The 72089-nt window shown below is 39.9% G+C and overlaps 3 protein-coding genes across 3 annotated transcripts in view; all 3 read left to right on the forward strand.

The window, feature by feature from the left end:
- Positions 1 to 3343: 3343 nt before the first annotated feature.
- LOC119790360 (insulin receptor substrate 2-like) lies at positions 3344 to 15166 on the forward strand. The gene is made up of 3 exons (XM_038295885.1): positions 3344 to 6226; positions 6392 to 6888; positions 14219 to 15166. The coding sequence occupies exons 1-3, from the start codon at positions 3543 to 3545 to the stop codon at positions 14221 to 14223; spliced, it is 3186 nt and encodes a 1061-aa protein (XP_038151813.1). The 5' UTR covers positions 3344 to 3542; the 3' UTR covers positions 14224 to 15166.
- Positions 15167 to 36186: 21020 nt separating this feature from the next.
- Positions 36187 to 44399, forward strand: lig4 (ligase IV, DNA, ATP-dependent). The gene is made up of 3 exons (XM_038295924.1): positions 36187 to 36310; positions 38698 to 40781; positions 42901 to 44399. Exons 2-3 carry the CDS (start codon positions 38716 to 38718, stop codon positions 43559 to 43561), a joined length of 2727 nt encoding a protein of 908 aa, XP_038151852.1. The 5' UTR covers positions 36187 to 36310; positions 38698 to 38715; the 3' UTR covers positions 43562 to 44399.
- An 8670-nt stretch (positions 44400 to 53069) lies between these two features.
- fam155a (family with sequence similarity 155 member A) overlaps positions 53070 to 72089 on the forward strand; it is a 37545-nt gene continuing 18525 nt past the window's right edge. Inside the window, exon 1 of the mRNA XM_038295876.1 lies at positions 53070 to 54269. Coding sequence (XP_038151804.1) covers positions 53583 to 54269 — 687 coding nt within the window. The 5' untranslated portion in view covers positions 53070 to 53582. The remainder of the gene's footprint in view (positions 54270 to 72089) is intronic.

The following is a 72089-nucleotide window of genomic DNA, read 5'->3' on the forward strand; positions in this document are numbered from 1 at the left end:
GAGCAGCACAGCGGACAGGACTAGTTCTGGAGGGGCATTGGCCCCTGTTGGGTCCCATCTAAAAACGCCCCTGAAAAAATATATATATATAAATATCAGAGTATGCTATCTAAAGCCAAGAAAAGCGAGAATTATGCCAGGATGGAGGTACAGTTTGAGACATGAAACACATTCACATCACCACAAATGTATTGCCTAAATAAATTCCAAAAATCTATTCCATTGTCTTAAGGTGCAGTGAGTGTCCTTTAGGGAAAGCATTAAAATCAATAAAAAAAAATAATTAACTTTTAATTATAATGCGTTTATTATGGTATGATGAATGATTTATGATCGTTCATTTTTAAAAAGGGTTTTGGAGATTTGTTTTTCGCCACTAGTGTTAGGTTATTGCTATGAGCAGAAATCGTTCTATTTTTCTACCTTATCCCTGCTAAAGAAAATCGGTCTGGAGCTACAAAAAATGAAATAAACTTCTGGCATTTAGGAAATAACGTTTATATTTCTTTATAAAAAGCTATGCAAAACAGAATTTCATTTTATTTTGAAAGTTGAATAATCAAATCATTTGATTTGTCTTTTATATTTAAGAACAAAAAAAACTCTTACTTTATGTAATTTGCAACTAAATGATGAAAAATAGTATACAGTATATCATCAATAAAAATTGGTGTAAGGTTTATAATTAAATTTATTTAATTCAATTCAAAAATACTTTATTAATAATACCAAAGGGAAATTAAATTAAATTGCCTCTCAGGCTAGTAACATGAAAATGTAATCGAATAGAAATACATGAACATACATCCACATAAACATATCTAAAACGGTAATAACCAAACAAGGATGAGAATCTACTTTAATTCACCTGTTTTACAGATTTATATAGCAAAGTATCATCAGCATAAAAGGGATTTTTCCTGATTCTTTCAAATATTGTTAGTAATAGGAACCACATCTACAATAAACCCATTGAATCCTGTGTTACTCCGTCACTAGCTCTAGTTTATAAGGATGATGTATCATTAAGGTCCTAAATTTTCTATATTTTACAGGTTGAAATAAGTTATTTATAAAATAAAACCATAAACCCTTCTAAAATGGGCCCCGCCAGTCACAAACGTATCTGGGAATGGCTGATGAAAACAATCACTGTTATCCGTTAACCGTTAAGATTTAAGTCACAAATAATCTCTTTGTTTTTTTTTGTCTGTGATTCTCTCTCTCTATCCTGCCAGGAATGTTTATGTTTTTCCTTTTGCAAAAAAACATGCTGCTAGGTTAAGCTCTTTTCTCCAATGCAAAACAAAATCCAGAGAAGGGCCCAACTTGAATCAATGACACTGAAACCGAGAACAATAGCGATTAAGACTAGGATTAGTCTTAATCTAGTCAATCTATGTGGTTGTTGGTTATTCAGAAGCGTGAGACACCCATAAATCACTCTTAACACCTTGGAGTTTGAGGTGTAATCTGTTTGTTTGGGGATTATATAAAAAGTAATCCCTACATGGACGCAGTTTAATGATCCTGGGGATCACAGACAGAAATATTGACATAATTACCAGGATAATCCGAAGAACATATGTCTAAAAGCAACCATTTCACAGTTTTTTATTTTCTTTATAAGAGCCAATTTATCTTTTTCTTTGTTCTTGAACCTTTAAAAAGAAAACTTGTAAGTAGGAAGGTGGCATGAAGCCCTTCAGCCATCTGATGGCAGCATTGCTTCAAACTATTACTGCAGACTGAAACCTCTGACGCATTTGCTTTAGAGTGAGATGGCTGTTTCTCATTTAGATGGATTATTTCTACAGATGCTGGCAAAATGCAAGCTTAATATAGTAAAAAAAAAAGTAGATAATAAGCTGAACCAGTGTTTTAATCTAATGCTTAAATTAGAGGAAGAATGTTGGAAGACGAAAATAGAAAGCATGATGTTTCTAATGAAGAGGAATACCCACAGTTTTAAAAATAGGCCACAACAGTCCTTATATAACAAGTTGGACGTGAGCTTTGTTTACAGTTTCCCTGCCTCTACAATCTAATGGGTGTAATCACTGTGAAAGCATTGTGTTGCAAATTTCCAATCCTCATTAATCTAAATAACACCCAAACATTTCACAATCACTTTAAAAACACAGGGGTGTTTTTTTCTTTTTTTCTTTTTAACAGTTGATCAGCGAGATTTGCATGTGACTCATAGATATGCCAAAACAAGTCTCTAGAATGTGTTTTTCTGTTCTCCGTCTCGCTTTCATTTTACCCTGGTATTTTCGGGGATTGTTTACACCGGGCGGTGATCCTCCTGTTATCGTTTCTACGTGCGAAAGCGAAGTGATGGGAAAGCAGGGGGCGGGGCTTGTCTGTTTTGAATGGTTGGATTGGCCAATAGGCGCCGGGGCTTCTGGGCGATAGACAGGCGGAGGTTATAGATTCTGTGAAGTAGAAGCCGCACGATCATCCGGGTGGTCCACCATATTATGAGAGGCGTTTTCCCTTATATTATTAGGCTGTTCCTAGCAGTGTTGATTTTTTAATATAAAACAATAATATAAATGGTCATGAAGGGAAAAAAAACATTAAATGGACTACATGTTCCATCAAATAATATTTTCTGTTATCAAAATGTATCAGCTGAATACGAAAGACTTTAATTTCAGAATTCTGACTTTTTTAAAATCAGAATTCTGACTTTAATCACAGAATTCTGACTTTTTTTTTCTCAGAATTCTGACTTTAATCTCAGAATTCTAACTTTCATCTCAGAATTCTGAATTTTTTCTCCCACATATCTTCATTCGTGGTTTCCATCTACATTAAGATCCAGAATACTGAGAAAACGTCAGAATTCTGAGAAAAAAGTTAGAATTCTGACTTTTTACCCATATTAAAATAAAATAATTTATTTTTTAAATCAATTAACTTTTTTTTTTTTAGTGGCCCTTATCCTCTTCCCTAACTGAACCTTAAGTAGCACAGGTTTTTCTTTTAGTCTCTTGTTTTGAAAATAATGTCTAGACAAAAAAATATTAAAGACTACGAGCTTGTGATAAATAAATCTATCTATCTATCTATCTATCTATCTATCTATCTATCTATCTATCTATCTATCTATCTATCTATCTATCTATCTATCTATCTATCTATCTATCTGGGTTAACTTTACAAGTAAACTTGTTTTTTTCAAGGAGAACTTGCCACTCACAATATGGCGGCTGTGCTGACGTATCTTTCCTACGGGACAAGGTCTCCAAAGCGCTGTCTACATTTCTCTGTCTCTCTCGCGGGGCGCCCCGCCCCCTCTGGCTCTGTGTTTTATTCTGTTTTTAGAGCAGCAGCGTCACATGTTGTTTTCCTCCAGCATCAGAGCGGTCACTGATCTACAAGCACTGCTGTTTTTTTTCTTTCTTTTACCGCAGCGTGCATACACGGCAGTTGTGGAATAAATCGAACGGGTCACCTTAAGGTATTTTCTTTTAACAGTGAGTGTTTTTATTATTATTATTATTATTATTATTATTATTATTAATTCTGGAGAAATGGCAAGTCCTCCTGCAACGGGAGGACACCTGTTATCTAATGGGACGAGTGACTTGAAGAAGTGCGGCTACCTGCGGAAGCAGAAACACGGACACAGGCGCTTTTTTGTGCTGCGGGAGCCCACGGAGCGCAGCCCTGCTCGGCTGGAGTATTATGAAAGCGAGAAGAAATGGAGAAACAAGTCCGCCGCCAAGCGCGTCATCACTTTGGACTCTTGTCTGTGCGTAAATAAACGCGCCGACGCCAAACACAAGTACCTCATCGCCCTCTACACCAAGGACGAGTATTTTGCTGTGGCTGCAGAAAACGAGCAGGACCAGGAGAGCTGGTATACCGTTTTGAGTGATTTAATTGCAGAGAGCAAAGTGTTTGACAGCCCTGCTTCCACATCCTCATTAGTAGGCTTTGAGGATACAACCTATGGACAACTTTCCCCTGCAACAGCAGCCTATAAGGAGGTGTGGCAGGTGAACTTAAAATCCAGAGGCTTGGGTCAGATCAAAAACCTCACCGGAGTGTATAGGCTGTGTTTATCCAGCCGAAACATCAGCTTTGTCAAGCTGAACACTGAAACAGCAGCAGTCAATCTCCAGCTCATGAATATCAGGAGATGTGGCCACTCGGACAGCTTCTTCTTTATAGAGGTGGGCAGATCTGCAGTCACAGGGCCAGGGGAATTTTGGATGCAGGCAGAGGATTCGGTGGTAGCTCAGAACATCCATGAGACCATCTTAGAGGCGATGAAGGCCATGAAGGAGCTCTCTGAGTTTAGACCGAGGAGCAAAAGCCAGTCTGCCAGCACAAACCCAATTTCTGTGCCTTCCCGGCGCAACCTCAACAACCTCCCCCCAAGTCAGACCGGCCTGGTTAGGAGATCCAGAACAGACAGCATGGCTGCCACATCACCAGGGAGGAAGTTCACATCCTGTCGCATTAGGACGGCCAGTGAGGGAGATGGGAGCGTCACCAGGCCTGTGTCGATTTCTATACCGGTTTCTGAAAGTCCCTCCAGTCCCAGTTCTGGGAATCACCTCATGAGGTCCCACACCCTCAGCAATGGGCGCACCTGCAGGATGCTGGAGTCTGCTTCCAATCTCCATCATAGTCGTTCAATGCCGGTATCTAACTCCCCTCCTGCTGCCTCCAGCCCTATTAGTGTGTCTCCCAGAGGAGGAGCAAGAGTCTCAACACCAGACAAAGGTAGAAGACCCTTCAGCTGCAGTGCCTCCATATCTGGCTCCCTCAGCGACACTGGCTTCCTTCTCTGTGATGATTACAGCTTAAGCCCAGGTGAACCCAAGTTTCTTACTTTGACTAGAAGTGACACTCCAGACTCCCTGTCTAGCACACCACCCTCTCATGACTTGAGTGACCCCTGTGGCTACATGCTAATGGACATGGCTAACGGTAGCAGGTCTGGTTTTGGGATCGACGGTCAGATTTCTGACAAGGCATACAGGAAGAGAACACACTCTCTCACCACACCACGGCAACAGAAAGTGGTGACCCCACTGTCCTCAGCTTCCTTGGATGAGTACACTTTGATGAGGTTGGCCAATGGACAAAACTCCCAATCTGCTTCACCCAAAGTGTGTTATCCAGAGGATTACGGCGACATAGAAATTGGTTCATCCCGGAGCTCCAGTTGCAACCTTGGTGATGATGGTTATATGCCCATGACACCAGGTGTAGCACCCCAGTCTGGTAAGGCAGACAACTATGTGCCCATGAGCCCTATGTGTGTCTCAGCACCAAAGCAAATTGTCAACCCAAGGGTGCATCCACAGGCAGTTTCCAATGGCAGTTACAAGGCCAACTCCCCGTGTAGTGGCTCTCTGGAAGACAATGGCTACATGAGGATGTGGTGCGGCTCCAAATCCTCAATGGACAGCCCTGACAGACACGGCGAGTACATGAACATGTCACCAGGAAACCCACCACCTCTGCAGACACCTCCTGATTACTACTTAAGCCCGGTCACTGGGGAGCAATCGCCAATAAGGCCAACTTACCAGCTGGGCTCCCTCACACTGCCTGCAAAACTTCAGTCATCCAAGAATGAAGACAGTGGCCAGTATGTATTGATGAGCCCACAGAGTTCAAGGCAGAGGGCCGGGGAGTCAGACTATTATTCAGTAATGCAGCCATCTGCAGGTCAGATGTCCCCTCTGAGTCCCTCAGTTCCCTCCCCAGGCAGGAATCGTCGAGCAGAGAGTCTGGCTTACAGAGGAAGGCTGGGGAGACCCAACAGGCTATCTCTAGACACCCTGAGAACCCTGCCTAGCATGAATGAGCATCCCCTTCCCTTAGAACCTCGCAGCCCTGGTGAATACATCAACATTGAATTCAGCAGCAACAGATCCTCCCCACCATCGGTCATGTCAACCGAGAGTCAGTCTTCATCTCTGGGGTCCAGCAGTGGAGGCCAGGGAAGGTCATCCCTTTCAGACTACATCAACCTAGAGTTGGGTTCACACTCACCCAAAGAGGCTGACACTCCTGTTGAGCGACTGGTCACTCTGCCAGAGCATTCCTCATGCCCCGGCTCAGATGAGGATGTAGTTTACCACATAGAAAGTGAGAAAAGTCCCCGAAGCTACGACAATGTGGTGAACAATGACTACACTGAGATGACATTTGGGATGACTAGCTCCCCCCCACAGCTTGTTCCTCAGAACTCAAGGTATGTTCCTCTGTGAAATGTATTTTTCTAGCATTGTCTATGGTTATTTCACCACTATGATGGATAACTCAGTGGATAGAATCTTATTTTCCTGAAAGGAAAAATAAAACACACCAGTGTTTGTTTGTTGATTTTAATGTTAATTTTAAAACATTGTTCCAACAGCCAGAGCTGCAGGGAGAGGAGGGTATCCCTTGAGGACCAAGGTGTTCCTGAACGGATTGGGGTCTTCCTGCTTGGAACAGGGACCTCCTCTATTGTGGACCCAGACTGCTCCGCAAAGGTCATCCGGGCCAATCCGCAGGGACGCCGCCGCCACAGCTCGGAAACCTTCTCCTCCACAGCCACCGTCACCCCGGTGTTTCCCTCCTTCGCACGCGGCGACGCCATGAAGAGGCCCAGCTCGGTGGAGAACATCTCATCGCGCAGCAGTGAGGGTTCTGACGAGGAGTACGGCAGTCCCGTGAACCGCCACAGCTCAACCGGCTACCCTAACGGACTCAACTATATCGCCTTGAACCTGCTGGACAACAGAGATGTGGAGAAATGTGGGGACCTGGTTGGCTTTAAACCCACCATTAGCTGCAAAGGGGGCGTCAACAGATTACACAACACACCTTATGTCTGTCTGGGATTCAAGGAGGCTGCAACCACTGCCAAAGGTGAGTACTGTATTAATGAAGGATGCTAGATCCCTAGCTGCTTTGGTATCTTGTACTTTTTTAATTTAGGGTGTCTGTACCAGTATTTAGATGAATGGAGGCACCTGCAGGGAGACCTATAGTACCAACCTCGGTTATTTACAGTTTTTACCCATCAGGAAAACATTAGTTGTTTGGGTTTGAGTCATGTCTGGTATCAGATAAGAGTCCATCGGCTTAAACTAGGAGTAAGTATTGATTTGGCTGGTTATGATGAAAGTACATAACTACATGCAAACTGTATATACCTACTTATATAAGTATATGAGGAAGAGGTAGGGGTACAAAACCGCAAATCTGTAAGAGTTGAACTCAGTCTTTATTTCTAACAAGTGCTGCTCTAAAAAGCTGCTGCTTTTTAGTTGTTCACATAGTGAGGGAAAAAATGCTGGAGGCATTTCCTCTGTACTTCAAATTAGCTCTGTGAATTTCAAAGTACACAAGTAGGTTGGGCCTTCAGCAGCCCGTCATTGGCTCTGAAGTCTTATCTGTGGTTACCCTTGCTTCTAAATGTTAACCTTTAAAGGAATAGCAGAATACTAGAGCAAAACAAAAAAAGTGTTTGTTTTTTTACAGCCTCTCGAAACTCTTCCCACAGAACTTTGTTCTCCCATCTTTTTCCCTGATGCATGTGAACACAGCACAAGGCTGTGGTGAAACGTGACCAGAGCTTAGAAGTAAACAAGCACCATGACAGAGGAGCACTGCCGCTGCTTTGCGGCTGCAGATGTCAGAAATATACAAGCCACATGCTTACCAGGGCTTGATGTGGAATTTTTTTTGGTTCATTTTTGTGAAGATAAATGGAAACCGCAGATACGGGATTATTAGAAAAAAAAACGTTCAGAATTAATACGTCAGAAGCTTTTCAGTTTCACCATTAAATGTGTTTAATAGGTTTTGCGTGGCTTGACATCAGTAATGGAATGTCACCGGAATAGAAGCTGGAATGTTATTTCCGGCTGTTGTTTTTCCACTTGGACACGCATTTGGATGTTGCTTATCAATTTGACCTCAACAACCCCCCCATTCCCCACTTTTCCCACTGTCCTGCAATCAATACTTTGTCCTGGAATATCCCTGTGAGCCAACAAGAGCTGTTGGCAGGCAATGGTAAACAGGTCTGACCCCTGCATCCCAGGGGACCTCGCGAGTGCTTGTGAGCACGTAGAGACTTTGCAGGGTTGAGTTTGGGGGAGGAGGATTGGTGTGTAGACCCCCGACATGTAAGGCTTCAGTACAAGTATGTGGGAGTTTGGTTCTCAGGTAACTGAAGGTCACGGTTTATGTCATGACTGAAAAGGTTTTAAAAGTTGCTTTGAATTAGTTGTTGTTGTTGTTTTTTTTGTCTGGGCTGCTGGCCTTTAGAATAGCAGCTTTTATTTCTCCACAAACCCCCTCTGTAAAGAGAGAGAGAGAGGGGTTACGCTTCATTTTTAGCACACGGTCAAGAAAAATGCTGCCTAAGTTCTTCATATTTGCACAGTCAGTGACGTTGGTAAACAAGGTGGTATTCAGCAAGCTAAGCCCGAAAGATGGAAACTTATCCCTTTTTCCTGAAGAGCCTTTATCCCGTTCCCCTCCAGGTTCAGGATCTGGTTTAGGCCGGAATGTGTTTTTTTTTTTTTTTTTTTTCGGGCAGCGCCTCTTAATGTAACATCAGCATTGCCCCACCCCCACTAGTTGCACATTGCGAGTGAATCATAAAAACAAATACTATGTGAAAGCTCTTAAAAAGTACGCCAATCAATACGTCTTTTTGTTTTGTTTAAATGGTTTTATGGTAAAATGAACATTACTTAAACTTAGAACTAAAATGTTCCGTGATTTTAGAGCTATTAGGGATAGGGCGCCACCTACTGGTTGGGAGGAGTTCAACTTGCCTTCGCTTTGAAAACATCAACGCTAGGACTTTCCTAGGTGGTAGCATGTAGAGGAGTATGTCGTCTTTGGGAATGCATGATTTGAAATACATTCAAAATATATTTTTTGATTATGGTAATTAAATGACAGAAAATCAGAATGTATTGATCATGTTTATGAGCTGTCAGTCTTGCACAGCAACTGGTGGGGGAGGGGCCAGGAAGTAGTCAAAGCAGCTTTTGTTATAATTAGTTTTTCTATCCGTGGTTGTCGACATGTGTTGCAGCTCATGTTTCGAAGAGGGTGAAAATATTTTAACTGCTCTAATAAAGCTTCTCGCCGACATGGTAGAGGGTGGAGGAAAGGAAAGAACATACATGTGGACTGTTGCACGTACGCATGCAGAGCTGCTCCACTGGTGCAGCCTGCCTCACTGAGACCTATAGTAGACTGTTGTTTTTCCAGCGGTTTGCAGCTTGAGGGAGAGGAAACTAGTGAAAGCATGTATAATGGGGCAGGATGACACGTGCATTCTGCTGCCCTGTTGCCTCATTAGGCTGTTCGTTTACCAGAAGTAAGACAGGCGGAGAGCAGGAGGGAAATGGAGCGTGGTCTTGTGTACGGAGAGGTTGGAGGAAGTTTTTCTCTTTTTTGTAATGCTCTTTTTTTTTTAAAGACGCTCAGGCTCTGAAGTCGGGTTAATTGCCCGTCTGCAGGGGCCCGTAAAATATCGCAGGGGCTATTGGCAGAGATTCCGTCTGGAGAAGGTTATTCGATGCGTCCGGATGTCCTGCTGGGAATTCTGTCCCAAACCCTACAACCTTTTTTTCATTCCAGCTAAACACCTTTGCTGATTGGTTAACCTTCTCAGTGAAATCCAGTTTGGCTGAATGGCTTACAAGGGCAAGTACCCCAAACAAATTAGCCCTAAGTGAGTGAACTGGACAGCACAGATGGCTGCCACTTTGTCCAATGATTGGTTTTTACACCTGGACATGTTTTCTTTTCAAACCTCCCACCTACCATGTCGGCTCAGACGCCTGGCATTGGGGTCAGGAGTTTGTTTACCTCTCCAGTTTGACCGGCCTCTCAGCCCACGTGACCGGCTGGCGGTGTTTACTTCTGCTCTCCGATTCAAGGCTCCGGCGAGCCACGGCTCAGCCAGGTGGATGTTCTGTACCCGACCCAGATTAGCAAAGTCAGCCGTGTCTGTTTCCACCTCCACGTCCAAACTAACACCTTCATCTGCCCCTGGCAGCAAATCAGCTGCGGATCACAGATGTAGATCTTAGCAGGGTGGTGGGGAATAGATGCATGTGGAAAGAATTGGTTAAGGGTGAGCGTGATTGAAGGAGTCTTGCTCTTTCACTTTGAGCACTAGTGGCAGATGGCCACTTTTCAGAGGGTTAGTGTGTTAGAGGTTTGGGCTTGTAATAAAAGGGGCAGAGGGGTCAAACAGCTGCAACCCCGGACTTTCTTCATGCCCTGTGCACATATCGGCATTAAAACACATAGACCTCTCTATACGGCCGGCTGCAGTTCACCCTCTGCTAATGACAGACTACCATCTGCCGCTGCCTCGGGCCGCAGAGAGCACGCCCCATCAGCATCAACTGTGTGCTAGGAATTTGTAAACCAGATTAGATGCATCCACATCCATATTCTCAAATCCCGCTCACCAACCCCCCCCAATCCTTGACGTCATCCGCTGAGTTGTGCCGTGAGTGATGTCATCGCAGGGACGATGCTGCAGCACTGAGTATCCAGCATGTCTTCCTGTAATATAGATACATCTACATCTCAGTCTAAGTTTTAAAATATATTTATTTAATTTTGTTTATTTTTGATGATTTTAATTTTTTAAATCAAATTATTGAAATGAATTTCCTTTTATTTATTAAATAATTTATCTAATTTCCTTATTCACTTGGCTATCTTATAAATTTCATATTCTCTGTATTTTTTCAGGTTATGATTTCTACGGAAGAGGATTAGGGCCAATTTTATTTCAGTTTAACATGGGAAAAAAGTCAGAATTCTGACTTTTTTTCAGAATTCTGACTTTAATTTCAGAATTCTTACTGAATTCTGACAATAAAAAAGTCAGAATTCTGAGAAAAAAAGTCAGAATTCTGAGAAAAAGTCAGAATTCTGACTTTTTTCCCATGTTAAACTGAAATAAAATTTAAAAATCAGTTAACCCTTTTTTTTTCCCCAGTGGCCCTAATCCTCTTACCTACGTAGATTTCCCATCCTTTGTTTAAGGGATCTTTTCAGCCAATCAGCTTTCAGCCTTCTTTAGAAGACATGGTGTACTTCCTTAACTTTTGTATAGCGATAAATTAACTCCATCTGATCTATTCACTAAATCAGGAAGTAGTCTAGTCATCTGTGTGCAGCTTTATCTTTTTTTTCTTACCATTTAAAATAGTTAAAAATGCTCCTTAAAGTGCAAGATTTAAAAAAAAATATTAACAAATTAAAAGGATGGAAAAAGAAAAAGAAAGTGAATCAAATGTGACAGTGAATTAAAATATTTAAAATAATGAAATTCTGGTTATGACGTTTAATTGCAGCAGATGTTTTTTAGAGTACAGTTAGATGCATATTTTGATTTTTTTTTTTTCTGTATAGTTTGCAGAATTACACATTGCAGTGACACCTAAATGTACCCATCAGCCTGATTGCCCTGTCCACCCCTGCTGTCAACCTATGCAAATCCACCAGATGTTATATACTTTATTTACTCTCGTGTAAGAGCAGCGTTTTTGCTGCTGGCATCTCAAAAGGCCAAGCGTGCATTGAAGGGTGGAAATCCAGAAATGCTATGCTACATGATCTGTGCAGAACAAACGTACGCACGTAGCCTCAAAGGATATTCAGTCAGAGTTTCCAGGCAGCGTACATGTGTGTGTGTGTTTGTGATGGCCCAGGGAGGAGGAGAGGTGAGTGGGGGAGGTGGGCGCTAAACTAGGCCGGGATGTTCCAGACAGAAGCACTAACTGCGTGGCCAGCGTTCCCCACATTTAGCCGGCTACGGCTCCAGAGTAGATTACAGCCTCCGCAGGCGGGATTAGATAGTTGGGGGTGGAGAGGGGGGGGGAGGGGATCGCGATGAGGACAAGAGGCTTGGTCGTTGGTCAGCAGCTGGGGAATACGTAACCCAAGGTGCAAACATGCGCTGGCTGCGTTTCGTCATCCTAAGCGCACATCCCTTCATAAATGCATCAAATTGACAATTCAAAGGTATATCAGCAAATCAGAAAGGAGTGAATTCTGTCAGTAATTGGCGTGGGCTGGAACAACACCTTATATTACATATCAATATCTTGGAAAACGAAATGACAACAATTATTATTAATAACAATAATTAGTTAATGTTCTTAATTTTAGCATTTTTACCTGGTGGTAGATGAAAATATGGAACAAACACCTGCAGAATGGATTTATTTATGTGCATGGCCTCCTTAACCTCCATAGGAGGGTCTATGATGCTGTTTTATTGCCTGTGACTGGGATGATGGCTTATTTTGCTAAATTTGACAGCATTATGAGTGTTGAATTTTCATAAACGTTTTGTTTTCAGTTTTATTGTCATTAGACCATTTTCTTTTTAAATCATATACACCTAAAAATGATGGGATTAAACTTCCCATCCTTTCCTGCGGAACATATTGGTAAATTTTGTCTCTCTTATAAGCAAGGAATTTTTATTATTATTTTGTTACAGCCTGCTGGCTTCACATTTTCAAAATCTTAGTAAAAGAAGTTTAAAATTTAGAAACTGTATTTAAAAAAGACTGTTTTATTAATTCCTTCCTCTTTCTCTAGTTTCTCTAAACGAACAACTTTTCAGGAATAAGACAAGCCTCTTAATTTTTTATTTTTTTTAAACCACCCTTTCAAAATTGCAATTGGCCAAAATGCACCTCACTCTTCCACTTCTTCCAATAGCAGCACTTTTCCATTTGACCTTCTTTGCTCAGCCTCCAATCGCATGCGAGCGAACCCTGCGTGAACATCTGTTAAACACAACCAGAGTTCCTGTCCGTGCGCTTCATATCACAGATGCTGCAGCTTGCTGCCCGGCCTCCTGTGCTCGGCGTGTATCCATGGCAACAAGAGCAGCACAGCGACAGGAGAACCCCCCCCCCCCCGCTCACACATATACACTCTCTGCCCCAGCCCCCACCGCTCTGCATCCCAGATTATGTAATTACACGAGCGTTACAGAACAGCCGCCTTGTCCAACACACAACGACGTATATAAACATAACTGTCCTTCAAGAGCCTTCCAGGGGCAGCAGCTGGTGCTTTAGCTTTTAAACATCACCTTTATTCTTGTTTTCCACAAATGAATGTGTAAAACACTTCCTGTCAGGAGGAATAAATATCCCTGTCAATATGCATACACCCAGATGGATGCAGATAAGTGCAATAAACAAGGAGAGCAGAACTTCCTGTTCTGGATATTTAAGCAAAATGTGACGTTTGTTGGTGTTTTTTTTTTTGTTTTTTTTTCTGTGGCAGGAAAAACAATCCTCTGACTCTGTGAATGGGTTCACACTGTACAGTACAAAAAGCAACACGGTGTTCCCTCGATGCTCTTACGTCTGCTGTCTCAGAGGTCTGCTTAATTGGCGCCAGTGTTGTTTGTGAGAGCGTAGTAAAAGAACAAACATGGGTTGAGACGGACAAAAAAACAACAATGATGCATGATAAAGCAAGATTTACAATAATTTACATTATGTATCATAATCCTATCTGTAATGTTGTTTATTGTTCGGCTTTTAAGTCGGGTATTTATGCAAAAATGTATCAATTAAATGGGTAAATAGATCTATTTTTAAGCTTATTTAACTAAGAAATATTATTTTTTAAGGCAATGCTTATTTGATGAAAACAAACAAATGCTAAAACCTCTCGGTTAACATGATCTACTCTTATTAAATTCAAATAATCCCATTCTAAGTAATTAACTCCCCAAAGCTGAAAAACAAAACAGCCCTTGCATCTCAATAAAAATTTTAACTGCAAGAAAGATTATGATGCAAAAGAAATGTGGTTTTTCAACTTTATTATCTTTATTGGACCTAAATATTAAGTATGGGATTTAATAATTTCATGATTTTCGAGAGCTCTTTTTTAATAACTGCCAGAGCATTTCAAAACCCAAACATATTGTGAGAAAAACATTTTTTTTTTTTGTGTGCTTTTAAGCAACGTAAAGGTGTAGTTATCTCAGACATTTACCAGGAAAGCTCAGCAACGGGTGGGGGAGGGACATCACTAACAGCAACCGGAAGTTACCGGTGTTATACCGTATTTTCTATTATATTAACAAGACATTTATTGTAGATTTGTCTTTTTGAAAATGTTAAATGTTTATTTCTAAACTTTTTCTCCTTTTTTCTGTCATCTCTTGCAGACTGAAGGACGTGGCTCGTCCTCGGATTTGGTGTCTTGACCTGCTGCTCGAAACAAAAACAAGCAAACAAAGAAAAAAAGACTTTGCCCTTCCGCCGGGGCTCTGTGACCCGAAAAGACTGTGTAGACCTATTATCATCGCAAGCCGCCAGCTAGCACGCACCCAAGAAAAAAAAGAAAAACAGGTCACCATCCTAAATATGTAGTGTATCTGAAGGCAGTGTAGGTGTTTATGTGTGTTGGTACTTCTCCTGCACTTTGAGAGGCCATTTCTCCTGTGACCTAAATAGTGGCACAAGCACAGAAGCAACGATAGTCAGACAATAACAAATCTCTAATGGTACCCAGATACCATTATTTACTTGAGGGTAGCTTAACGTCAGTGTGCAAGTGTTTGTATCTTAGACTCAGTACGAGCAACAAGTGTGTCAGTGAACCATTCAAACATGCTGTAGGGATGGAATACCAAGGTACACTGAGTAAATACAAATATTTATATATAAGATATACATTAGACGTTTTATTTATTTTTGGATGATGAATGTCTGATAAGACCTACGAAATGCCTTAATGTGTATACTTTCCTTATGTTTTCTTTGAAATAAGAGATAGATATATATATAGGGTATATTTGTTTAGACCTACATCTCTATATTGTTATCTTGTGAAAAGCAAAGTGCATAGTTTACCATTAAATATATATTATTTCTGAAATGTACAGAACCAGTTTGGCTGCTTGATATCGGATTTATTCTATTAATATTAATATTAAAAGTATTTTCTTAAATAATTTTATTCATTCAAACCCATTTTATTTTTTTGGTCCGGATAGAAAAAGAAAACTATTTCTAAATAATAATAATGTTATGCATGTCTTTGTTACTTAACTCAGACCCTAAAAAGAAAAAAAAACACACCAGGCACTGAACCTCTCACAGTTCCTCAGTCACTTGAGCCTGAAAACCTCAAACACTCCTACCTTCAAACCAAAGGCTTGTTGTTCTGACTGACACAGGCCACCCTGCTGTGATATCTTTTGACTGTACAACTGTAAAGTTGAGATGATAAAGGAGGGGTTGAGCCAATGCAAACTGAACATTGCGAAAGGTTGGGGGCACAGTTGAGAACGTATCTGTGATTAAGACAAAGAAGAATACATAACTTAAAAAATACAGTAGCATCTGACACAATTGTGGAGTTTCAAAAAGGATCCTAAATCACTGCTTTATTCTAGTGTAAATGATTAAACAGTGTTGATTTTTCTAGATGTTTTAGACGTCGGAGGGGATTGATAGAAGTGAAAAATAAATATTATCACCAAATGGCGATAAAAATGAGGACGCATAGCTAAAAGGTGCGAGCCATTTACTGTTCCCAATATTTGGTGGTTCCTTGGTGGTTTTGTTACCCAACAAATTGACAAAAGACATTTCCAGTAACGCTTAATTTTGTACCCACATCAAGGAAAACCAATAGATACTTTGACAAATGCTTATTTAAAAGTAAATTATGATGGTCAGTTACTTTAAAGGGAATTCTAAAAAGAAGTCTGGTTAACAATTGTCGCAGGATGTGATAGAAAATCGACAAAAATCATGAAAAATTAACAATAAACATACTTTAAACTGAGGGAGTTTGGGATAAAAATGGCAATAAGTGCGAATTAAACCGATTCTCTAATATTACCAAATGTTAGCTAACGGCTGTCACAAAACCCAGGATTGTAATGAAATAAACTTAAGGTTTTCTTTCTTATAACCCAAATATTATAAGTAATTAAATGTCTTTTTATGGTACAAAATGTAAAGGGCAACCAATGGGTACAAAATGAGGTAGAAAATGGCCGAATTATTTGGAGCCTTCTCTGACATTAGCAATCGTTAGCTAAAAGCTTTCAACACAAATTCTGGACTGTAATGAAATGAGCTCAGTTTCTCGCTAATAAACTATTAAATAGTTTAATAATATATCTCAAGTGAAAACTTTAAGCATATGGGTGAATGCTGACATGTAGCATTACTGCCTCAGTACACTGCTGTATATCATCGCAACTTTGCTAACAATAGCTGACGTTAGCTGCTAGCTACTAGGTTGTACTAGTAACGGTGAAAACTATGTAATCAAACGATGAGTGGCGTATAAGATGGTTGAGATTTCATTCAGTTACAGAAAAAACAAAACAGATAAATGCAGAATGTCAAATTAAGGATCCTCCAAAATGGCTGCGGGGGTGTTCAAAAACACTTTATCTTGACATTTATTGAGACGTCTGTCTTTAAGCAACATCTCTGCCGACCCCAACTGGCTCCAAACCCCTTAGGTGTAGATTGTAAAACTTTTACATGTGTGAATGTATGATTTTTGCGGGACTACCGCAGACTTTAAAAGGTTTTGAAAGTGTTAAATAATATTGGAGCTGTACCAAGCTAACTTATGGTATCTATTTATCTTTTAAAATGTTCTTTTAACTGTGTATATATATATATATATATATATATATATATATATATATATATATATATATATATATATATATATATTATGTAAATAGAGAAGAGTTTACCTAAAAATATTGTATACAGAGAGTTCTTAGATTTGACTTCGGTTGCAATTATATTCGTGTGTAAAGAATTTGGCTACAGATTTTTAAAGGGGAGGGTGTCGCTTTGGGGCTGTACAGTGTATTTTATGCTTTTTCTCCCTCACTCTATTGATTATATATAAAACAACAAAAATAATCTTGGTTTATTTTATTATAGAGATCTATTTGCCTTGTTGACACACTTTACCTAATGGCATATATGCAATAGTGACATGAATCAAAAATAGTTTACAACTTTGGAACCAAATGTAACATTGCATTGATCTTCTTTTCCATTAAAGGGGGGCTTTTTTGCACCTTTGTATATTTTGTTTTTCTGCCAAGTGTTTTTCATTGCTGGGAAATTTTGTTCATGACATGTCTGAAAGCAATTTCCCAATTTCTGTGTCTGAACGGATTGTTCTTTACTTTGACTCGGTCTGAATGTGCTGTCTTCCGTTGTACATAGTTCGATATACTGTTTATTGTGATGCTCACGAGATAAATATGATTTATAAATTCTGGTAGACGAGTATTGCTTTTGTCTGTATTAATTATGAATAGCTACCAACATAAATGAAATAAATTATTGAAAGAGTTACTGCTTTGTCTTGGTTTTTGTCTCAAGTTACAGTGTGTTGTGCAACGCTGACTCCTCTTTCATGTAAATGGGTTGGCACCGAGTCAAATCACTTCCCGTACACACAGAGGATATCCTGTCTCTGTCTCTAAAATAATTTATCTTTGCTAGTTTAGAAATCAGGAAGCTTATAGTGAGCTAATGACTTCCTATCAGGCCATAGTTTTTCAAAAGATCACATAATCTGAATATAAAGTACAAGAACATTTCCGCTTAAGAAGCAACCAATTACAGAAGTATCTCATGTCTTGCATATTTCTTCTGCTTTTGTCCTGTATTTACAACTACAAGTTTAAGACTAAGTACATTTTAAAATCAGATTTAAAAAAAGCAATAGCTCCCCTAAACCAACTAATTTCAAGTTTTTCCTGATTGGAGGGTTTAGAGCATGAATGGTCTTAAACCAAATAATTTGCTGAATCACAGTTTATTGACAATTAACAGAACGGGTTTTACTAACCCCTTACTAACTTTAAATGCAGAAGTAACATTCTCCAATGTGTGATCCCTAAACTTCAATTGCAATTATATATTTTGCTCTTTTTGAATTGAATAAATAAAATATGTATTAGAAAACTATCCTTTTCTGATATAATTTGCTTCATGATCAAAAATATATGGATGAATAGTTCTTTGCACGGCGCTGTACATTGTATGACAAACAAAAACACACACAAAAGCATTCGGCAGGGGGCTTTCTCCAGCTGTATTAATTAGCAGTGTGACACAGTTATAGAGGCTCTGCTCTGCTACCAGGCAGAAACAAGCCTTACATAAAAACCCAGCATCACACAGTCAGTAAGAACACAGTGTTCCGCAGTCTTCTCTGCACAAATGACATCCTGCAAAGGAAAAAGAAAACCAAAAATGAGAATAAAAAATAATTATTTCTTCCTTTCTTCACCATGCAATTAAATAAGACTATACAGTATGCTGGGTGTGTGAATTTCCTCCTTAGGACGTGAGCTGGAAGCTTCATCCCCAACTAAATAGTTAGAGTTCTTCTAGATTTTTGGAGACTTTATAAATTTACATCTTATAAACTGGCAGTGCAGGTGCTGCTTCCTAATGGAGATCCTATTTGTTCCGTTAAAACCCCACAATTAACACAATAAGAAGCTGAAAGTGGATTTGGTTATTTCATTACTACTAAACACCTGTTCCCATTGGATTTTAACCAACAGTTCACCACCAGTAAAGTTGTGTGATATTGTTCCTTTTTATGCTTTGGAACCGATTTACCCATTGCATTTAAATTAAGAGCATTATATGTGTTACTGTGAGTAGAATTAAAGTACGTCAGGGGCTTGGTTCTTTTGGCACCCTAGCCTAACCCCTGTGCTCCACTGGGCCACCCTGCCAGCTTGCTTCTTTCCCCTGCTGAGGCTCCTCAGGGGATTGGGAGTCACTGGCCCCATTATTTCTCCCTGAATCAGCCTAAGGAGGGTTTCAGCTAGGCTCAACAAAGTCCATGGTGCAGCAGCATGCAGAGCGAAGCTGTGACCCACTTACAGTAGCGTGCCTTAGCTGCATGCAGAGGAAAAGACCAAGAGCGCTGCACAGATTATCCCCTTGAAAATATAACATACTGACATATATAGTAAAAATACTGGCAAATGTGTCTAATAAAAACATCCTTTATTATTACAGTTTTAAAGAGCTTTAATGGTGCATATGATCATTTCTGTTTTTAATCGTCATATATACTTTATCATATGACTATTTTTGATAAATGTTTTTACATGGATACCCCATTAAATATGCAGTTCTTTAAAAATTTTGATAATTTTCTTTTATGTTTTTGCATATGCATTTAGCTCCAAATACTATGTGAGATGCTGATCCTGTCTCTGAAATCACTCCCCCTCCTCACTTTCACATATCATTCTTTTGCTTATACAGTCCTTTCAAGTCATTCCACAGCGTTTTATTAAGATGGAGTTTTGATATTTCATATCTCAGCCAGTCCTTGTTGGATTACCTGGTATGTTTGGGGTCACTGTTATGATGTAGAGACTTGTTCTGCTTCAGCTTGTGTTTATATATTTTTATTTTAGTCTTTTTTTGCTGCTAAAAGCAGCTCCAAACCAGGATTTTTTCGCTTACCGGTATATGCATCACATTTGGTACGATCTAGGTTGTTGTATTAGTTTTAATGCCCAGCATGTCCTCTATTCTGGTTCCAAGTAATAACATTTTAAACACAGCCATCCAAAAACACATTGTTTTGTTCTCTCAGGTAAACTTTTAGTATTCTTTATAACATCTCGCATAGCAACAGTTTCCTTTCAGCAGATCTGCATGCAAGTTTAACTAGTGGCATCTCTTTATGCTTATAGAGAGAACCCAGTGATAGGAAAAGTCTGCTGTTGGTCTCTTTTCCTCTTTTGCAGGGTTTTGGGGGTTTTGTATGGCCATACCTGTGGATCCTGGCAACTTTCCTTTAATGTCCTCATAAGAGACTAGTTTCAGTAAAGTTGAAAGGCAAATTCAAAATTATTTTACACCTCTTTTATATTTATAAGGTCCTCAAACCCTCTGTCTAAAAGCTCGTTCAACTCTTGCAAACTCACCAGAGAGCCAGGATCACACCGCAGTCTTACCCTGAGCCCTGCATGTGACCTTAACTATTTTAAGTGGATAAATAAATCTGGGGGTGCCCTAACAAAGCCACAGTTTTTTTTATTTTATGACCCTATTTGGTAATCAATACAAAAGTTTCTAAATGTTTGAAGCATTTCTCTGACATTTTTGAGGAGATCTGGCTTCCTCAGAGTGATTTCATCATGTTTCATTCCTTTCCTTCACAATTTCATTCTAAGCAGTCACGTGCAGTAGGTTTATTCGGACTTTGTTGTTAATGCTGATATATTTTTACCCTTTTTTTTCTCCAAATCAAGGCAATTTCTTATATTACCTAGAACTTTATGATATTAAGACATCATATATTCATTTTCCCCATTCTAACTCAAAAAAACAAACAAACCACTTGCACATGGTTGTCTTAGAGGAACCCTGTGTATAAAAGTGGAAAGTTCTCCTTTTGCTCTCCTGTCTTGCTAATACCATGGCATTCGGACTCCCTATGCTTGGACAGCATGTGGAGAGCAGGTCTTTCCCACTGTTTATAGACTCTCCTGCTGCTGTTTACCGAGCTGGCAGCCGGGTGGAAGAGTCCAGCCTCCCAGTCTGCATGCTGCCTCATCGGCTGACGCTCACAAACAAGTTTTGCAACGGAAATTCTTTGGGAAAACAGTGCTGTAAAAGAGCCAGCAATGAGTCGGTTGGTGCTTTGCTGTGACATATTTTAATGCTGTGGTATAGAGGAATCTAAAAATAAAAAGACATGATTATGCGTCTACTTTTTTACTGCAATTTAGTAAAAATATAATCAGTATTTCTCCAATTCTAATCTTAAGTGCATCTTTCCTGCAACATTTAGTTGTATTTATGATAGAATTAAATTCAGTTTATTTATATAGCGCCAATTCACAACACATGTCATCTCAAGGCACTTTACAGTGAGATGAAATAATCAGATTCATTCAAATTTTTTTAATCTAAGGAAAACCAGCTGATTGCATCGATTCATTGACTCAAAGGCCATCCCTCACACTAAGCATGCTTGTAGCGACAGTGGAGAGGAAAAACTCCCTTTTAACAGGAAGAACCTTCCAGCAGAATGAGGCACAGTGGTAGCAGCCATCTGCTGAGGCCAACTGGGGTTCAAGGAGAGAAAAGCATAAATAGACATAGATCAAATGATTGGTTCATTACCAAACTTGCTGACATACTAATTTGGCTTTTTGATTCATATGAGAATATACAGAAATCTGTTAAAAGTTGCAGGACTTGGCTTTTAGGGAGTGGGTTTGCAGACTTCTGTGGAACAAATGGCAACTGACAGAGACAGAACCCATAAAAGGTGTTCTGATCTGATTTATATCAAGAAAAAACAGCTTTTTCGTTGCGAATTCTGTGATCATAAATCCTATGCTCAAAAAGACCATCCAGTAAAAATCCACGTCAAATACTTTACTCTCTAATATTTGATCTCATGTGTTTGAAAACACGGCTTTTTGAGAATCTTTGCCTTAAGTCTTTTATCACCATCCAGTACATGACACGCAAGGTGAGCTTAGATGTTATGGTGAGTCTGGTGTGCACATAGTCATGCACATAAATCCGGGGGGATTATCTATGCTTCCATCTGTGTTTCTGACCTTTAATGTCCAAGCACGAACATTCAAAGACATATTGAGCTACAAAAGGGGGTATCAAAATGCTTCTGCTTTGCAAATACATGCTTATCATACATATATATATATATATATATATATATATTTTTTTTCTATTTTTTGTATAGGTTTATCTGATTTGAATGAGAAGCAGTTGGTGATATGATAAACATGATAACAAACCTATAGTAGGGTAAAAACTCAGCTATCTTTTACTATGTTATGTGTTTTTATTCTTATTATTGTTGATTTCCCAGCTCCCTGTCATATTTTTCTAATATTATTTTATATACAATATTATATGTTTGTTTTTGTTTGTCTCCTGTGCTGCTAAAACAAATTGCCCCTGATGGGATTAATAAAGTGGTCTAAATCTAAATTAGAAATTGATGTCCACAATAAAACTGTAACAACAACAAAAAGGGTATTTATGTATTTAACAAAAAATAATATCAGAATAGCAAAATTAAGTACAACAACTAACATATGTGGGTCAGGGCATCTTGCAAACAGTGCTTGCTTACAGTTTTTTGTCATTTAATGGCACATTTTATGTAAATCAAAAATGCTGCTGTTCTAGTACTAAATGAATTATTGTTGGCATTTGTAAATATTAATCTGTTTGAGGTCTGATTTATAATAAAGCTACATTATAAGTTTTATTTGTAATTAAATCTGTGATGCAAGTTAAACTCTGGTGTAAGTGGGAACAATTTTGTACCAATTATCCATGAACTCTCAGAAGGTGCATTCATGCTGTATGTAATTGCAGCATTTGAAAGGAGTGATTTACATGTAATTTGACTGTAAAGGCACGTTCAGGAGCAAATTAATCGTCAGGGAGGCAAAAGACAAGTTTTAAGCAAAGCTATGGTGCAGATTGGGTGATCAGAGGGATGCTTAATAAAATCTGAGGCTAGATGTGGTTGTGACGTGTGGTGATGGAGCATGTGGATAATTCGCCCTGTTCACTCTCATGTGAAAAGGCTTAATGGCTATCGTTTATTCTCAAGACCCCAAATATTAACACATGTTTGGCTCTTGTAAACTTGTAAAGAGAAAATCCAGGACATGGCTAAAGGTGTGCCAGGCCACTCATTCTAACTGACCAGCTCTGGGTTTTTTGATGAAACTTTTCATCACTTCCCCTCCATCAGTAACCATTTCATTCTACATTAAAAGTAGATTAAAACAGGAATATTTATTTAAATCATCCCACCCTGAGTCAACGCTTTGCAGAATCACCTTTAGCTTCAGACAACCACTTCTTGACTTTATCGTACCTCAACACAGAGTTCATTTCACTCAGCTTTCTAAAATATCAGTGTGGGGATTGTTTTTCTGTTATCTGCAGGGTCCCGAGGCTAAGTTCTGCCCGTGGCTAAGGTGTCTGGTTCCCAGCGAAAGCTAGAATCTGACTTTTCCTGACCTTTAGTCCAAAAGCTTGTTTACCTGTGGAGTGGAATGTGGAATTATGTAAGGCTTAATCTATCAGAGAGTACACATCCCTCTGTTACCCAGGCCACAGGACAACATCCACACACTAAAACACACGTCGACACTGACTCATAAACAGAAAAACAGCTCAATAGTATTACCACTCGGCTTGCATGTCGGCTTTACAAAAAAACAATTGTCAAATAAAGTAGAATAACAGCTAAGTTTTATTTCACAAATACAAACACTGCACCCACGTGTTTTATAGTTTAACACCAACTTTAGGCCATGCTTCCAAATGCATGTGCTTTTATGACCGATAAATGAGGTTTTATTGTCACACAACAAAGATAAAGGTCCACTAAGCTTACATTTGATGGACACACACAGTGGAAACACACACAGTCTGAGCCTGCGTGTATTCCTAGTCCCCATATATGGACATGTCCTGTTTTATTTTCCAAGTGTTCCCTACTGATATCTTTCTGTTACACATCGCTGTGTTATTGATGTGTTTTTCCAATCAATATTTCTTTCCAAAGCTTTCTCTGCCATTAAATCAAGTGATCATTGCATTGAATTTTGACAGTTTTAAACCCATAGAAACCAAAATATATAAGGTGCTGTTATAATCATGAAACATTACATAGAACTTATCATATCCCAAAATAAAGACATAATAAACCTATTCCAATATAAACTACCAGGGTCATAATCTTGGTGCTGATGACTGGCTTTATTAGTCATTCCATTCACCTGTCTAACTCTGCCCGGTTGCTCATTACCGCTCATCTGATCCACCTGCTCCTGCCTCTATTTATGGTACTTGTACCGAGCAGTCAGGGCCAGATTATCTTGTTCTCGTTCTCGGGGGCCAGTGGAGAGAAGGTTTTAGCATACCATTTTTTTTTCTGATTACTTGATGCTGACCTGTTCTGCCTCTCAGCCACTGACGTGGCTTCGGACTCCTGGAACTCTGAGTCTTCCTGTTCTGATCTGTTTCCCTGACCTGGCTTCAGAGTCCTGCATGTTCTGCAGCATTTGGGACACTCTCTGAGTTGCCTCCCGCATCTTGTTGGTAGCCCACCAGCTGGATCCTACCTCATTCTCTTACATGCCGATGGACTGAACTGTTAAACCAGGTTAGTGACTCACTTTCTTAATCTTCCTCCATTAGATTTATGTTTTCATTAACCCGTGTTTCCTTTTAAAAGAGTTTCCAGTGGCCATTTTAAATAAACGCCTTGAATTATCTTGCTGTCTTTTCTGGAATCCTGACAACAAGGCTAACTCTGGAGGAGCTGCAGACCATATTTTATGGTCTTTTTGTAACTGAGGCAAAAAGAAAGCCATACGAAAAACATATAAAATGGTGCTAGGCTTAAAAGATACAAGTGAACCCTAAGAGTAGTTACACTATATTGCCAAAAGTATTTGCTCACCTGCCTTGACTCACATATGAGCTTAAGTGACATCCCGTTCCTAATCCATAGGGTTCAATATGACGTCGGTCCACCCTTTGCAGCTAGAACAGCTTCAACTCTTCTGGGAAGGCTGTCCACAAGGTTTAGGAGTGTGTTTATGGGAATTTTTGACCATTCTTCCAGAAGCGCATTTGTGAGGTCGCACACTGATGTTGGACGAGAAGGCCTGGCTCTCAGTCTCCGCTCTAATTCATCCCAAAGGTGTTCTATCGGGTTGAGGTCAGGACTCTGTGCAGGCCAGTCAAGTTCATCCACACCAGACTCTGTCATCCATGTCTTTATGGACCTTGCTTTGTGCACTGGTGCACAGTCATGTTGGAAGAGGAAGGGGCCAGCTCCAAACTGTTCCCACAAAGTTGGGAGCATGGAATTGTCCAAAATGTCTTGGTATGCTGAAGCATTCAGAGTTCCTTTCACTGGAACTAAGGGGCCAAGCCCAGCTCCTGAAAAACAACCTCACACCATAATCCCCCCTCCACCAAACTTTACACTTGGCACAATGCAGTCAGACAAGTACCGTTCTCCTGGCAACCGCCAAACCCAGACCCGTCCATCAGATTGCCAGATGGAGAAGCGCGATTCGTCACTCCAGAGAACGCGTCTCCACTGCTCTAGAGTCCAGTGGCGGCGTGCTTTACACCACCGCATCCGACGCTTTGCATTGCACTTGGTGATGTATGGCTTGGATGCAGCTGCTCGACCATGGAAACCCATTCCATGAAGCTCTCTGCGCACTGTTCTTGAGCTAATCTGAAGGCCACATGAAGTTTGGAGGTCTGTAGTGATTGACTCTGCAGAAAGTTGGCGACCTCTTCGCACTATGCGCGTCAGCATCCGCTGACCCCGCTCCGTCAGTTTACGTGGCCTACCTCTTCGTGGCTGAGTTGCTGTCGTTCCCAAACACTTCCATTTTCTTATAATACAGCTGACAGTTGACTGTGGAATATTTAGGAGCGAGGAAATTTCACGACTGGATTTGTTGCACAGGTGGCATCCTATCACAGTTCCACGCTGGAATTCACTGAGCTCCTGAGAGCGACCCATTCTTTCACAAATGTTTGTAAAAACAGTCTGCATGCCTAGGTGCTTGAATTTATACACCTGTGGCCATGGAAGTGATTGGAACACCTGATTCCAATAATTTGGATGGGTGAGCAAATACTTTTGGCAATATAGTGTATGTGTGGAGGAAATCTAATAGAAGAAAACAGTCATCATCAGGTAGTGGGAATGATTTCGATCGGTGGATGGAGCTTAATAAACGGCAATTTGGCAATAGTTTGGAGGTGTTAGATGTCATACAAATTCAAAAGTTCATTTTAATGCACAGCAAATACCCTAAACATGCATACAGAGAGTAAACCAGTTATTTATCAAAGTGGCCCAGTCAAAGCTCAGCTATGTGTTCCCTCACAACAGTAGTGCTCTTTCACTTGTCCTTCCCCGTTGACTTTTTACAAGTAGCTCCTTTGGCAGAGTTGAAGCCAATCCTATTAGTGGGTATAAGTTAGTGCCTATAGGAATGAGAGGCAGAGCACCGGCTGCTGAGAGGAGTTAACCTTGGTGGTCTGAGTGCGTGCACAGAAACCTGGTAAATCATCTGTTTGACACGGAAGCCACAGGGCTAAAGCTTATAGAACATGGCAGAGCAAGGCAGAGATACACAGTCGAAGGGGCTTAATCGAGGGCGCCGGCACGCAAAGATGCAGCAGTCAAATCCAGCTTTTTGAAAGAGATGGAGCCCAAAACAAATCAGACATAAAAAAAAGGGGTTAGAAAAAAAACACTGAATAAATAAGAAAGAGTCCCCTTAAATTTACAATGCGTGGCGTGACAAGAAGTTGTTCAAGCAATAAACAAGCATGTGGTTATCTAGTATGAATGGCAGGGTGACGGTAAACAGAGTGTGACCTTTCATATCAGGTCACACGCTTACACAACGACATAACGTGCACCTGCAGGTGTAACGGGAAAAAAGAAACTAGCATGCTGTTTTGCCGTCAGCTTCCGAACGGGGTGTTGCAACTTGTTTTTATCCCTGATAGAGAGAGCTGTGGAGCTATGTGGAGGATTTCAAACCTCAAAAGGAGTGGATACTGCAGATCATGTGGATAAATAGTGATTTATGGCAATAGTTACTGTGAAGGTCAGGACTACTTTTCCATGCAGTCCAAACACAGAATAATAAGACCACGAGGCTATTTATGAATAGTTTTTGTTTTGCGCCGATGCATCCATGGTTTTCCTTTGACCTTAAAGTTGTTTTTACAAAAGCTGGAATACGGATGCAAACTATAAATCTTCCCGCGTTCCTCTATCATGCATGGGGGAAAGTGCGAATGCAAATACTTTGTTAGCAAAATGCAAAGGTTAACACAGGTTTTTTAATTCTCCAAGAATAAAGATGATTCCATATATGCAGAAAAATAAATGTTTATTAAGAAGTAGGATTTAAATAATTTACGTTTAGGAAATGAATATTTTATTACCACTGTGTGGAGCTTCCTTTCATTGCAATTACATCTGAAAGTCTGGAGTGATGCATTTATCAACTTTTCACATTTTTCTTTGTATCTTAGCTTTATATTTGATGGAGATACATCTGTTTTTTAATTCTTACAACAGGTTTTCAGTTGGATTTTGATCTAAACTTTGTCTGGATCTTTCTAAATGTAGCTCTGGTTGTGTGTTTAGGGTAATTGACCCCCCCCGGAGGCTGAACAACTGAGCCAATCTTAAGTAATTTGCTGAATCTTTCATGTTTTATGTGGTTTTTTTTTTTCCTCCAGTATGGCACTTTATTTACCTCCATACTCCTTGCCATAAAACCTGACCATCTTCTTGGCCCCTGTTGATAAGACAGCTTCCTGACAGCATGGTTTCACAGCAGGGATGGTGTTTCTAGGATGATTTTGTCGCATAACATGTATATTTTGGTCTCATCAGATTATTTTCTTCCACGTGCTTGCTATGTCCACATGGCTCTTGACTTCTGGATAGCTTCCTGTCACTTTGGCACCAAGGCTGCTGTTTGCATGCTGGTTTTCATCCTTGCTTGTGTTCTAAATATTTAAGATATAATTGTCAGGTGTCATTTGTCATGTATCATGAGTTTTTTCCGTTATGTTAATTTTTTTTACTTATACTTCTGTTCTCATTGTGCCATTTAGCTTTTTCCCTGCTGTTTGTTTTGCTCTCCTTCATGTTTATCTGAGCTTCTTTTGTAATTTCTACATTAATCACTTTCCTCACCTCCCTTCTACAGCGGTTCCCTGATTTAGTTAAATCAAGTGATTCAGTTAAACTGGATTCAATGTCATTCTCTACCCTTCCTTTAGTAAATAAGCTCCCTATTTTCACTGTTCTTTTCCGACTCCTTCCATCACTCTGCCTGCCCCCTTTCCCTGCTCCCTCTTCAGTTTTTCTATATGTTTTTTTTTAGTTATCCTTTCCTAAAATATGCTATATCTGCATTTTGGAACTCTAAAACCTCAAACTCAACGCTACTCCTGGCATTTTGAATTGTAAAATCTTCCTGGATGGGAAGCGAAACGTCTTCAAACTTGGAAACAAATTCCAATTGATTGTTTTTTATTTTCTTTTTTTTATATTTTTGGAATGACTATGACCTGGATGAATGAGAGTCTTCACCAGCCTAGATCTCAACAGTGACACCAGTTGAGTGAAATGCATAGCTAATAATTGCCAACAGCTTCTCATAACTGAGCTTTAGATCTCAGCATTTCCTCCAGAGTTGCCTCGGGCCTCTCAGCTGCTTGTTCTCTTTTGCAACAGGACAAGTGAGTTTATATTGAGATTAAACAGCTTCATTGACATTCCGGGTGACATCTAAAGGGCTTTGGTTAGAAAAATCTTTTGTGCTTCTCTTAATGTGGCTTTTCAGTGCCATAACTTTATTATTACATTACATTGCTTAAAGTGTTATTGATTTTGCCTTGCTGTGCAGGTGCAGGCAGTGTTTGCATGTAAAGGTGACTAGAATAATAGTTCGAATAATTTGCCTTTTTGCATTACATAGAGAGGTGCATGTATTCTCCTGTCCTTTTTTTTTAAACATGCAAAAGCAAACATCCATACACTGAAAGGCAAGCCAAAGACATGCCGACAGGCTGCCACCAAATCAGAATCAGAATCAGAAATACTTTAATGATCCCAGAGGGAAATTACTTTTGTTACACGCTCCAGTTACAGTTTTATATAATATATACACACAGCCAACTATACAACATAATAAAGATAAAAAAAAATAAGAATAAAAACAGATAAAATATATACACATATAGCTCTTCTGTATATATATTTGTACGTATATCTATGCATATGTAAAAACGAAATCCAAATAAAGTGAAAATCCAAGTAAAGTGATAAATCCAAGTAAAGTGATAAATCCAAGTAAAGTGATAAATCCAAGTAAAGTGATAAATCCAAGTAAAGTGATATGCTTGTGAAATGCTTGTTTACAAAATTCTAAGACTGTAGTTGATATAACCTCTTTGTTGGTAGTCACTGCCAAGCATATTAGATTAGCATCAGAAATGCAAGGCCATAAGAAAACAACACGTGGCTGCAATAGAAGGCAATAAACAAGTTGATTTATTGATAGCTCCTGTATGAACATTAAACATGCTGATAGGAGATTCCTTCCTGAAATATAACAGGATGTAAACAAGATGCTTTTAAATTGATATCAACATGTTCTGCAAGGGTGGCGTGTCGGATAAAACATTAAGCTTCCCCAAGTTAAGCCCAATTTGTTTTATTTAATGTTGTTTAGTGCAGCTTTATAACTTTAAGTAGAGCTGCTGATTGCATAAAGTTTCATAGGGTGCAATATATATCATCACCAAGATTTTGGATAAAAACCAGCAGTAGACTACAAGCACTTTAAGGACCTTTGTAACCCCTGCGACTAATAATCTAACTAAATTAAAAGGGGACATTTATATATGTTACGACTTCTGATTCACTTCCATGTTGTTTCTTTGTCAGAAGCGATGTGCATTAAAGAAAGCCAGAGGGATGACACCTTTAGGGAACTATGTGAGAGAATATTTCCTGTTACCTATTAAGTCAATCTATCAACAGGGAGACAAATATTGCAAAGAATTACCGCTAAGACATCACTCAAGTTTCTTCAATTTTAAGGAGCAATACTTTAGAAACTGTCTGTAGACCAAAACAAGATGTGTAACAATTATTACCTCGCTTTTCTATTTGCCTATTATCTTTATTTGCAATGGATGAATACACAACAAAAAGGCATCACCTTTAAGAGGAGAACATGGAGTGAAGTATCTCCTAAACTACGCTGCTGTCTTTGGGAAGGGAGGGGATAAGCCAGCTATTCACATGGACGTGCACGCACGGAAGGCCGGTTTGTTTGGTAAACAACAGTCAGGTGAACAACACAGTGTCGTGTCACATCATGCTCTAACTTTAAAATACCTTAATCTGAAATAAAGAATTATTACTTATCACTACTTCAAATTAAAAAGCAAAGTGCATTAACGCCACATAAAGGACACTAACTTATCCAACAAAACCCAAATTAAACTATAACCTTAGCATGGATTGATCAAAGCAAATTAAGTTTTTAGGGATCTGGTAATGAGAAATAAAACCTTTTTATATATTTTTTAAAATAACAACAGCACTGCACAACCTTAGGCTACACCAAACACAATGTTTCAAGCCCTTCAAAGGTATTTACAAACACACATGCACTTTGAGATGTTGTAGTTGCATCCATGATTGACGTCAATTATTTGTTTCGCATTTAAAGGCCAATGCGACACGCTGTTCATACGTCAATCTGGGTACAAAAAAATACAAGCTGAACCCAGCATTTGTTTACAACACAGTTAGCTTTGCTTGAAGGTGGCAATAAGTTCACTGAGTTGAAGGATCACATGTAGTTTTTTTTAGTAGCAACTTTGAGTTTTATCAAATAAACTGAATTAAACTCAAGAAGATTTTGTTCTTTAGCCTCTAAATCAATTTTCATTGAGAATGACTGTAAGTGTGGCATTCCTGATCATTCTTTTTTATCTAGACAGATTAACTTTGTAAAAAAAAAAGTTATTTATTCTGCAGTCACTCACAGCAAATTATATATCAAGGCACTTTAGAAAACAAACAGCTCAAATGTGTTTACGGTAATATATAGTCAAATAAATGTGATTGCAAAGACAGAAGTCAATAACATAATCCTTATGTGATCCTTAAGATACAATAATGTAGATTCAAATTGGATTGATAAGATTTCTGATCTCATCGTGTTTATAACTTTGCAGCAATTCTTCATTCTGAGCTTGCATGCGCCAAAAATGAAAAATAAAAAACATCAAAAAAGCAATTAATCCTTGATTTAAATTGACGTGTCAGGGTTAATCACTGAAATAACGGGTGATCTAGAGAGGGAAAACAGATAGAAAACTCAATATTTTTTTCTTTTTCTTTTTATTTTTTCCTACTTGCTTTGATTCTGTTTTATTTTCCTATATTTTAATCATGTAAAGCATTTTGCATTGTCTTTGTACTGAATTGTGCTATACAAATAAATTTGCCTTGCCTTGCCTTCAATAACAGCAGCTACACTGAAAAAAATCGAAATCTAGATATGTCATTTTTTCTTAAAATAAGTGCATTTGTTCTTGGATTGAGGAGGTAAAAGAGACATCTTGCCAATGGAACAAGACAATTTACATTTAAAATAAGAGAAAACAATTTAATTCTCTTATTTCAAGTGCATATGATCTAATTATCTTATTTTAAGAGTAAAAATACTCCTTCCATTGGCAAACTATCTCATTTACCTACTAAAATAAAGGGTAAAAGGAGTAAATTTAAGAAATTTTTACTTATTTCTATATAATTTTTCCAGTGTATAAGTGCAGATATTACAATAGGTTCTCCGGAAGCCTAATCCTATAGCAGCACACCTACTATAGTTGTTCTAGTTGATGATGGGCAGATGGAAAGGTTACCTACTGAATAAAAATATACTATCAGGTGCATTAACAGTAAACTATATCCATAAACGCATTATTAAGTAAAATGGGTCTAAAATTCTAGGTGGGTGATTTTGCTATTTTATACCTGGATTAACACATTTGTAGCAACATTACATATTTAAACATTCTGCAAAATTTTTAAATGCATCTCTTATGTACCCCATATAGCAGTCAACTAACAGTGTCACCTTTCAACTTCACTGCTTTTACACCACATGATGTAACCGAGGAGGACTACACAACTCAGCTGTCTGTCTGGACAGGGCTTTTACTTGAAAGGCATTTCCTAACTTCTGAGAGACAGTGAGTGGGAGAGCTGTTAGGACACTGCGACTTATAACCGAGACTAAATAAGGGAGACGTCCAGACAGATGCTAAGCAGACAGGCAGTGCTGTAAGAGGCTGCTCTAATTTTAGTCATTACATTTTAGCGTTGGGGTGAAAAGCCTCGCAAATTACTGTACAGTGTAAATCAGATGGACCGGATTGCCTTGTCCGTGTCTCTTCTGAAAACTGAATGTGAATATTTGCTGAGGAGTTCAGTCATTGCCTTGAGGCAGCGGTAGATCAGTAGAGGCTTTTTTTTTCTCTTTCCCCATTCTGTTAACTAAACTACCACTGGGAATGCACATTAGGGACTGCTTGTGTTAGGAACAAAGTGTACTGAAAGTGCATCCTCTTACGCCCTGCGGTGTGTATCAGTTAAAGCCGCCTTTGCTGTGAGAAAAGGCATGCTTTTTGTGAAGCACCCATATCAGGTGGAACAACAGCTCCTGGTGAACCTGCATTGCACACGTTGTCATTGATGTCCTGAAGTGAAACTAATGAATCATTGAAACCCTTTATCTTTGTTTGATAAAATATATATATTCAACATTTGTTCAGGAATAATGTTATATACTTAGAATTAATTATTGTTCATGATTTGAGCTTTTTGATGGGAGCTTTTCTGAAATATAAGAATTTGTTAATGTTGCTTCTGCACCAGGGGTGGAGCTAGAGGGGGGGCCAGGGGTGGCCATGGCCACCCTTACCCAATCATTGGCCCACCTCTACCATTTTTTCCCTATAATACTGACAGTGGCAGCAGTAAAACTCTCAATATTCAAAACATTTTAATTTTTCATGGATTAGCAATTACTTGACAACAAAAACACTGTGGTTAATTATGCACATTAATATACTAACATTAAAGATGATAAGTACAGAATTCATGCTCTTTTTTAGAACTAGATTTTGTGTTATATGGGTTAAAGAGAAAATGCAAAGCAGTCTTCAGTTAAGTCATAGACAACTATTCTAATAAAAACTTAGTAAATAAACAATTTCTGTAGATATTAGGACTTGTAAATATCAATTTTATGCAGAATGATTATTGATAAAAGTAGGTAAGTAATGACAATGGAAAAGATGTTCGACCCAGAACTCAAACCTGAAAAAATTTTATCCACTATACCTTTTTTCTAGATGGATGTTTAAATATATTCGTCTATTTGTTAGCAAAGGCTGTAGGAAAGTATAGTTTGTCTTTATTTGGAAAATATGGATGTTGTGGTTGTTCATGTTCCTGTTGGATCAGTATAGATTGACCCTAATTTTCTGGCACCTATCCCCTTTCAGCTACCCCCTTCAGTGCACACTGGTTATTAGGGATGTAACGATATTGACATTATCGCGCTATCGCGGTTGTAAATGTGTCTGGATATCGTAAGGGTTGGGTTACAATAATTAAAGGACAGGTGTCCGTCAAAAAACAATAGGATTAAACACAGTCCCGCGGAACAAATCATTGTTAACTACATAGACAATGATCCTTTGCACGCGGATTGCACGCTGTCCACACAAGCTCAAAGCAAGCTAGCATTGCCGACAGAGATAATTGTAAGGATGAAAACAACAACCTCCGAAGTTGAGATTGTGCCAGCCTCTGCAGCTTTTAAGTCAGATGTGTGGAAACATTTGGGTTTCGCCGTGTCAAAAAATGCAAAAGGAGAGAAGGTGGTGGACAGACAATGGACTATATGCAAGCACTGCCACAGTTAACTGCGATAGGTCAGTGTTTTATTAAAGGCTTTTTGACTGACTAATTTATTTAAGTTTAAGTTATGTTCCTAAATACCAGTTTTAAAAGGCTGCTTTTACTTGCCTTGCACATTTAAACCTGACTTAACTTGATATATGTTTGCACTTAAAGGGAATTCCCTATTGTTTACAATAGTTCTGGTTGCTTCTTAAATTGAACATTGCACAGAAGAATCAACAGAATATTGATGTTCCTGACTACAACTTTCACTTTAAGAGCACTATGTGATCAGCGTTTTATGTTGTAATGATCCATAAATACAACAATAAATTGCCTGTTAACTGGCAAAATCAGAAAAAATGTCTATTTTTTTGCTATTATCATCACAACACTATTGTGAGCCATTTAAAAGTACCGTCACCTTTTCCACAATATCGCAATAAATATTGTACCGTGAGGTCAATATCAAAATTGTATCGTACCGTGAGATTTCGATATCGTTACATCCCTTATTGGTTATTGCCTGGCCACCCTTATAAAAATATTCTGGCTCTGTTCTGAACTAAAAATGTAGCAGAGCTTCCACACCTCCCTGAAGGGGTTAGTTTCCATCAAAAGCATGCCACACTTCTAAGATAAAATAGTGAAAACAGTGGAGCTGTTTCCTTTCCCTTTTAAAGTTCTATCAATTGTATTTTATTTTATATAAACACAGCTGAACAAGTTCAAATTGTTTGCTTTAAGGATAAGAAGTGGAAAAGTTTAATTTGGGAGGCACTGTGTGTATTAAAGCTGCAGTATTTTGCTGTTATTCTGTTGGAAAACTCCCAGCTATAGTAAATAATCAATAAGCAGCAGTTGGATGAACATGCTGAGTGATGTATCATCACCCAGCAAGGGGACAGGAAGTGTTTACGCTTGTCTCTGCACCAACTGTTGGTCTGAGCTCCTCTCAGCACACTTCAAATATCCTCCTCCCTCTACTCATTTCCAGCGAGCTGATGCATGCCACGGAAGCAGTGACGTCAGTTGTTTACTGTCTTGTAGGTCGCTCCAGAGTTGCAGTGCAGCACCTTATCCAGCAGGGCTTATGTAACTCCCCCTGCCTAGTGCATGACTGGCACTTTACCTTTTTATTTTATTTTAGTGTTTTTATTCACCCTGCACTCTTCTTTCTTTGTGTGCAGGTGCATGCACATCACAGGACACTGAAATGCCATCCATGTTTTGCAGCTTTGCTTTCAGTTCTCTGATTGTTTGTCTTGTCAAAACACAGCAGGTTCACTGCTGGAATGGGTGAGTAGCTCCAAACAGAGCTTTCCCCTACCCACACATATCCCAGGGTCCTCCACTGCAGCTGCAGCAGGAAAGTAAACAACTCTGGCTACGTGTGACTCAAGGTGCACTGCTGCCAGGCGCCTCCTGCACGGTGAAACGTCGCCCCCTAGTGGTAGCACACAGAAGTCAACAAAGTTTTGCTTTGGGCAAATTTAATAACAAATTTAATTTCCTCTTAGAGGATGGTGCATTAAATCATTTTCTTTTCACACAGCTAATTTCTTTAAAAAAAATTATTAATCATATTATTTGAAAAAAAAAAAAAACTTTTGCATGTATTTGCAAAGTCTGACATTAAAAAGTGTAATGCTCCATCCTGGAAAAACATAATTGTCTAGTCATTTGTTGTTTTTTTATTTTTTACTTTTTTTGGAATACTTGTAACAAAAACAATATTTATTAGGAAATTGGTTTGGAAAGCAGATTTTTAAGTTAAAATCCACAAAATTCGAAGAGTGTCTTCAGATTTGGCCTCTTCTGACCCTTCAAAAAATTATATAAAAAAATGGGCAAATCAAAGAAAATTGCATTCCAAATATGATTCTGTTGTTGACAGAAACAAACAAACAAACAAAAAAAACAAACAAGCATCAGTTTCTTGGTCCTCCCTAAATACTTTATTGCTCAAGGTGTCACTTAGTTGCATTCCTAAAATTACTTTCCCAAATAAATATGCACTTAAGTGTCTCCCGAGCAAGACCTAACAACCTTAATAAAACCAATATGCATTTTAATTAAGTGAAAAGTTAAAGCAAGCAGTTAAAGTTTTGAAAAATATCCTTAAATTATTATTTTTTAAATGTAATGCCAGTAGGCCTTGCTCAAAAGCCTTAAACATGACAATAGGAAACAAAATTGCATAAGAAAATCCTTATTGAATTATGAAAATGGGCCATAAACAAGTATGTGCAGATTCATTGTAACTTGGACTTTATTACACTAGAATGATAGTGAGGAGAACCACCTTTGTGTCTATTTTTTAACTGAACTGTGAACAACCTGTTTGCAAAGTCACACTCATTGTCTCTCAGCTGCCCCCTGGTGGTCTACCTTAAAATAACAACGGTGCGTTTAATATTTATCTATTATTAAACATTTGTTTATAAATATGTCATAACATTTGCTTTAAAATATATTAAAATATTTTTTTCTATGTCATTTGTTTTGGTTGGGGGAGTTTAAGAAAAGACGACGGCAAAATCTAATAACGGAACAAAGGATCACGTCTCATTTCCAGGGGGCCACTTTGTCCGCGTACTCCAGGAAGTCATACAAATGCAGCAGATTGGATCCTCATTGAAGTAAACATACCAACACGGTAATACTTTTAATCATTTATCTGTATATTAGTATTGCTAATATAAATGTGTGACGTAGGTTTGAGGAGGGCCGCAGGGAAATTACATTAAATGTTCACATATTTGACTTAATTTGAATTATTTTTTGTCAGTTTTGATTTGTGAAAATCAAACAACAGTAACAAAGAGTAAATATTTTAGCGCGTAAATATAAGTTAATATAATAAAGGTGCGTATAGGTAGACATGTTGGTGGCAGTTAGAACTTCCATCTAAAGTATCATTTTTTTCTTTCTTGGTGTTGTTGAATCAGAGGTTAATGTTGACATGTTTGAACATGTCTAAAGAAATCAGCACTGGACATGTTCTAAAACCTTTCCTTTGTTCGTAGCAACATGCTTAAGAAAACAGTGTTAGAGAACATTTTACAATTTTAATAGAACCTTTTGCTGCTGTGAACACATAATTCAGCATTAACCTTTAAACAGTTTTAGCTAAAGTGCTCTAGATTTAAACTTGAACTCTGTCAAAACTAGGACTGCAGCTAACGATTACTTTGCAAACTGATTCATCTGTAGATAATATTTTTAATTAATAATCAGATTGCAAATTTTCCAAAAAGAAGACTTTTTCTGAAAAAGCTTTTTTTTTTATCTTAAATGCAAAATGTTTATTTATTTTATTTATTTATTTTTTTTTTTTACAATTTTGCTATAATACCTGCCCTAAGTGGGCCGCTCTGTCAGCTGAAGACACATTTTAGAGTCTCTACACAGCAGTTAACTATTAATCGATTACTAAATTGATTGTGATTATTTCAATAATTGATTAATCACCATTAATTCAATTAATTGTTTAAACCGATGGGGCAAAGTGGTTCGTATCAAGCTGGTTTTACAAGGGCTGATGGCCTTAAGAGGCATAAACTTTAGCACTAAAACTATTTAATATTTATTTCTCTCTGATTTAAAATTGTCTTTAAATCATTTGGATGTGATTTATCAGATTCTCAGAACCACTTCTTTTATAAGCGAGTCTCTAAACCCCTTTAATCAGACTGAGATCTCTCACCAGCAAAATAAAAATAAAATACTTGTTGGTACTTTTACCTACAGATTAAATGTTTCTCTGATTAACACATTTATTTTTCTAAATTATCCCTTTAGTGTAGACTTTGCGTGGACAATGATTCAATATCAGTTTAAAAAATATATAATTTTAGGCAGTGGTTAGCGCACACAACCCATGAACGGAGGCCTTAGTCCTGGATGTGGCCGACCCGGGTTCGAATCCGACGTTTGGTCCTTTACCGTATGTCTCTCCACCTCTCTCTTACCCAATTTCCTCTTAGCCTACTATCTATAAAAACAAGCCACTAGTGCCATTAAAAAAAAAAAAAAAAAAAAAAAATATATATATATATATATATATATATATATATATATATATATATATATATATATATATATATATATATATATATAATTTTATTCAATAACAGTGGCATGATATTTGCAATATTTCAATACCTTTCACAGTCTACTATCGTAACATTTGTCAATGAATGAGTGTTCTATGTGGTCTAAACTTTTTTTTTTCTATTTGAAACAAATATTTTCTCAACGTTTTATTGGAGATATTTTATAAACATGGCAAAGTAATTGTCAGAAGTTTGTAAAGGCATCTGCGTGGGTATTCTTGGCAGTCTTTTCAATGCTTTTATTTTATTCATATCAAGACGGAAATTATGTCGTATAGACAGAAATATATTGATATATATTTTGGCCAAATAATTTTTTTTAGCTATTAATAAACAGGACAAACTAGAATAAAATACAGGATTCCAACCGACCTTGAATTCCTTGCAAGTCTGTGAATTAAATAATAATTTAAAGGCCCTAGAAAGTTTTTGAAAACAAACATAAAAGACACCCTCCTTTGATAGTCTTTAAATGTTGTTGTTTGCGTGTACATATCTGGTGATTTCCACATTGTTTACTTTGTGTGTTTGGTATTTTAAATGCTTCCAACCTAAGCCCCACCGAGGCTTGTGTCAAATTTGGGAAGATATCCTATGAGTTTTTTTTTTTTTTTCTGTGGACTGTAACTTGTTTAAAAACAACTTGTTTAAAAAATCTAGATGAGGTTTTGAGGCCAATTATTAGAAGTGTGCTAATGTGTTTAGTTTAGTTGAAGTTCATCATTTTATACATTTAGGATGTGTAGACTTGTTTGGACATGTTTACCATTTATTCACATTTATTCAGCAGTTGAGGTTATGAGAAATCAACCCTTTTGCAATACATTTGCTAAAGAGCCTCATCAAGGCTCTTTTCATCCTGAAAAGTCCTTGAATTTGATGTGAACCAAGGTGTGGAGACCCTGAAAATAATTCTTTATCCTTGCAGTCTGTTATACATCTGATCATGGAAGGAACTTCTAAAAGTGATGCTGCCGCTGAGCCGAGTGTTGCTGCTCAGGTACCTTTCCTCCACCTCTGCACAACTTTAGAGAAAATCCAGAAGTCCAAACTCCGTCCAGATAAATCCAAGATCCTTGGGGATTTCATTAAATCATGGCGGGAATTTCATGCTGCACTCCACAAGGACGACCCAAAAACGACAGACTCCTTCTACCCTGCTATGCGCCTTATTGTGCCCCCGTTTGAACGAGAGAGAATGGCTTACGGCATCAAAGAGAGCATGCTGGCTAAGCTCTATATTGATGTTTTAGGACTCCCAAAGAATGGCCCCGATGCCAGTAAGCTGCTGAACTACCGCGCTCCGACCACATCCCAAGGAGAGGCTGGGGACTTTGCTGGCATGGCGTACTTTGTGCTAAAGAAACGATGTACCAGCCAAGGAAACCTCAGTATCAAAGAGGTCAATGACTTTCTAGACTCGGTGGCCATCAATAATGCCAGCAAGCAGAAGGATCTGGTGAAAAAGAGCCTTCTGCATCTTATCACTCAAAGCTCTGCTCTGGAGCAAAAGTGGCTCATTAGAATGATTCTGAAGGACATGAAGCTCGGAGTTAGCAAAGAAACCGTGCTCCAGGTCTTCCACCCGGACGCCGCGGAGCTCTACAACGTCAACACCGACTTAAAGAAAGTGTGCCAACAGCTGCATGACCCCTCTGTGTCTTTAAGCGACGTCTCGATAGAACTCTTCTCTGCTTTCAAGCCCATGCTGGCGGCGGTGGCTAACATCCGCAACGTAGAGAAGCAGATGGGAAACAGCCCCTTTTTCCTCGAGACAAAGCTTGACGGCGAGCGGATCCAGCTGCACAAGGACGGGGACGTGTACAAGTACTTCAGCCGGAACGCTTTCGAGTACACGCAGCAGTTTGGAGGATCGCCGCTCGAGGGGTCGCTCACTCCTTACATCCACAACGTCTTTAAAAGCAACATCGTCAACTGCATCCTGGACGGCGAGATGATGGCGTACAACCCGGTGGCAGAGACCTTCATGCAGAAAGGGAGCAAATTTGACATTAAGAGACTGGTGGACGACTCCGAGCTGCAGACGTGCTTCTGTGTGTTTGACGTGTTGCTGGTCAATAACCAAAAGCTCGGCAAAGAACCCCTAAAGAAGCGCTATGACACCCTTCAGACCATTTTCACGCCTGTCAAGGGGCGGATACACGTGGTGCCGAAGACAGAAGTCAGAACCATGCAAGAGGTGGTTGGTGCTCTCAATGACGCTATCGATAAGAGGGAGGAAGGGATCATGGTGAAGGACCCTCTTTCCATCTATAAACCTGATAAACGAGGCGAGGGCTGGCTAAAGATAAAGCCGGAATACATGGATGGCTTGATGGATGAGCTGGACTTGCTGATTGTCGGCGGTTACTGGGGGAAAGGAAGACGAGGAGGGATGATGTCCCACTTTCTATGCGCTGTGGCCGAAGCGCCAAAGCCTGGTGAGAAACCATCGGTCTTCCACTCCTTCTGCCGCATTGGCTCAGGTTACACTATGAAAGAGTTGTATGACCTGGGGTTAAAGCTGGCGAAGCACTGGAAAGTCTACCGGAAGAACGACCCGCCAGCATCCATCCTCTGCGGAGCAGAGAAACCAGAAGTCTACATCGAACCCTGCAACTCGGTCATCATCCAGGTCAAAGCGGCCGAGATCGTCGGCAGCGACATGTACAAGACCAATTGCACTCTGCGCTTCCCCAGAATCGAAAAGATCCGCGAGGACAAAGAGTGGCACCAGTGCATGACCCTGGCAGAGCTGGATCAGTTTCGCGGCAAGGCATCGGGAAAGCTGGCTTCGCGCCACCTCCGCATTGACGACGACAGCGAACCGCAGAAGAAGAAGAGGAAGCTGCCCGTCAAACCTAAGAAGGTGATCGGCGTCGTCGATCACTTTAGGCCCCAGGACCTGTCTGGGGTTTCCAAGGAGACGGATATGTTTGAGGATGTGGAGTTCTGCATCCTGAACGGCACTGAGGATCACCCAAAGTCCGAGCTTGAGAAGGGCGTGGCCAGGTAACGGCACATATTATAGTACTTCCTGTTTAGACTGATCTGATGATGTTGCTTTGTTTTGTAGAAATGAGGAGAAATGCAGACAATAGGGATAACGGTTATGGCTATTCCTTCTTCACCACTGGGTATGAAAAGGGGCTGTTCATTAGGCACCGTTTTGTTCCCACTCTGCGTCTAGGGTGACCTCATGGGAGGACATTTGGTTCCTGCTCCAACAACTAACCAAATAAAATGGTTCCTATGCCATCCAGTAGGGAAAGTAATGTCAGTCTCCACCTTCCTTTCTCTTCTTCTGCTCCATGTGTTCCTTTTTTCTACATTCTGTCCATCATTTTTGTGTCCAACCTTTCTTCCTTCTATCCCTCCTTCCTCCCTTTCTTCCTTTCCTGGACTCCTTATTCTGCTTACTTGCTTTTATTGGATTCCGCTTCCTTCCTTCCTTCCTTCCTTCCTTCCTTCCTTCCTTCCTTCCTTCCTTCCTTCCTTCCTTCCTTCCTTCCTTCCTTCCTTCCTTCCTTCCTTCCTTCCTTCCTTCCTTCCTTCCTCCCTCCCTCCCTCCCTCCCTCCCTCCCTCCCTCCCTCCCAATAAACATATGCTTATTACGTATGAAGTTAAGGTGAATGCTGATCCTTCCTTCCTTCCTTCCTTCCTTCCTTCCTTCCTTCCTTCCTTCCTTCCTTCCTTCCTTCCTTCCTTCCTTCCTTCCTTCCTTCCTTCCTTCCTTCCTTCCTTTCCTTCCTTCCTTTCTAATAAACATGCTTATTACGTATTAAGTTAAAGGGATAGTTCGGTATTTTTGACATGAATCTGTATGGCATCCCCATCACCAGTGTCATGCAATCACACTGACTTACCCCTGGCAGCGTCCTGTGAGCAGAGTTCTCGTCCAGTTTTGGTCAAGCCGAAAGTAGTCTGGCAGGTTTGCTAGACCCAGCGAAATAAAACGTTTCTCTTCCCAAAACATTATGTGTTCAAAAGAGTGATATTTTTGCATCCCAAAAACGTTGTAGTGGAAAAAGTCACACGTCGTTATCACTTGGTCCTATTTTCTCTCTGTTCGTATCAGTGCGCGCCGTCATTCAGACAGCTAGGGCCTACTAACCTGACAACAGCCAGATGCATGTCTCCCTCCGCCTAGCTCCTAGCTGGGCGGAGGGAGACATGCATCTGGCTGTTGTTGAGCTCGCTGTCTGAATGACGGCGCGCACTGATACGAACAGAGAGAAAATAGGACCAAGTGATAACGACGTGTGACTTTTTCCACTACAACGTTTTTGGGATGCAAAAATATCGCTCTTTTGAACACATAATGTTTTGGGAAGAGAAACGTTTTATTTCGCTGGCTCTAGCAAACCTGCCGGACTACTTTCGGCTTGACCAAAACTGGACGAGAACTCTGCTCACAGGACGCTGCCAGGGGTAAGTCAGTGTGATTGCATGACACTGGTGATGGGGATGCCATACAGATTCATGTCAAAAATACCGAACTATCCCTTTAAGGTGAACGCTAAACCTTCCTTCCTTCCTTCCTTCCTTCCTTCCTTCCTTCCTTCCTTCCTTCCTTCCTTCCTTCCTTCCTTCCTTCCTTCCTTCCTTCCTTCCTTCCTTCCTTCCTTCCTTCTTACTGGATCCTTTATATTATTTAAATAATGTGTTTAAAGATTAAAGTTAAAACTAAGAACTCTGAACATGAAGAAAACTTCAAACCGTTTTTGAAGTAATTTTCTATGGTCTACTATAAAAAAAAAGCAAAACCTTTATAATGTAACATTTTTCAGCAGAATGTCCCTAACAGTTGTTTTGGTTTAATCCGGTGCCTTGATGTCTCATTTTTCATTAGTTGGCTGAATCAAACCAGGATCAGAGCCAAAGATTGAACAAGGGTTTCAGATAATTCAGTTAAATGCAATCATTAATGAAATTAGATCATTTTTATATCCTTATCTTCTGTTATTCCCTGGTGTTTCCATGGAAAGGGAGGGAATAGGAATGCAAACATCAAAAAGTCTCCTCCCTCCTCTGCAGGAGGAAAACATGTTTTCACTTACTCCAAATCACATACACATATTGTTTACATGCATCATAAGTTTATCATTCATGCTGTTGCCCTCCTGTCAGGTGTGGAGGTATCGTGGTTCAGAACCCAGGGCGGGACACCTACTGCGTGATCGCTGGGGTGGAGAACATGCGCGTGAAGAACCTGATTTCATCGAACCAGCACGACGTGGTTTGGGCCTCCTGGCTGCTGGAGTGCCTGGACCAGAAGGAAGTGGTGCCATGGCAACCCCGCCACATGATCCACATGTCTCCCTCCACCCGGGAACATTTCGCCAAGGAGTACGACAGCCACGGCGACAGCTACTTCGTGGACACGGACGAGCAGCAGCTGCGGGAGGTGTTCGGCAGGATCAGCGCGGTGCAGGCTGTCAATCCGGCGCAGGTGGAGGAGCGCTACGGCTGGGAGGACCTCCCCACCAGCATGTTCAGACCGTTCACCATTTACTTAGACGTGTTTGCCAACATCGGAGATCCAGAAAGCGCCGTAGCGGCTACCGGTCTGGACATCAGGGCGCTGGAGGTTCGGTACCACGGAGGGACGGTGGTGCAGACGTTGGAGGAAGGCGTTTCATACGTGGTTGTTGAGAACGAGACCAGAATTCTGGATCTGAGGACTCTGAGACGCTGCTTTAGGAATAAGTTTAAGATCGTAAAAGATTCCTGGGTGACGGACTCTATCAAAGCAGGTTATCTGATGAGTGATGCTGATTACTTAGTGTGAGGTTAAACCAGTTTACATTTCAGCTGGTATTTTAAATTATTTCTTATTTTAATACAAATAAATGTAGAATATTAAATTGATCTGTAAATTTGCTTCTCAGGGTTTTAATTTAAAACATTTAAATTTGTGGTTTTTAATGATACAGAAAGGGAGATGGTATTGTCTATTTTTTCAGAATTATTGACACGATTTTTCTCTAAGAAGCATTTTAATGTTTTTTTTTGTGTAAAGTAAAATCTATATCTTTTACTAAATAAATATGGAAGTTGATCCCTAGTTAATTGGGGTAACACAGTGGTGGCAGCATCATGCTGTGGGAATTAACTCTACAGAGCGTTCCTGTCATCGTATTGCTTCCTTCATTTTACACCCCTGTAACAAGATGCACCGATGATTTAAATTTCAAATAAAAATGTGGAATGAGTTTGTTAGGGTATGAGAAATGCTTACCAGCGTTTCTATATTTAGCAAATGTTTGCATGATTTAGTTTGCCGTAGAATCATGTTTATTTTGTCATATTCTCTGAATACAATGGTTTGTTAGCAATATGTATTTTTTCTTTCGGCAGGCTTTTTGATTGGCAGCACATTTGTTTAGTCTAATAAGCTAAACATTCACTTTTTATCCACAGGAAGGAAAAACAGCCGAGACTTCAACCCTTTACCTGGATGTCATTACTCTAAATTATGATTTTGTATTTTTATTATTTGTTTGTTCTATTAAATTGAGAAAGCAAAATGTACTGAGCCATGATTGTCAACAGGTTATGAAATGTTTTCATTAAATAATTTTCCTCAAGCTTCATCAATTTAAAATAAATTCCAGGAGTTAAAAATCTAACAAAGTTTCTTACCCACATGGTCCACTTCCTGACATTTGGTATAACGTTTTCTGCCGAAGAAGAACCAAAGGCTAAAGGAGGCTCTTTTTTTCTTTTTTATGGGAGTTTTTAGCTTTAGGTTTTGGTGCAAAAACAATCTGTCATGCATGGTGGAGGATCTATGATGCTGTGGGAAAGCTGGATTATTTGAACCATTTTGGACAGGTGGAGATCATTGCATTAGTTCCTATTTTACCAAACAAGCCCAAGTCATTACTCCTCCACCACCATGCTTTAGAACATGAGTTATCTGTGCTGATATGCTGTGCTTGATTCACTTCCTTATAGCCCAAAAATCCCAGCTTAAGTTTTATCATGTAAATGATTTCGTTCTGGAACTGATTTTTTTTTTTTCCAAACTAAACCAAGACATGCTCAGTCCATCTGTTTCTAGTTCTCCCTTCTTTATCTACCCTCTGTTACTGGCTTTTGCCTGGGCCCTCCAGCGCACTCTTGAGCTGACAAGAAGAGGCCCCCGACCACCAGCTCAGCTTTTGGGGGGGGGGCCACACCTGATGGAGGTTTGTTTCTCCATAAATGTCACCAGCATATCTTGGGACTGAGTTATATGTTCTAACCTTCATCTGCATGGCCTCTTGGGTGCAGGAAAGCTGCCTGTGAGGACCCCGAGGACTGCTGTGTGGAAATGCCGCATGAATACATTTCCAAAGTGAGGTACGTGTTTTCTTAGAATCACTGGAAATGTAACATTCCTACAGTTTAGATGTATTTAAGCACTTTCAATTCAGTTTATTTCTATAGCCCAAATCCACAACACATGTCATCTCAAGGCACTTTACAGTTCACCAGATCATACAGTCAAATTGATTCAAAGTTTTCTATCCAAGGAAAACCAGTTGATTTCATTGACTCTTCAGCAATCCCTCACACTAAGCATGCTTGTAGCGACAGGGGAGAGGATAAATTCCCTTCTAACAGGAAGAAACCTCCAGCAGAATCGATGTGAGCGGCCATCTGCTGAGGCCGATTGGGATTCAAGGAGACAGAAGCAAAGATGCAAAAGGCGGCCCCGTCCAGGAAACACACAGCCAGGCAGACGAGCTCCGAACCAGCTCCCATGTCAGATGATGAAGAGAGAACTTCCAGCAAGTCAGAGAAACAGGACTACACTGGAAAAACATGCTGATCTCCAGTACAAGTAAAGATTTTGATGGCAGCAGCACAGCTGATATTTCTCCCCAGGATGGAGTCACAGCCAAACAGGAACAGATGAGGCGAAGCTACTATGAGAAAAAGCAAAGAGAGCATAGCGTTAGAGATTGAAATAATAGATTCTGCAGATTGGGAGAATAGAGATATAATGAAGCAGAATGAAGAAAAAGGGGTCCCTATGTCCTCCAGCAGTCTAAGCCTATAGCAGCATAGCTATAGAGATAGCTCAGGATAACCTGAGTCACCCTAACTATAAGCGTTATCAAAAAGGAAAGTTTTAAGTCTAACAAATTCTAGGAACCACTAGTAAACCTTCAGATTGAAAGTGAAGTTCTCTGTTAGGAACATAACAAGCAATCATATCTCTGATATAAGATGGAGCTTGGCCATTTAAGGCTTTATATGTGAGAAGGAGGATTTTAAATTCTATTATATATACTTTGGATCAAAAGAAGCTTAAAAGTTTGAGGGAAATATTTGGTGCTTATGAAATATGTGGCCCAGTAAGCACTCTGTAATCCATCGCCCACTCTGGACTATTTCTAGGTGATTCAGAGTGAGCGTTTTGAGTGACAGCCTTTAATTAGAGGTACTCAACCAGTGCTTATTCCTGCATAGTGTTGCAAGGGTGAAGCCTTGATAAGCCCAACTGTTGGTCCTCTGAAAGAACTACCATGGAGCAGATCCAGAGGATTTGCATCTTTGCAGAGACGCAGGGGCTGAGCTAGATGGGGGGCCACCCCTATCATTTTCCCCTCTAATACAGATGGTGGCAGCAGTAATACTCTCAAGGAGAATATTCAAAACATTGAAATTTTTTGTGGTTAATTATACACATCAATATACTAAGATAAGTACAGAACTCCTGCTCTTTTCAGAACTAGATTTTGTGTTCTATGGGGTAAAGAGAAAATGATGTGTCTCTGCAAGTCATCTAGGAGTCTTTAGTGAAATCATAGATAAATAGCTATTTTAATAAAAAGGTATTAAAGAATCAATTTATGTAGATATTAGTGCTTGTAAATATGAATTTTATGCAGAAGGTTTATTGACACAAGTAGGTAAGTAATGATCATGGAAAAGATTTACGCCCCCCCTAGATTTCTCTAAAACTTTGAGTTTTGAGTGATTTTCTTTTGCATAATTTCAGGTTCTTACATTTAGTAATCAGCTGGTGATAAGGCAGCCTCCATCTGCTGCTGCTACATTACAAAATAAAACATTTTTCTTTGTTTTTGCACGCGCCTGGTTTTATGTCACCTTCTTTCTTCTTCTTAACTTTCTCCCCTGTGGATCTGAAGGGTGGATCACATTATTAAGTTTAAACTCACCTCTTTGTGTGAACATTTTAGCGCAGTCGCTCTGGCTTGATGCGCCCTTGAACGACGGATGAAGCGACTGCTGAGCGCGCGCATAACGTCAGAGTTGGATAAGCTTCGTCAGGTTCGCGAGATTGCGGAGAGAAAACCGGATATTAAGAGGCGAGACCTTCAAAATAAAACGGAAAGAGGGACGCTCGAAAAAGCACAGGTTGTCCTCAAATATTAAATCTTAAATTTTACTCGGCTGTAAAGCATTAAAGAAATATCTATTTGGTATTTATTATTGCATACACTGTATGTCATCATTAGTCTAGCTGTGGCTTGTCACAGTAATGGCCTTAAAAGCTAGTGGTGTAGGGAATGGTGCATTCAAATATCCTTGGAAAACAGAATTTTCAATTTCCAGTGCAGTTAAAATGTTCATTCATATACCCTTCTATAGTTTAACCCTTTAAAGCCTGAACCATGAAATAATTGAAAGAACATTCAATTTTCTCAAAATTAAAATGTCAGTGAACTTTCTGTAAAATGTAAGTTAAATTAGGTCTTTTTTTGTGCATCAAATGTGATACATAAGGCAATTTTGTATAATCTTTATTACATTTTCTGTTCACTACATGTGTCTGAATATTTAAGTCAGTGTTTCAACAACATAAACATCACACTGATGATGCAGAAGTCTCAAAAACTAATGTATCAAATATGATACACTTGGCTTAAAAGGGTTAAAGTCCCTTTAAATGGTATCCCTATCTGGAATTAGCACGGAGCAGATTGTCTTAAAAAAAAAAAAAATAATATATATATATATGTGTGTGTGTGTGTATGTATGTATGTATTTCTTTTTATTTTTTTAATGGTTTATAAAACATTAAAATACAAAAAAAGTATATATTTTATGTTATTAGTATAAACTTCAATAATAATCTGGCAAAAATACATAATAAGTTTTAATTGAATGCATTTATTAAGCATTTTTATGTTGAAATATTTTTTATCTACTAGGTGAAGAGATGCAGTATTGTATTTTTTCCTATATTTAAATGATTGTACACAGGGTTTTAATGCTCATCATCATTTCTAATGGAGGTCTTCAACAGGGGGTCCGTGACCCCTAGGGGGTCCACAGAGGTACTGCATCGGGGTCATGAAAATTTTTGGTTGATTACGGTAGACTTTTTTATTTCTATTCCTCTCTGCAATTTTTTCCACTAAATGAAATGTGTTTAAATCCACATTAACATGATTTCAACAGACTGTAGTAAACAGATAAATGAAGGCAGAAGATGTCTGGCAGTCATCAATGCACACATTCAGCGACACACAGGAGCTCTTTAAGTTTAGCCGCATGTCGTTTTGTTTAGCCGCATGTCGTCATTCAACCGCTGGTTGTCTAGGTGGTGTCCTGAAAACAACGTGGGCTACATTAATAATTGGCAATCCTTTTGGGGAAAGCCTGGTCTGATTCGGAGAGACGGCATCCATCCCACTTTGGATGGTGCAGCTCTTCTTTCTAGGAATCTGGCCACATTTATTAGTCCTCCAAAACCCTGACCACCCAGGATGCAGACCAGGAAGCAGAGTTGTAGTTTAACACACATCTCTGCAGCTTCTCTACTGTTACCCACTCTTTACTCCATCCAGACAGTGTCTTGCCCACGACCAAAATCTAATAAATTAGCAAAGATTCCCAAAGGAGTAAATCATGATAATCTAATTAAAATCAAAATAACTCCAATTGGGGAAAAAGTTAAAACAATTAAATGTGGTCTGTTTAACATAAGATCGCTTTCCTCTAAAAGTCTACTAGTTAATGACTTGATTTGTGATAATCACATTGACTTGTTTTGCCTTACAGAAACCTGGCTGCAGCAAGAGGATTATGTGAGCATAAATGAGGCAACTCCTTCAAGCTATTTAAATTTTCACATACCCAGAAGTTCTGGGCGAGGAGGAGGAGTAGCAACAATCTTCCAGTCTGACTTACTGATTACTCCCAAAACAATTAATACCTACAACTCTTTTGAACATTTAACCCTTAATTTCCCTGATCCAAATTTCAAGGCAAGAAAACCTCTTCTTTTTGTAACTTTGTATCGTCCACCAGGTCCTTACTCTGAATTTTTAGATGAGTTTTCAGAGTTCCTTTCTGATTTGGTATTAAATACTGACAGGGTCATCATAGTGGGAGATTTTAACATCCATGCTGACATTGAAGGCGATAGCTTAAGAGCAGCCTTTAATGCTATCTTAGACACTATTGGCTTTGTTCAGAGTGTGAATAGTCCCACGCATTATCATCTTCATACTTTGGATCTTGTGCTGATATACGGCATAGAATGTGAAGAAATAACAGTATTTCCTCACAACCCTGTCCTCTCTGACCACTTTCTAATAACCTTCAGGATTACTTTAACAGAGTTCTCCTCCCCCAAAAGAAGGTTCAATTGTAGTAGATCTTTATCAGATAGTGCAGTTATAAATTTTAAAGAATCTGCTTCACTTTCTCTCTCCTCTGTGTCGCTGAACAGTGCTGCAGAGTGCAAAAGCTAAACTTATTCCCCTTCACAGGTTGATGATTTTGTTGATGGGGTTGCTAGTTCTCTGTGTATTGCCTTAGACAACGCAGCTCCTTTGAAAATGAAAACCGTTAAAAATAGAAAGCTTGCTCCTTGGTTTAATGCAGAGCTGCGTACTTTGAAGCAAAATGCTAGGAAACTGGAGAGAAAATATCGCTCCACAGGCCTGCGAGATTCCTTCCTAGTCTGGAAAAATGGTTTACTGCTGTATAAGAGGACCCTTTGTAAAGCAAGAGCAGCATACTTCTCCTCATTAATAGAGGAGAATAAGAATAATCCTAGATTTCTTTTTAATACAGTTGCCAAACTCACCCAGAGCCATAGCTCTGTTGAACCGTCCATTCCACCTGCTCTTAGCAGCAATGATTTTATGGGATTCTTTATAAATAAGATTGATCTTATTAAAAATAAGATCATAAGCACTCCTCTATCCGTGATTGTACCTGAGGTAGTCATGGAATCTGAACCGGGTTTAGACTGCTTTGATCCAGTTGAACTTTCTGAATTAGCAAAATTATTGTCTTCATCTAAGCCTTCAACTTGTATGTTAGATCCAGTTCCAACCAGGTTATTTAAGGAGGTATTCCCTTTGATCTCCTCCTCCATTTTAGATGTGATTAATCTATCTCTGTTACAGGGATATGTACCTAAAGCTTTTAAGGTTGCTGTAATTAAACCTCTGCTTAAGAAACCGTCTCTTGACCCAGATGACTTGGTCAATTATAGACCTATATCCAATCTTCCTTTATTATCCAAAATTCTTGAGAAAGTAGTTGCCAAACAAGTGTGCGGTCACTTACACCATAATGAACTTTTTGAAGAGTTTCAGTCTGGCTTTAGAGCTCATCATAGCACTGAAACAGCTCTGGTGAAAGTCACTAATGATATTCTCATGGCCTCAGATAATGGACTTGTATCTGTGCTCGTCCTGTTGGATCTTAGTGCTGCATTTGATACAGTTGACCATAATATTCTTTTAGAAAGACTTGAATATTTTGTTGGAATTAAAGGAACAGCACTAGACTGGTTTAAATCTTATCTATCTGATCGAATTCAGTTTGTTCATGTTAATGATAGATCTTCAACATGCTCAAAGGTTATCTGTGGAGTACCACAGGGATCAGTGCTAGGACCAATTCTCTTTACTTTATACATGCTCCCAATTGGTAGAATTATTAGACAGCATGGGATTAATTTCCACTGTTATGCTGATGATACACAGCTATATCTGTCTATAAATCCAGATGAAGCTAACCCATTACATAGATTACAGGCATGTCTTGAAGACATAAAAACCTGGATGACTCTTAACTTTCTGCTTCTGAATGCAGACAAAACAGAAGTTATAGTCTTTGGACCAGAGTCTCTGAAAAAGAAACTGATTAGCCAGTCACTTCATTTGGATGGGATTAAACTGATTTTAGATAATAAAGTAAAAAATCTTGGTGTTATTTTTGATCAGGACCTGTCATTTAAATCCCATATCAAAGAGGTTTCTAGAATTTCCTTCTTTCATCTGAGGAATATTGCAAAAATTAGAAATATCCTGTCCAGGGGTGATGCTGAGAAACTAGTCCATGCATTTGTTACTTCAAGGCTGGACTATTGTAATTCTTTACTATCAGGAAGTCCACAAACTGTAGTTAAAAGCCTTCAGCTGATCCAAAATGCTGCAGCCAGAGTTCTGATGAAAATTAAAAAGAGAGATCACATCTCTCCTATCCTGGCTTCTCTTCATTGGCTTCCTGTTAAATCAAGAATAGAATTTAAAATCCTCCTTCTCACATATAAAGCCTTAAATGGCCAAGCTCCATCTTATATCAGAGATCTGATTGTTCCTTATGTTCCTAACAGAGCACTTTGCTCTCAATCTTCAGGTTTACTAGTGGTTCCTAGAATTTCTAAAAGTAGAATGGGAGGCAGATCTTTTAGTTATCAGGCTCCTCTCCTGTGGAACCAACTACCAGTTTTAGTCCTAGAGGCAGACACCCTGTCTACTTTAAAGGCTAGGCTTAAAACTTTCCTTTTTGATAAAGCTTATAGTTAGGGTGGCTCAGGTTATCCTGAGCTATCTCTATAGTTATGCTGCTATAGGCTTAGACTTTTGGAGGACATAGGGACCCCCATTTCATCATTCTGCTTCATTCTCTCTCTGTTCTCCTATTCTGCAGAATCTGTTAGTTCAATCTCTAACCTTCTGCTCTCTCTGCTTTTCCTCAGAGTAGCTTTGCCTCGTCTGTTCCTGTTTGGCTGTGACGTCATCCTGGAAAGAAACATCAGCTGTGCTGCTTCTATCAACACCCTTGTTTATAGATGTTGGAGATCGGCCTGTTTTCCAGTGTGGTCCTGTTTCTCTGACCGTGACTGGGTGGATGTGCTCTCTTCGTCCTCTGGCATGGGAGCTGCCTTGGAGCTCGTCTGCCTGGCTGTGTGTTTCCTGGACGGGGCCGCCTTTTACAGCTGCTTTTTGTATCTCTGCTTCTGTCTCCTTGAACCCCAGTCGGCCTCGGCAGATGGCCGCTCACACTGAGCCTGGTTCTGCTGGAGGTTTCTTCCTGTTAAAAGGGAGTTTTTCCTCTCCACTGTCGCTACAAGCATGCTTAGTGTGGGGGATTGTATTTGAGTCAATGAGTCAATGCAATCAACTGGTTTTCCTTAGATAGAAAACTTTGTATCGATTTGACTGTATGATCTGGTTGAACTGTAAAGTGCCTTGAGATGACATGTGTTGTGAATTTGGCGCTATATAAATAAACTGAATTGAATTGAATTGAATTTAAGCTGGGCACCGTTTCATTCACAACACCTGTCCCATCAACCATCAGAATCAGAAATACTTTAATAATCCCAGGGCAAAATTAATTTCGTTACATTACTCCATCTGTAATAGAGTGACTATAGGAGCAGTTTGATAGAACACAATTTCATACAATATATATAATTAGGGTCCCCGCTCCATCTCGCCATCAGTTTGGGGGTCCTTGAAAACATTTGAAGACCCCTGATTTATAACATACATATATATTTTTGTTGTCTAAATGTCTTAAAATCCTTGTCTTTGCCAATGCACTGAAACTTCCAGCACTTCCTGAGGAAGTATATCATCGATATATCAGAACAGTTATTTTAAATCAGGTATTTTAGCATTTTGTTTTCATGCACAATTACTCTTTTTATGTTTGTCATGCCAGGTCTTCATTTAGATTATATTCAGCATCATGCTTTTAAAAACATAATGTATGTGATGAAAAATCTAAATAGTTATTGCATTTTTGAAACCTAATAGCTCCAACCTTCACTCCTAATTAACATACAGTGAAGAATAAACTTGTTGAGACTTTAACAATAAAGCTGATATATAGGGGTTAAAAGCAATATATGAAAGTTAATAATATATATTTTTTAAAACAGTATTTTAGTGTTAGTAGAAGGGAATGACTCTAAAGGGTGTATAAACACTCATTTATAGAGTAGGGGGGAAAAAAAGTCACAGTTGACTTGTGAGATCTTATTTTGAAGTTTTCAACCGGAAGCAATGTCACGTTTCTTTGCGGACTTGACGCAGGCTGCTGCAAACACACCGTCTCTTGGCGGACATGGCGGCAACTTGATGAAGGCGGCGAGGGCTTGAAAAAGGAGAGAGAGAAAAGGCGTCTGTAGCAGGTGGGAGCTAGGCCCCATCCGCCGACACAAAAAGGCAACAGTCCTTCGCCATGTTGGAAGACGATAGCGCCCTTGTCCGCGCACGACCGAGGCCGGGGAAGACGTAAGCGCGTCGGTGAGTGTTTCTAAAAGCGGAGTCGCGGCTACGCAGAGGAGCGGCGCCGCGCGGCAGCTCGGGGCGGACGGCAGGAGGACAGCCATGGAGGATGCGGCCCGCGGTCGCAGGAGTCTGATTTCCCACCCGGCCCACGCTCCTTTGGATGGGAATTACCGCTGATCGCCACGGAAAGCCGGGACAACCCACGAACCGACTCTTGAGGGGAGGAAAACGCGATCGGCTCCCGACGTCCATGACTGTTGCGGCAGAGGAGCCCCCACGGTGGAGTCGGCCGGTTCCCAAAATATGACCAGGGGTGCTGGGACGTGTTGGCAGCAAGAAGACGACGACGGCTTCCAAATCTGGCTAGAGCCCCCCCGCGACCACCAAAAGCCATTCACCGACTCCGAGAGGGCGCAGAGATGGCGACTGTCCTTGGCATCTCTCCTGTTCCTCACCGTCCTCCTCTCTGATCGTCTGTGGTTCTGCGCCGAGGCCAGGCTGGCCCGAACCCCGGACAAGTTCGCGTCCTCCCACCTCCACTCCCCCCACACCCACTCGGCGCACATTAGCCTCATAGAGAACCCCCACGCTATTTTTCTAGGAAACTCCACCAAACATCTGTGGCGCCTTGAAACTCGCCACCGGGACAGTTCGTCCGGCGACTGCTTCGCCTTCGCGGATGCGGACGACCTGTGCCGGGGCCTCTCCGACCAACAGGGGCCGCGGGTCGCTAACATGAGCGACTTGTTCCTGTCCTTTTGTAACTCCTACTCCCTGCTGGATCTGTTCGAGGGCTCGGTGAGCCCGGACAACCTGAACTGCAGCGTCCAGGCGCTGGAGGAGGGCGACGCGACGCGATGCAGCGAGTGCGTCCAGGCGTACCAGCGCTACGACCAGCACGCCCAGGAGAAATACGAGGACTTTGAGCTCCTGACTCAGAAATACGAGCCAGGGGCTTATTCGGTGAGGACGTGCATGGAGCAGTGCAAGGTAGGTGGAGGGAGGGGGGGTGATGGGGTGGCCATCTGTTGATTTGGGCCCGGATAGATGCCAGTTTTGGTCCTCCTGCTCCTGTCGCCATGGAGACGGATGTCAGATCCAAGGAGACTCCCGCTCTCATTCATCTCTTCATTGCATATAGGCCCCCATGCTAATGTTCAGATCGAGGCCCCGTTAGTGACTCCCCCCCCCCCCTTTTTTTTTTTTTTTTTTTTTTTTTTTTGCGCATAAGCTGCCATCGATTTGCGCGATAAGAGCTGCCTCTGCCTATATAGAACATCGCCTTTACAATAAGGCTGATAGCTTGTGCAAACATCTACTCTGAGCCCTGTGTGTGCTGTCGCAGTCCGACAGGTGTTCACCGCGGCCGCTCTACTCCACATCGAGTGCAGTTTCATTAAAGTCAAGAGGTGGTTTCCCTGGTTAATGTGCCGGAAGTCGTTTTTATGTGTGTTTGCACATCAGCGAGGCTGCCCGTCTCCTCTGGGCTTGTTTGATTTGCCCACAGCTGTGTTCAGCACCGCGGACAGCGCCAGGCTGCTGCTGCTGAATGGCGCTACCCAGGCTCCATTCACAGAAACAACAGAGGCGTAGCCAGAAGATTTTAATAAGGGGGGCCAGGCAATAACCAATGAACACAGAGGGGGTGATAGGTGCTACAACCTGAGGGCCAATCTACGCTGTTCCAAAAGGAAAATGAATAACCATAACATCCATATTTTCTAAATAAACAAAAACTATACTTTCCTACAGCCTGTGCTAACAAATAGACGCATATATTTAAACATCCATGCCCAACAGTTTTTAGTTCTGAGGCGAACGTCTTAATCGTTATCATTACCAGAGATGGCAAAAGTACTCACTTTCTGTACTTGAGTAAAAGTACAAATACTTGTGTAAAAAATACTCTGGTAAAAGTGGAAGTACTGATTAAACTTCTTTACTCAAGTAAAAGTAACAAAGTACAGGCTTGTAAATTTACTTAAAGTATAAAAGTAAAAGTAGAAACCACTTTTTTCATGCCGTTGCCTACATTTTAAATGGATGTCTGCCAATAGGAATAGATCTCCGTTGTGTTCAATTTCAATCATCTCGTCGTCCATGCTACTATGCTAACGCCGCCGCCACCAAGCTGCAATGATTTGCCGCGAATGAATACCGCCGAATCTGTCGATTCATCTTGTAGTGGTGCGTCAAATGCAACGTAGATTCCCATCCAATTAGATTGAATTCTGTATTGATGACGCGAAAAATAATAACGGTAACTCCATTGAAATGATTCAAAACTAAAGTAACGAGCAAATTTTTTTAAATGTAAGGAGTAGAAAGTACAGATATTTGTGTAAAAATGTAAGGAGTAGAAGTAAAAAGTCGCCATAAAAATAAGTAGTAAAGTAAAGTAAAAATATCAGAAAAATCTACTTGAGTACAGTAACGAAGTATTTGTACTTTGTTACTTCCCATCTCTGATCATTACTAACCTGCTTTTATTAATAATCATTCAGCATAACATTTATATTTACATGTACTAATATCTACACTACATATTATTAAAGTAGTAGTATCTCTGATTTCAGTGAAGATTCCTACACATATTTTTCTCTTTATATAAGACAAAATCTAGGTTTGAAAAGAGCATGAATTCTGTATTTATTTTTAATGTCAGTATATTGATGTGCATAATTATTAACAGGGTTTTTCTTGTCAGGTAAGTTAAGATATAAGTTATAAGTTAGAATATTCCTCTTGAGAGTATTACTGCTGCCACCGTCTGTATTATAGGGAATAAATGGTAGGGGGGGCCAATGATTAGGTAACCTGGCCCCCCATCTAGCTCCGCCCCTGAAAAAGAAGCCCTAGTCAATCCCGGATGGCCTCCATTTACTCTACTGGTTACAGACACTGAGAGCACAGCTGCAAAAAAAAAAAACAAACTTAAAAATGAAAAGAAAGATTAAAATAGTAAAATATCTTAAATTTCCGTTTAACTTTGTGTGCAGATTGCCTCTTTAGGAAACAATGTCTTCCATTTGATCTTGCTACCGCCTTTATTTTTCATTTATTTTATTCTCTTATGTGTTAGCTAACACAAAGCAGTGGCTAACTGTGAAGCAGAAAGGAAACCATTTGTCGTTTCTGCAGTGAAACATGGCGGTGGTAGCATTATGCCTTCTTTTAATATAGAATTTGTGTGGCATGTATTTGTATGTAGCTGATTCAAATCAATACTTCCAAAACCCAAATATCACAAGAGTCACTGCTGTGTCTCTTTTGAAGGATCATTAGCATTTATGCACATCTAAGACCTAAAACTATTGCGCAGTTTTATATATTTTAGTTATTTATTTGAAAAATTTACCAAATGTTGCCACCTTACCTGATATCTGCAAATGCAGTGAAGTCTGGCCTTTGACTGGGCCATTTTAAGGCATGAATCTAATCTGTTTCATTCTTTTTATGGCTGGATGTTTCCAGATGGTGGGTCACCTTCAGTCTCACCTTTTTTCATGTCTCCAGTATATCTTCTCCCTTCTATTTCGCTCCATCCGTCCTGAAGAGCATCCAGACTCTCTACAGCCCCTCCAGAGTTTGTGATTTCCAGTCATATTAAATGCCAAAGAAATACATCTGAGTTTGTTGTGGTAACACGACTAAATATCATAGGAGTTTAGAGGTTTTTTTCCATCATATTCTCTGTTTTCCAGAGCTGAACGCTCATCTCTGAACATTATTTCATGTTTTTATCTTGCAACAAACTCAGGTCCGTTCTCTATGCTCACCCTTTGGCATTTGTAGGGAAAACAGTCATTTAGTCACGCTGCTAATTTCTTTAACAGTGACCATTATCCTTCACCTTCCTTGATTATAGGTTTTCTCTGGGCCTTTATGTGTTACAGAAAGATCAGCATGACTCAAGCGATAATGTGGAGCTCTGGTGGAGTTAATGGCTACCTGCCTCGGTGAGGGTTAACCGTTTAAGTTGTCTCAGACGGATATGTGTGGTTTCCCCGCATGATCGTAGCCCCTACGGAGGCGCGTAGCAGGAAAACATTAAAGAAACGGAGCTTTGCCTTATTGTCTCGCTCATAGGAAACGTTTACTAGAGGGGCCATCTCTGACATTTGGAGTTTGTCTGTTTTGTTGAGTGGGAGCATCTCTGCTGGTCCGCAGGTGGTGCTTTGATTCTTCTAGCCTGAGGTAAAACATCACACGGCGAACACGGCCAGCGTTGCTGGTCCTCACAATGGGATCCTCCATCATCTGGCTGGTTGGAAGCCCGCCACTCGTTCATTCATGCTGTCAGAACCTTCAGAAAACCAGAACTGAGGCACTAAGCAGAAGTGTTTCCCAGCTCACTCATTTTTCTGACATTAACAAAGTCTGCTTCAGTTGGGCCTTTATAAATGAGGCCTTATTCCACTTGCAGAGATCTAAAATGTCTTAAAGATAAAACAGACATAACATCCTAGATAGAAAATGGCATCAGGGATTATTTAGGTGCAAACTTGGGCTGAGAAAAACTGATCACTGAGTGCTTTCGTTTGATCTCGATGTCTAAACTCAACTCGGTGTGTCTTATACCCCTAAATAAAAGCAAATAAAATGAACTGCCCTCAGGAGTTCTGTTTCTGAATAAATTTGTTGAGCCTGCTTTTGTATAATTTAATCTCACTGTTAATCCAGCTGTGCCGTGAAGGCTCCAGAGGTTTGTTAGAGGACATTGATGAACAAACAGCATCATCGACTCCAAGGAAGGCTGCAGACGTGTCTGGAATAAAATCTGGAGAAGTTTGAAACCAAATAAAGAAGCAGATAATCTGAGCATTAAACCTTAAAAGCTCAAGCTTATTGGTTGGATGCTGGCTGCCTTTATAGTCTTGATTTAATTTTCATCGTCTGTGGCCTTTATTTATTAAAGTTGAGAGTATTTGAAGACGGAAAATAGTTTTTAGAAATGAGTTCATTGGGATAACTTCCCACAGTTGGACCAATAGTTCATCTTGATTTCTTGTTGATACAAGCGTATGTGAAGCCATTTGCAAAACAAGTTAATATGTTTTGTATACCTCTTGAAAGCGTCCCTTGGGAGATGTTCAAGGCACATAACACCAGGAAGAGGCCTAGAGGACGGCCCAGGACACTATGAAGGGACTTCGTCTCTTGGTTGGCTCTGGAAGGTTTCAGGCTTCCTTCTGAGGAGCTGGGAGTGTCCGCTGAGACTGGAAGGCTACCAGCTGGAGAAGAGTAGTTTAAATAATTTTTTACAATTTATACTTAAGTGTTGGTAGAAGTGCACCAACTTCGGTGTCTCTTGTTTTACATACGATACGTCATAATGCAGAGGAATACGGAGGCACTGATATCAAAACCTGAGTCGTTGTTGTTTTCCAATAAAAATACTGTCATATATGTCTTTACTGTTTAGAAAACATGAAAGACAGAGTGCTAAAATAGCTTTTCTGCTCAAATAAACACCCACAATCCTTTGCTACATAGCTATCACTTTACTGACTGAACAAACAGTTCAGCTGGTAAATAATAACAAAATAATAAACTCTCAGCTCTATTTATTTAGCTGCAATTTTCTATTTTAGCCACTAGATGGCACTGTAGCATATTAAATTCGTTGTTTTTGATTTTTTTTTTCTAAAAAGAAAACCATATTTGCGAAAATTTAAAGTAGCGTTAAGTTTAAAGGCACAGAACATACCAACGAGTGCAAACACCGCTGTCCTCTCAGCTCAGTTTTGCTTTGTAAGATTAAGTTTTTTTTGCAGAAATCAGAGCTCAGAAAGTTGGATGATTATTCTAGAAAGGACTGTAGGTGCAGAAACACCCCCAGCTGTCTCTTGGCTACCCCCACAGAGTAGCCAGGCGCCTTTACTGTCAAAATGTCTACGTAGGATGGGAAAATTGCAGTTCACTCAACAGTCTGCCTTGTTTGTTGTAATTACTGTTATAATAATGATCTGAAACTATGCACACAAAAAAAAAAAAGTCACCTTTTTTTTAATCAAATAAAATCCACTTGTCTTCGGGAAAGACCCCCCAACTACCTCCAAAGCCGTATTTTCATTTTGGATCTCTCCAGGAGGAAAATGTCTCGGCGCGCTCCCGCCATTATCTCCGCACGAGACCAAAATATCTGCACTTCTTCATAACTCATAATCATTTGACAAGCATAATGAACTGGCAGTGCAGGTGTCTGCACCCCAGATCCTCCCTGGTAATTTTACACATTTGTGGATTTGAAAGGCACCTGCATGACTAAGTAATCACAGAGTTGGTGGAACTCAGCAGTTCTCATCTGCTGCTTCTCTTGAAACCTCTTCTTTTTTTCCTCTAATGCATTTTCCTGACACTTCTGGCCTCGCTCTCACTACTATATCAGTACTCCAATCCCCCTGCCCCTTACACTCTTTATATCAATCTGAAAGACGGATCTTAGCCGGCAATGTGTCTTAAGTGAGAAGTAGGACACAGGCCATGGTGTCCTACCTCACAGATCCTTGTCAACCACACACATCTGCATTGATCTCAGGTCTTTTGTGAGGGACAGGCAGCAGCGATACCAGGGAGTTGATCCCTATTGATTCAGACTGAGCACTCTGTATTTCCCCCTCCTTTATTTGATAGTAGGCAGCTCCTGCGACCCACATAGGGCGAGTGGCTGAGCAGTGATGTCTCTATCTGAGCCTGTCTCACTGTGCAACATGACCTGTTTGTTTCGGAGGCTCGCAGTGTTTTTCAAAGCTATTCCTAGCTTTGCAGATTTGATGTTTTGTCATGTTGCGAGCTTAAACTTTAGCTATAGGACTTTGTGTGTCACTCGACACACTCTCCCTGCAGTGAAACACGGTGGAGGAAGCTTCATGCTTTTAAACTAGTGCACAGAAGGCTTTTCATCCAAATAATTTTTTTAATACAGGTCAATGAAATATAAGCTTTCCTGTTGAGTAACATTGCTCTCATAAACTGGTTCAGTTTCTTCACCAGGTTGTTTCTTCTACATTATTGTATATCTGTGAGTAATAATATTAATATTAACAGAGATTAAAACATATGGTACTTACATCCTTGGCTGTTGTTCGAGGCCTCTTCCTTTCTCGTCCTTTCCGTGTAGAACAATAGTTTTCTTTGCCTTTTTTTTTTGGGCTCCACCATGTATTAAACTTTCATAATCCGGAGGTGTTAGTGGATTATCAAAATATAAATCCAGAAGCGTTAGTAGCATTGTAGCGTATTTTTATCTGCCGCTGACTTAAAGAAACAATGACAGTCAGGACTGTTCGTAAACATGCAAGTCAGCCATATTGGATAATCCAATGACTTGGACTGTGTCCGAACGTCCAATGTAACCCCTAGATCCCTCAATCACTATATAGAGCAGTTAACTCAGTTAACTTACCGTTTGGACAGATGATAACTACTTTTCACTCCCCGTTGGTCACGTAACTCCTCCTCCCTGCATGGTGCCTGCGCCATCTTTTTTATTTGACAGTTGTAGGCCACAGTGGGCAACAGTGACAGCAAATCCCATCCCAACCCGGGATATATCTGCTCGTCTAGTTACCATGAATGATCACTACTTTTCAAGGTGCATTGTGGGAAATTTCGACTCAACTACTTGTTCATCCACTAGTCATTCAGACACTCATCTAAAATGGTGTAACCACTACATAGTCCCCTATATAGTGATTAGGGCGGACATTCGGACACAGCTTCGTTCTTCAAAGTCTCCCCTTTATTCCAAAAAGTCCCAGTCAACCATTATTGATAATGACATAAAGAAGATATAACACTGATCAAAATATAAACTCAGAAGTGTTGGCAGATTATCAGAATACCATTAATCAAGAAGTGTTTATAGCAACGTAGCATACTTCTCTCCACTGCTCACTTAAAGGGACAAAAAAATCTGAATTGGTCATAAATCAACATGTCAGCCATATTGGATATTTAGCTGGCTTATGAAGTCTTTATTTTCTAAATATATCTTTAAAAAATCTATAGCTTGCTTTCATTTTGTAAAATGTATTTTTTAAACATGAAAATAGGGCATAGCATTATGCACAATTTTTAAGCTAATTCCATTAGTAAATTTGGCCAGACTAGCTAAGCCAGCCACTAAAGTTTTGTTTTAAAAACTAAAACTTGTTTTCAATTCAGTTTATTTATATAGCGTCAATTTACAACACAAGTCATCTGAAGGCACTTTACAGTTCACCAGATCGTACAATCAAATTGATTCAAAGTTTTCTATCTAAGCGAAACCAGTTGATTGCATCGACTCATCGACGTGGATGCAATCCTTCACACTAAGCATGCTTGTAGCGACAGTGGAGAGGAAAAACTCCCTTTTAACAGGAAGAAACCTCCAGCAGAACCAGGCCTTGGTTCTGCTGGAGGTGCACTGTTGTTACACTTGGTGCACTGTTATAAAATAACATGGAAATGATTTGCTGCCTTCTCATGTGCTTAATATTTTCCTGGACTCTATTTTGACTAGAATTAGCAAATGCTAACATGCTAACACGCTGAACCAATCAGAACATCAGATCAAAGAGGACAGTAGCATCGACGCTGTATGCTAACATTGTCACCATATTTTTAGAGGCAAACTTCTAGAAACATCCTGAAAATAAAAACATGAAGTCTCAGTAGAACAGCTCGATAATCGATAATATGTATTTCTTAAAAATCTCCCCTTTATTCCAACCATTATTGATAATCATATAAAAAGAAATTATGTAAAAAAACTGTGTTTTTTATCCAAATGTCCAGCCTTTAGATATACAAAATAAATGTATTTGTGTCATGATTGGTTTAAGCAATCTGACCCACATGCAGAGAACCACTCAGAGACCAAGGGAAAAAGTTTAACAGGTTTATTAAATGTAGATGAAATAAAGAGGTTGGACGTGGAACTCAGTGGACCGGTGAACCGGAACTGGAAATTCTGAAGGGGAGATCACAGTGATCAGTTCAGGGACCGTAGGAAATTTGACAGAGGCTTGAATATTACTGTAGAGGGACTCCTTAAATCCTTAAATCCAGCTTGTGGAGGTTAATCCAGAGAAGAGGGAACTCGTTGGAGGGCGGACAGATAGACAAGCGTTGGACCCAGAGGAGTAAAGGAGCGGACTGTCACTTGGATTTCCGATGAGGACTTGAACAGATCATGTGGAGGTTTTCCCCTGCTCAGTGTGAACTCAGTTAATCCTTCCAGGGGGACAAGGTCCAGGTATCCAGTTACTCAGGAAGGATTCCTGCCGAAGAGCAAAGACAAAAACTAGGTAAGACTCAGAGAAACAAAGCTTAGGTTAGACTCTGCTAATGTCAGCTTGGCTAGAGTACCAAAACTGGCAAACACTTGGCGTCAAGGTAGTGACAGCCCACTGCTCAAATGCTCCTCCAGTAATGATCCAACGAGCCGCAGGTGTGCAGGGAGGCCCAATGAGGACAGGGCACCACCTGGTGGTGGAGAGAGAAAAATACACAAACAACCCACACAAACTGGATTCCTAACAATTTGATGAAACAAATAGAGTTTATTAAAGTACTTTAGTGTATATTCAGAAGCAATGTGTGCACTTTAAGCACATTTTGTTTTGCAATGCATGTACTCCTGTATTGATTTGGCAATGTTGTTTTATATCCGCCTCACTGACCACCATTAATAGTACTCGTTTAAATTTATAGAGTACCTTATGAATATTGTTGTGTACCGTTTTATGAAACAACTAAGCTAATATGGTTTCTTGTGTTGAATTCCTGTAGCACAACTAACCATTGAAAAAGTAAATGTTGAAATTTATTTTATATTTTAAACAAGAATTATTCCATCTACTCAGTCTACTGTTTTTGAAAGACTTTTCTATCACTTATGTCCCATTCTGGTGGGAATATTACCATTTAACAGCACAGTATTTACCCACCATTACCAGTCCTCTACTATCACATCAATATATGTAATTACACTTAAGATTATCCTTGTTTTAGCAGCATTTTATCATCTTTCACTCATTGTAGAGATGTGTGGTCTGTGTCTGTGTTGTTGTGAGCCGTGAATGCTTTCACCAGGGTCTGGCCTCAGTTGGCCACCATTAAACATTTACAAGCCGGGGGACATAATGGAGCATTAAGCAGAGAGAGAGAGAGACACCTACTTTTGCTAAAAGGAGAACAAGTATTTCATTTACATTCATCAGAAATCTCAAATGAACACTTATGCTGTTTTGTTGGCAGCTGTGGTGAAGTCTGTTTGGAAACTGGTTATTATCCCCAAATCCTTCAGGATTGTTGTTATAAAATTATCTGATGCCAAATTTTTTTGAAAAAAAGACTTAAAAGTCCTTGTTTTGGTTATGATTTAGGAGTTGGTTCAGTTGTGCTTCAGCTTGCTGCATTTGAGTCAGGATCTGGCTGGTTGATGTGTGTATTATGTTGCAATGATTTTTCTTTTTTCTTTTCTGTACACATCAAACTGACTGTGAGGGGAGGCGGGGGGGATCACATGCAGAAGCTGCAGCTTTGCTTTGCTCTCGGATCATCTCACGGTACCTCCCACTTGACAGGAACCACGAAATAACACCCTCCCTCTTCCCCAAATGTTTCCTTTTGTGGCTGGAGACAGAGCCTTACTGTAGCGTTGATTCTTTGATCATTTTGTCATTTTAAATCCACAAAGTTTAATGTAGCTATTAGGCAGCACGTTGCTTCCTGTTTACGAGAACCATGCAACCCTGCACTCACGTGGGTTTTCCGCCATTGTGGCCTCCTGCGGCGGTTGTGGATGCTGACCTTGGAGAGGGATTTGTCCCCGCGCGCGATGCCTGTCCCACTGCGGGACAGCCACATTTATGAATGGGCCTTTCCCTGAGCTGAATACTGATGAGGATGAGGATGAGGGAAAGGAGAGGAGAAAAGATGCTGCTGCAGTGCACAACTTCACAGCTGTGAGCTGCTGCCTTCTGCTGGGGTGCAGGTCGGATCACGGGCGCCCCGGCTGAAGCTAAAGCCAGAAATAAAGGTTAACATGGCTGCTTGCTAATCTGAGTCGTTTCGCCTCGGTGGCATTTTAGTTAAAGATGACTCATCTACCGGACATAGAGTAATGTTGTCAATCAAGGCTAGCAGTAATCACTGCTACACAGAAACAGGATTAGTTCTGTTGAAGCTTAATGATGTTTCTGTCCTTTTACACCACATTGTTGCTCTAAAGTATTAAAAGAACCGTTTATCTGAAAAGTTGGACAATTTCTAGCAACACCTGTGTCATGATTTAACTAAATATCAGACCCAAATACAGAGAAACCATACAGAGAGACCAGGGAAAAAGCTTAACAGGTTTATTGAGAAGCTTGTGGAGATTCCAGTGTTGCTCTGAACACTGCTCAACCGGAACTGAAAGGTGAGGGGAAGACACTGCGGTTAGTTCAGGTTCAGTGGGAAAATTCATTCTCGAACTTAAAGAGGAGAAAAGGTTTGCAGACTCGCGTTTCCAGAAAAGTGGTTGACTCTTAACTCCGGTCGGTGTGGGGTGTTCCAGTGTTTGTCTCATTCGGTGGAGGGCGGACAGGGTTTACCCAGAATGCGGTTGTTTGTAGGAGAACGGAGACACTGACTGCCACTCAGATTTCCTGCGGTACTTGAACGGATTGTGGTGCAGATGAACCCCTTGCTCAGTGTGAAACTCAAATGAACCCTTGGAGAAAAGTGGATCCAAACCTCCAGTTTGTATCCCCAGCTCAGTTTGAGGCTCAGTTGATCCTTCCAGGGAGAGAAGGACCGAAACGTCCAGTTTGCAGGACGACTTCCTGCCGAGAGCCAAAGACAAAAAACAATGTTAAAACTCAGGATGACAAAAACTCAGTTTGACTCAGCTTGGCTAGAGTATCCAAAACTGGCAAACACTCTGGCGTCGAGGTAGTGGCAGTCAGCAGCTTAAGAGCGCTCCGTTAATAAGGTAACCTCTTGCAGGTGTGTGAGGAGGTAAATCAGGACCAGGCGCCGCTTGGTGGAGGAAGGAAGACAAACACACAAAACACAAACCACACAGACACGAGTCCTAACAACCTGCCCTAAATGTTATTAACATTCGTTAAAAAAAAAGTCACCACAAGGTGGAGTGGTGACTTTCATCAAAAATATATATTGATGAAATTGTGTTATATCAAACTGGTCCTATAGTCACTCTATTACAGATGGAGTAATGTAACCAAAGTAATTTCTCCCTGGGATTATTAAAGTATTTCTGATTCTTATTCCTGGTTGATGGGACAGGTGTTGTGAATGAAACGGTGCCCAGCTTGAAAGAGCTGTGTGTCGCTGAATGTGTGCATTGATAACTGAAAGACATCTTCTGCCTCCATTTATCTGTTTACTACAGTGTGTTGAATTCATGTTAATGTGGATTTAAAGACATTTCAATTAGTGGAAAAAGTTGCAGGGGGGAATATAAAAAATAAGGCTAATCAACCAAAACTTTCATGACCCCCATGCAGTAGCTCCGCTAACTTTCTGTTGAAGACCTCCGCCTTAGGTCACTGTTGAGGCTAACGTAGCATACAGTATCTATATAGGCTAGCTGCACTTGTTTGTTTTGAAAACTTACAATATAGGCTGCCATGAAGTTGTTGCTGCATTCAATGTGATTTAGTGACGGTAGCTTTAAATGATTCCTCCATCTAAGCCTTTCTTTTAACATTTTAAAGACCAGACATCAGCATCTGGATGCTGTATCAGTATTGCAACCATTGTTATTGGGGGAACATAGATCTGTAGATGTGGGATGAAGCCCCCAGTCTGCAGACTTTTTCAACCTCTAACAGTTTTTTTTCTACCAGGATTGCTTTGTATTTACCTCTGGAAGACAGCTTTCCGGTTCCCGCTGAAGATAAATATTTCTGCATCTGATCCTTGGTCCTCACGATGCTGTTCCTCTGTTATTTTTCTCAAACGGACCTCTAAGTCCTTCACAAAACAGCTGTGACTACACTGAGATTCAGTTATTTCCTAATTGTGTGACTTCTTAAGTGGAGTTTATTTTAGTGCATCCGAGTCTATTGGGCTAAGTTACTAAGAATATGCTTCAAACCTTTCACATTTCATTCATAGAAAAATATAGAAAATCATAGCATCTAAGTTTTAGTTAGATGCTACCTTAAGTTGATCTAGAACATCGAATCCCAATGAAATATGTAGTTGTTGGTCTTAATGTTCGAAACGTGGGGTATAATATTCAAACAACACCCTTACACACAGTTATCAAACTAACTTGTCGATGTTTTTCTTAAGGTAAAGTAAGAGCAGGAGAAAAGTGCTTTAGTTATTCAGCCTTTAGCTGTTTTTTCTATCATGGTGTGTGGTTTTGGAGTTGAACCAAATCGCAGACAAGATCGGGGACGATTCAGTTCCATTCAGTTTATTTCTGTAGCGCCGATTCACAACACATCATCTCAAGGCTCTTTACAGTTCACCAGATCATACAGACAAATTGATTCAAAGTTTTCTATCTAAGGAAAATCAGTTGATTGCATCGACTCATTGACTTGGATGCAATCCCTCACACTAAGCATGCTTGTAGTGACAGTGGAGAGGAAAAACTCCCTTTTAACAGGAAGAAACCTCCAGCAGAACCAGGCTCAGTGTGAGCGGCCATCTGCCGAGGCCGACTGTGGTTCAAGGAGACAGAAGATACAAAAAGCAGCAGTAAAAGGCGGCCCCGTCCAGGAAACACACAGCCAGGCAGATGTGCTCTGAGCCAGCTTCCATGTCAGAGAATGAAGAGAGCATATCCAGCCAGTCAGAAACAGGACTACACTGGAAAACAGGCTTATCTCCACAGCTGATATTACTCTCCAGGATGGCGTCACAGCCAAACAGGAACAGATGAGGCAAGGCAACTATGAGAAAAAGCAGAGCAGATGTTAGAGATTGAACTAACAAATACTGCAGAGTAGGAGAATAGAGATGGAAAGAAGCAGAATGATGAAAAGGGGTCCCTATGTCTTCCAGAAGTCTAAACCTATAGCAGCATAACTATAGAGATAACTCAGGACGATCATAATAACGGCTTTAATAAGAAAGAAAACAACTTGAATTGGACTTGAAGGATCCAGAAGAAAAACAATAGCAGTCATGGAGCATAGATACAAAGAGAGAATGAGGTTAGATGCAGGTGGATTATGTTTAGAGCATCTTAGGCAAAGGGAAATCAGGGAGACTGAGGGGCTGAGACTAATTAACACCAAACTAAGAAACAAAACCCAAAGGATCAAACTAATATGGGAGAATCTTACAAGAAATAATCACCACAAGGAATACAGATGAGCATGGAAAGATTTTTTAAATATATGCAGTATATATATTTATATTTACATTCAGGAAGAAAAAAAATCTAATCAAAGACCAGGAAAACGCAAACGCCTGCGGACCGTATTACTCCTGCTCCTTCTGAGATTTGTTCTCTTAAAAAGAGCCTCTATCTGAATGTTTGGAGGAGCGAGAGGTAAAGCTGGATCATGTGATGTCACTCCTTTCATCCACCAATCAGGGCTTTACAGCGCTCAATTCATATCCGCGGGGCTGTGAACATTTGAGTTAAAACAAACACGTAGACAACCGTTTAAAGAATGCAAGCTCCCTCTTAACGGCAGAGTATCATTAATGTACATTCTGATCATGTACATTTGCTTTCTTTGAATAACTGTATGTTGTCCTGAAGAAAACACAGACAGATGTGTCTTAGTGACTAATTCTTTCAGAAATCCTCCCCGGAGATGGCTCACATTTAGCTGCCAAGCTGTTCTCCTGTTCAGGCAATAATGGAACATGCAGAATTTAATTATAGTAAAAACATTCATTAGCTTGGCTTCATAAACTGTGAGAAAATGAAGATGTTTTGAGCAGGATGTTCTTTTTCCCATGAAAAGGATCAGACTAATACCTTCATTCATTTAGTGCGTGACATCAATTAGTGTGACAGTGCTATTGTCTGCATACATATTTAAGTGGATTGTGTTTGCCGGGGCAGATATGAGGCTGAATGCACAGCCCGTCGCTTTGTGTTTATGTTATTTGATTACACAGTAGGGTTTGGCTAATAAAGTGTGTCTTTAGATGCAGGATGGGGATATTTGTAGAGGGATTTAGAGGTTAAGTTTGCATGGATTCACTAAAGGATGATCTGACCCGTATTCCCTATTAATCCTGCCATGTAACCCCATTTCTAGCTGGCTCTGGTGCATTTATATTCAGAACAGCAGATAAAAGGTTATCTTTTACCGTCTGCAGGCTCTGTGTTGCCCATTAGGTTGATTGAGGATTGAGGTATGTCCTGTTGTAAAGATATTTGTTTTTTATTTTTCATTTCTGTTACATGCATTCATTTTTAATAAGCATACATGCAACGATTTATATAGATTTTAATATAAAATCCATTAGCTTCAGTATGCATTCTTGTAACAAGCCTTATTTAAGAGTTTCTCTATGCTAGCTATATGTAGACCAGTATTTGGCTTTCATATTATGAATTATATGTTGTATTTAAAAAAGAAATGCAAAAACTATTCCTGCAGCTTCTAAAATTAGATCACAGTGGCTATTACAGCTATAATTCTGCTATCTATAGAATTTTGTTGCTATCTTGATACATAATTAGAGTAACTTTCTAATGTTTTCTTCCCTATTAATTTTCTTTTTTCATTTTGTTGTGCTTTAAGTGGTGTGATCAGGAAGTTGTGCGTCTGTTTTTTCCATCATGGGGGAATGTGCAGCAGGATGCGAGGCCATCACAGGACAAATATCAGTCAGCCTTTAGCCATGAACTCGATGAATAAATTCCAATCAGGAAATAGAGACCATTTAAAAGTGTTGTAGTAGTATTCAATAACCCTAAGAGTCAAAATTACACTATTTAGAGCAACACTAGGGTTGGGAATTGATAAGATTTCCACAATTCCGATTCCCTTATCGATTCTGTGAAACGATTTGATTCCGTATCAATTCTGTTAACAATTAACTTGGTAAGTGCATGGTGACATTCGTTTACCTTCGCCTGGGACGTTCTATTTCTGCCTGACTCGGCGAAAACAGAAGGCATTGAACACAAGCTGCCAGCCAAGTCAGGCTACCCGTCTCATCACCGTCATCTAAATCTAATGGAGAAGGAATCCGTTTAATGAAAAAGCATTACTGTACAATGTCGGGAAATAAACTGACCTGATTTAAATAAACGATCGTCACCTTTCTCTCGCTCCCTGAACTGCGGAGCAACTTCGTAGCATGATTAATAACCCCAAAGAGAGGTAGGAAACTTGTCTATTTGCAGAAATGGCATATGATTTACTAGGAACCATATTAAGCACTAGCCTCGTGAGACCATCCTGATCTCGCGAGCTTTCAAGGTTTCACTCGCTAATCAGTCTGGAGACTCTCCGTTAAAGAAAATTTGGAGCCGTTCTCCAAACGAACATCCAATCAGCGTTGGCTTTGAGGCGAGTTGAGGTGCGACGCAACGAGAAGCGCGACAGTTCAGTCTAAAGAATATGGCGGCTTCAGCCGATGAAACTAGCGTTAGCGTGGCTATCGAGCAAGTTTTATCGGAATTACAGAGTATTTCTTCACTGAAAGAAGAGCAAAACACTGCTCTGGAGGCTTTTCTCAGAGGAAAAGATGTTTTTGCTCTTCTCCCGACTGGTTTCGGCAAGAGTTTGATCTATTAATTGGCTCCTCTTCATTGTCGCTCTGTTACGTCATATGCTTCGTTGATCTGATTGGTTTATTTGGCCCGTCTATCACCAACATAGGCCAATCAGCTAACCGGTATTTTCGCCCCTTCCCAAAATTACTTCTACGGAAGGTTTCCAGATGGATATGCGGAGCAAATCCATCTGTCGGAGTCAGGTTAATTAAGCTAGCCAGTGATATAAAACTAGCTACTTACCACCAGAGTTGCCTTCCATGCTGGTCGTAACTTTAGCTTCTGTCCGGAAGCATCAAAAACACGTTAAAATGTATGCCATGTTGTGTGCGCAGGTGTTTCTGCATGTTGGATATATTTCCTCCCGCCAATGTAGTTGCCTCTTTGCAATGATTGCAAAGCGCCTTGTTGCCATCTTTCTCTTCCTTAAAATGAAGCCAAGAGCGCTTTTGTTTTCTCTTTTATAGACTTAAGCTTGGTCACGTCGTACTTGCTAACTGATTGCCGTGTGCGTAACTTGCATAAAAAACGTGATGTAAGTCGTGCTGACCAGCCATAGGCTCTGGTGCTGCCCAGAATCGTTAAGAGAATTGTTAGGCGAGCTGCCAAACGGTGCCATGGGATTGGAACGCACAGAACCAGTTCTGAACAGGAACCGGTTTTCGATTCCCATCCCTAAGCAACACAAATAAAACAAGCCTAAGTAAGCTGGTTAATGGCTCAGACATCTAGCCTGCAGTCTTCTTTATACTCTTGCTGCTCTTTGCCTGCTTAATATACTTTTGAAACCATGTAATCTGTTTTGGTAAAGGAAATGTTTAGTAGCAAAACCCAGTGTCAGAGAAATCTCTGGTCATTCAAAAAACCTGCAATTTTTAGCAACTAGGGGCACTAGATCTAGTTTACAGAACCCCCAAAAAACTCTGATCAGGTACGTGTTATCAGGTATCTGTTGTTGGCTAAGAACAACCTTTATCTTAGTTAGCTCTCATGTTTAAGCTGAGCTCAAACTGCTGTGAAGAGGCGCTATGGGTCACATGACTCATTCATTCTTTCGGATTCAAGTTTCGTAGATGAGTTTTCGAGAAGAGTGAGTGTCGACATATGATATATATTGACCTGCCAAATGATTTCTCATTTCTTTATGAAATGAAGCTGCGTCAGAAGTGATGCAGTTTTAATTTAAAGACCATGTAAAAAATAGTATACCTTTATGTCGGGAAATGTCCCATCTTGAACTATAATACGAAATGTGAATTTCTAATTTTTCTTTGAACAAAAAACGTTTCTGTTTCTTAATATGATAGAGAAACATAATTTTTAGGAATCACTTAATGGAAAAAAAGGCTTGTTCTAATGGCTGACAGCCTTTTTGCGAATCTCCACGGGTCTTTTGTCGATTTATGTTCAGAGATTACTTCCATCATCAAAAACTTTAGCTCCCTCCAAAGGTTGGTCACATTCTGGAAAACACACTCCAACTTTTTAGTATTTCATTTAGAAGGAACTAATTAATAGATCAATTTGAACCGAATACTACCCGGGTTATGTATAGTTCGTCTCTAGCTACATGTGTTTGCTGCATAAAATAAGTAACAGAAAAGCTTAATAAACTGAAACGCTAACCTTTTCTATCAAACCTGACCTGAAAAATCCATCATGGCCGCCCTGCAGGTAAAGACTAAGTAAACCACTTTCCAACCTCTGTTTGGGATCTTGTTGAGCTGAGCTGAAATATTTTGATTTGCTGTTGAAATAAACAGCTGACGCTTTGGCTCTTTATTATTTTTTGATCTGATGTATTTGCTTAAGGAACTTTCATGCCCTTTGAGATATTTTATATCTAGAATATTTAGTGGTGCAGTAAAATATTGGGGGTTAAAAAGATTAAAACTTAATTACAGAAGAGAAGAAAGTGCTGCAGAGCATTTGAGGCTTCCTGAACCATAACTTTACATATGCACCCGAACACATCACGATCAAGCTGAGAGTTATGCTCCATTTAGCGAGTACAGATTAAATCTCACCCCATTATCTGTCCTTATGATCCTCCTTCTCAACCTCCTCTTCTGATCCTCTCCTCGTCGGATCTGCAAAGTGGCCAC

Source organism: Cyprinodon tularosa, unplaced genomic scaffold (genome assembly GCF_016077235.1).
Source record: "Cyprinodon tularosa strain WSP-4 unplaced genomic scaffold, ASM1607723v1 ctg362, whole genome shotgun sequence".
Classification (NCBI taxonomy): Eukaryota; Metazoa; Chordata; class Actinopteri; order Cyprinodontiformes; family Cyprinodontidae; genus Cyprinodon; species Cyprinodon tularosa.

Coding starts and splice junctions, on each gene's coding strand:
- LOC119790360 (XM_038295885.1), top strand. CDS start 3,543: ATGGCAAGTCCTCCTGCAACGGGAGGACACCTGTTATCTAATGGGACG. Junction 6,227..6,391: donor CTTGTTCCTCAGAACTCAAG/GTATGTTCCTCT, acceptor TTGTTCCAACAG/CCAGAGCTGCAGGGAGAGGA.
- lig4 (XM_038295924.1), top strand. CDS start 38,716: ATGGAAGGAACTTCTAAAAGTGATGCTGCCGCTGAGCCGAGTGTTGCT. Junction 40,782..42,900: donor CTTGAGAAGGGCGTGGCCAG/GTAACGGCACAT, acceptor CCCTCCTGTCAG/GTGTGGAGGTATCGTGGTTC.